Source organism: Papaver somniferum, unplaced genomic scaffold (assembly GCF_003573695.1).
Source record: "Papaver somniferum cultivar HN1 unplaced genomic scaffold, ASM357369v1 unplaced-scaffold_33, whole genome shotgun sequence".
In the NCBI taxonomy this organism is placed as follows: Eukaryota; Viridiplantae; Streptophyta; class Magnoliopsida; order Ranunculales; family Papaveraceae; genus Papaver; species Papaver somniferum.
Window position 1 is genome coordinate 451688 of NW_020644373.1, and position 72089 is coordinate 523776.

Below are 72089 nucleotides of genomic sequence, written 5' to 3' on the forward strand. Positions count from 1 at the left end.
AGATATGTTAGCTATGTTTTGGTAAAATTATTATTTCACCTATATTACTGCATGAATATTTCGTTTAGATATAATGTATCTAAATGGTCGCACAATCAAGTTATCACAAGGTGCTATGGTATGTTTAACCTTTGGTGGATCATTCAACGTCCTACCAGGATATCCTTTGGCCATAAGGTATCATGTTGGTGAAGCTCCCTACGTGGGAAATAATTTTCCTGTAACCCTACGCGTTCAGCGGGAAGGCTGCTTTACTTCGACAGGGTATCTCTATAGGGGATATCCTATCTTTTCTTATGCCTCATGGAAGTAGCCGTCACCCCGAGGATCCGAGATTGACGTATGCACATCGCAGTTATGCCTTGCCTTGCCTCATCGTCACACTTAACGGAGGGTGTCTATTCTAACCCAATTATATCAATTAAAGCTAATTTTTTTTTAGTAAAAGCTTCTTTCATTGATTATTAAGGTTTATAATACCTTTTTTCAGGGATAGAACATGGTGGGCTATTGCATATTCCTTTCTTCTCCTGATTAATTACCATTCTATAATGGGTATTACTTTTATAGGCACATCGCATTCCAAGGGTGCTGTAGCACTTCTACTTTTAGGGTTCTTAGGTAGTAATATCCTTTACCGGTAATATAGTGTATGATGTAAGGCCCGTCCCATGTTGGAGCTAGCTTGACCCACTCCTTCTTCCTTTGATATGGTGGTATCTGACGCAATACGTACTCCTCGGCCACAAAATTCCGAGGGATGACCCTTTTGTTGTATTCCCGAGCTAGCCTTCGTTGGTAATTTACCATTTTTTTTTAGGGCTACCTCACTTCTTTCTTTAAGGTCATCCAGCTAGTCTAACATCAAGTCTGTTGTTAGATTTGTCTCCAAGCCTTCGTATTTGTTGTTGGAAGTATAACCTCCGTTGGGATGATTGCTTCATCTCCGTAGGTCAACAAGAATGGAGTTTCCCCCGTAGATGACCTTTTTGTAGTTCGATAGGCCCATAGAACATTGTGTAGCTGTTTGCACCACCTCCTTTTGTATACGACTAGCTTCTTCTTTAATTTCATTGCTATATTTTTGTTGGTTGCCTCCGCTTGTCCATTGCTCTTAGGATATATTGGAGTTGACTTGTTCTTCTGAATGTTGAAGGTATCGAACAACATATCGATATTCTTCCCTTGCAGCTGTTTTCCATTGTCTGAGACTATGACGGCTGGTATCCCAAACCTACATATGATTTTCTCAAACAAGAATTTGAAGACATTAGTGTCTCTAATTCTCTCCAAAGGCTTTGCTTCCACCCACTTGGTGAAGAAATTCGTAGCTGCAATAATATATTTTCTTTTAGATGTTCCCTTTATCAGAGGTCCAACTATATCAATCCCCCATTTTACGAATGCCCAAGGGATGATAACCTAGTTAAGGTTCGTTGCTGGTGCTTTGATTTTCTTGAAGAAGCGTTGGCACCTTTCACATCGCTTAGCCACGTTCTTTGAATCTTCGTCCATGCTTAGCTAGTAGTACCCTTGTAGTTTAGCTTTAACCTCTAAGGACCTTCTTCCGCTATGGTTCCAGCATCTCCGTTGTGTATATCATGGAGTATTCTCCTTCCTTCGGTTCGTGAGAGGCACCGCATTAGGGGTCCGAGAAATGACCTCTTATACAGTATTCCGTCACGAAGGCTGTACATTACTACTTTTGACTCGAGTTTCCGAGCTTCTTTTACGTCGGCTGGTAATGCACCTTTGTCAATGTACCGGTGGATTGGAATTCTCCAATCATCTTCCGCTTCATTTTCGTTGCCTTTATCTGTCATGGATTGATCTTCGTCAGACTCTTTCGCTTCTTCGTCCGATTCTTTCATTTCTTCGCTTGTCTCTCCCTTGCCTGCTTTTCTCATGACCCGAGTTTGGACGGCTAATGCCTCCTCAGCGCCTGAGATTGGTCCTTCTATCGAAGGTTCGTATATCCTTCCAATTTGCACGGCGGTGGTGTTTCCGTCCCTTAGCATAGAGGATATAAATTCTAAGGCATCTACGTGTTTGTTGTCCTTTCGGCATACATGTCTGAATTCTATGTTGTTGATTTTGGATGCGTATTCCTGAGATAGATTTAGGTACGAAGATATCACTGGATCCAAAGTTTGGTACTTGAGTTCGATTTGTCTAATGACCAATTGAGAGTCACTAGTCAACCGAACATCTGATAGGCCCATCTCCCGTGCCAGGCGTAAACCATGTATGACCGCTTCGTATTATGTGACGTTGTTGGTATATTGCTCGAATTCTAGCCTGAATGCGTAGATGAGTCGGTCTCTAGTAGGGGTTGTTATCACAATCTCTATGCCTGAGCCTTCTCTGTTGGAGGATCCATCTACGAATATTTCTCACCTTCGTGAATTTTGAGGTTGCAGCAAGTCCTCCGGGTCTTGCTTATCTTCCTCCATTCCTAGGATGTCATCTATTTCCGCTTCGTCGCTGAGAGGTAAGTCTGCCAGAAAGTCCGCCAAGATTTGTGATTTCTCATCCTTCCTTATTTCGAAAATTATTTAGAATTGTTTGATCATGGAATTCCATTTCGCCACCCTTCCTATTTTCTCTGTACTGTCGAGAATTTGCCCTATCTGAGCCTTTGTGAAGACTCGGATGGTATGTGCATCAAAATATATCCTTAGTTTTTGTGTTTCCACTACTAAGGCATATATGAGTTGCTCCACCTTGGTATAGTTACGCTCCGCTGAACTGAGTGTCTTGCTGATATAATAGATGGGGTTTTTCTCCTTACCCTTGGAATCATACTAACACTGCGTTTACATCGTAGCTTGTTGCTGCTAAGTAGAGAGTGAGTACCTCACCTGGCCCCTTCATCTTTTCCTTTCATATTGTTGTGCAGCAGCTCTTTCTTCGTTGAGTCTGACCTCTGCTAGATTTCATAGCCTTGCGTCTTGTTGATCTCTTTTGATTTCCATTTCACCCATGGGTGTTGGGAATCAAAGGTACTAATGATAGGTCGAAGCCTTCCCTCTTAAGTGATGGACCCAAAGTCGTCCCATAATGACATTGTAGGGCGAAGGTGCCTCCACAACACAAAACCTTGTATTGGTTACTAAGGGTCCTGCGCAAACCTGCAAGACAATTTATCCCTTTGGTCTAGAGGCTGCTCCATTGAAACCGTAGATTGTGCAAGTGGATGAATCCATTTGCTCAACTGTTAAACCCGTACGTAAGTAAGGTTCGTAGAACAACACATTTAACGAGCTGCCCCCATCAATGAGAACCTTCGTAACATTCCATCCATGGATTGGAAGGGTGATCATAAGTAGATCGTTGTGTATCTCGACTTCCTGGTTGACGTGTCTTGTTGAGAATGTTAATAGCATATCCATCCATTCTTCCCAAGTGCTAGTTGGTGGTCCACTTAGCTTGAATACCTTGTGGGTTTCTAGCTTTCTTCTGTTTCGAGCTAGCTCGAGGATATCTTCGAGTAACTCCTCCTGGCCTCCGTTTGAGAATGTGATCATTTTAATGTATTTTCCATCTTGTGGTAACTCCACCCTTTTGTTGGGGGCTACCTCAGTGTCAGCAGGTTTATTTTCACATACTCCATGAATTTTCCCTCGTCTATGAATCTCTGAATCGTGTTCCGAAGGTGGTATCATGTGTCAGTTGTATTCCCGTAGTACTGGTGGTATGAACAGTACTCGTTAGCATCCTTTGTTTTATCCGGATGCTTTCCCCTAGTGTTACGGTAAGTAAAGCCCGACTTCGCTCCTTCCTTGCTTAGAATGTGGGAGAAGGTTGTGTTTAGCTTTGTGTAGACTTTATCTACAAAGTCCTCCCTTCCTTTTCCTATGCCTTTGCTATCTCCATATTTGATCTTTTATCCCGAGAGTTGGTTCTGCCAACGGCTTCGTTGTGTCTCTTAGCTATCTCCAGAATTGGTTCCAGAGAGTTGGTTCGTTGCGGAGCTATTATTGCTTTGGTTTGCGCTCTGGGGTTGTGCTTCTAGATTTCTTTAAGTCTGATGTAGCGATCCTGGAAAACCCGAAGCTCTCCTTCGGAATCAAGGGCTCGGTTGTGAAGCTCCACGAAGATAGCTGAGGTTCTATCAAGTCCGTACTTATAGCAATTAATGCTAATTTATGGATTGACTTTACCGATAGCTTGGCACGTCTTTTGACACCTGTCTGTATATTGCATCGATGTTTCCCGGGGTCCGATAGCTAAAGCAAATATCCTATCTAACCCTTCCTTCGTATATTTTTTATACATGTATGTCTCCAAGAACACCGTAGACAATTGCTCAAAAGAGTCAATTGAGTTTGCTGGTAAGTTATCGTACCACGCCAATGATGATCTCGTCAAGCTTGAAGGTAAGTACCTAAAAATTACTACCTCATCTCTTTCCCAATGGGCAAGGACACGAGTGTAGTACCGTAGGTGGCTGCGGGATCCGAGGTACCATTGTATGCCTAAAACGTAGGTACCGGGCATTTCGCAGGGATAGGCTCCCTCAAAATGCGAAAGGACAGTGAAGATGTTGTTTATTCCTGGAGTACCTCCTCTAGCCTTGCGCCTGTGTGTCCAGTTTTCAATCCTTGTATTTCTTTCTGCATTTCTCCATTTGCTCTATGACTATGTTCACATTGTGAGCATCTCTGGAAAATGCCTCATCATAATAAGACTGAGAGGGCTTGTAAGTTGGATCCACTTCATTTGGACCGTGTTGTGTTCTCCTGGCTCCCCCCTGTGGGTTAGCCTTTGGTGGGTTAAGATCCCTCCTTCGTATTACTTAGATAGCTCCCTGCTCACGCCTCTTCAACGGAGGGTGACTTTGGGAACCTTCGATCTGCACATCCAGCATATCTTTCAGGTTCTGGTTTTCCTGAGCCATCACGTGTATTGCATCCTCGTGCTCCTTATTACGTAGCAGCAGAGCTGCTACCTGTGCTGCTATTTGTTCTTCATTGTGGATTCCACCACCCTGAGGAATGTTGTCAGCCGGATCCTCAGAGTCATCCACTCTTTCTTCTATTACCGGATCATCATGATCTAGCTGGATTGGAGTTAGGTTTCCCAACCCTCGTCCCGTAGGAGCTAAGGTTCCGGGCAACCATTCATTAGCCGCAGGTGGCTTTGTAACATGGGTATGTTCCGGTAACGGCATGCCGTAAAGTGGTTGTGCTCCCGATGTTTTCCCCATACCTTCAGTAGGAGTAGGTGGTTTGTTAGTAGCCGTTCGTCTTGCTATCTCGCTTTTTCAGTCCTCTGCTTCATTCCTTTGATTCGTTCTAGACGGGTTTTGAGATTTTCCTCATATAACAGCAGCTCGTGAACTTGTTGGTACATCACTTGGTTTCTGCATACCTTCGTATTTTGTTATCCTGAGGTCACAGATAAAATGGCAAAGTTTGCTACTTGGGTGCCTTCATTAAAAGTAGCAATTAATGCTCTGACACAGAAGACGGCTAAGCAACTTTTTTCGGAAAAAATACTAAAACGACGTTTTGAAAAGATCTGTATTTAATTTCTTATGACACCCTTGGAAAAAACAACATTAAATGTTGAAAACAAGTGAAAAGAGATGTCAGATCCCCCAAGATAAGAGGCTATGAAATGCTTTGTAAGATTTATTCTCCTTAAATTCTTACTGAGATTCCCTAGTGCTCAGAGGTACCCAGATCCAGAGGATACTTTGTCAGAAAAGATTGTTTAGTACAAAACAAAAGTTTTAACGTTTTTTGAACACGTTTTTGAGATAGACTTTGTAGATCTGTAAGGTTTTAAGTCTTTAGAGGCTATGAAATCAAAGAACTTTCGTAAACAACAGATGAAAGAGTCACTAGAAAGTGAGATCCACCCTTGCTATTCCCACATCCCTTCGTCAAAGAAGGTGTGCAAGTAAATAGAAAATAAAGGAACATGAAACCTCAAGTTGGTGACCAAATTCATGTTTCTAGCGCCAAACTGTAACTACTAATTTTCCCATAGTCTACATAATATATACAGCTCAGAGAATCTAATACTAAGTAGTATTGATATCTCAGTTGAACCGATAATGCTAAGTAATAAAAGATACTCAAGATCACAATAATAACGAAGAACACAAATGTAAGATAAACGCTACTAAGTTATCATGAGACACCAGATATTACGTGGTTCAACTTTTGTCTACGTCCACGTGTTAATGAGTGATTGTTTGTATTAAGTTGTGGTGGGTACAAAGATCTTAAATGCTTCCAAAGTAATAGAGAGAACTCAAGTTGAAGTAAATACTTAAGTTCTAAACATTAAAGAGGTATAAGCTTAAGACTAGATCTTCTTCTCCTAGGTATTGAATGCCTTCGTTTATTGGTGAAGCTTGGTATTTATATCCCCTTCTGCTCCAGATATATCTTTGCTGTCTTTGTGTCCATCGTTATCTGATATATCTTCCGTACAAATGGTACCTTCGTTCACTGCATGGTTTCTCCAGTCGAACTCTGCCACCTCAGCTGACCCACGTTCCTTCGGGAACTACCCGGCCTCAGTACAGATTGTACCTTCGTTCATCGCAAGCCTCCGCCAGTCAGACTCTGCCATCTCATCTTTCTCCACGTGCCTTGGTCAAACGTGTAGATAAAGGATTACCGCATTAAATGTTGATTGGATATGTCAGCTACCTCTGTCCCTTCGCCAACTGTCTCTTTTTAGACTAGGTTTTACTTTACCATCTTCGTCGTCGAGGTATGCTTCCTCGAGATGGAATAAAGTAGATTTGAGAAGGGATCTGCTGCTCCTCAGGCTCCTGTGTATAGCGGGGGATATAAAGTTATCTTACGTGCGACCACTAAAACCGTGACACGTGCTCCACAGAATATTGATATTCATACTCAAAACCGTAACCTGATTTTTGATATCAACATCATCTCTTAAAATGTAACCATCAAACATACCTTATTCACTGTCTTCATTTAAGATCCAGAAATCCATCTTCTTCTTGTATTCTTAACTTTAAATCTGCTCTAACTCACTACCAGAACCATTGTAATCTCTATTCAAACCCTAGTTCTTCAGTAACATTAATTCATATTCTCAAGAGCAATTGAGAGCAACTCATGTTTCTCTTCAAATTCGATCTGCAGATCTAATACCCAATTTGGTCTCTGAATTTCTATGCCGCCATTCACTCCTCTCTTTCTCAATTTCATATGAAACAATGATTGAGCTATGGATTCTCTGAATTTTAGGGTAGTGTAGTAATATGAATTACTCAAGGCACTACCTGCTGGATACAGGCTACCGGGTCCATATATGGCTTGTCTGTTCTGAATAACCGACTGCCTAAATCTCTATCCAACTCAGCCGTCAGTTATTGGGAACTGACAGTTCATTCTTCACCTCTTTCTCGCGCACCTTAGCCAACTCCAAGTATAGATCGCATGTGAATTGACCTCTTTGCCTTTTAAGGTCTAAATGGATGTTTTCTCATTCTTTTGGTCATAATGACTCCATTGCACCTGATAAACTCAAAAGCAATCATAAGATACATAATTTAAAAGAAAGTCGCAAAGAAAGCATAAACAATAGATATAAATATAGGTATTTTACAACACCTATCAGTACTATATTCTTGTTGTTATGAAGCTAATGATAGTTTAGAGGAACGAGTTTATCCTGAGATTAGTGTTTTAAGTCCAGCGATTCAGAAAAAGTAGTCTCTACTGAGGATTATAGAACTGTAGAACCACCTGATTACAATCTAGAATAAACATAAAACCATTTTTCTAAATATGATAATTTAGAAATTAAGGAAAATGTGACTTATCCAAGGATATTGACAACTCTAGGTTTGGGGGTGAATATCATTCTCCCCGTGATTTACATTTGACTCTTATAAATGTCCCTAACTTGGGACTTGAATCATGGGCCTCAACCATCTTAAGAGACTATCTTCATGCACGTTTTCCTGAACCTAATTATGTCCAGAAAGAAACTCAGTTGATAGAAACTTATCCTCTGGTTGATATGGTGAACCCAAGCTATGGTACCAAGATCGACTTTGTTTTCCCACCAAATTTTTTTCTTCAAAATATGGGAACTTATAAATTTCAAATGTTTCACATATTAAGTTTTGAGACTAAACCTAACTATTCAAGGAGATTAGAATTGACACATTTACTTAAGAATGACCACCATTATGGTTAATTGTGTAAGTCAAATCTGACCGACTTTGAGGATCCATAATTATTCAGGTTATTATTATGTGCTTCTAAGTTTTTATTTGAGTTTTTCCAGACTCCACAACCTGATCCTTCGAATCCTGTCTATGAGGAAACTAAGTCAATGTAAATATTTTATCTAGACCCTTTTATAGAACCTGAACCCGAACCACAACTAGATATAATTGTCTTAAATAAAAAATTGATAGGGGTGTATTTGGTTGATTCACTTTCTTGGTCTGCTGTAGTTTTTCTTCCATTTGTGGTAACATTATTTTATTCAGATGACCCACAGTTGTTCCGGCTACTACTTTATGATTTTACGTGTGACTAATTCTTCCGATGTCTGGACGAAGACTTTAACTTAACACTTTCTTGGGAGGTAACCCATGCTCATGCAATGCGGTAATGTTTTTCCTTATTTTCTTCAAAGTGGTAACAATTTCTCCTTGTTCGTGCTTTTAATTTCATCTTTAGAACATTGAGGACAATGTTAGATTTAAGTTTGAGGGAAAAAATTTAGTTGCATTAAATAAACTCCATAGTATAATTTGATTTCTCTCTCTCCTCTCTCACTCCTTCTTCTTCTTCAACAAAACCATCAAGAACAACCCCTTTTTGCTCATATCTGATCCATTTTAGACCGAATCTGAGCAGATTTCTTCACTATTTCTTGTTTTCTAGGTTAGTTAGTGGTTTTAGCTTAATTTTTATTATGTTTTCTACTTATCTACATCATTATGGTGGTGTTATCTACTCTTTTGAGGTTTATCTTCGCTTTAATGATGGTTCTTGGTTATTGGGTTGGTTTCTAAGATCGATAGTGATGCTCTCCAACGACGAAAGCTTCATCACTATTTACAAGAGATTTGAGAAAATCACTCATATTTTGGAGGCATATATTTTTAAATAAGAAAACAAACTAAATGGCTGGGATTTACTTCCGAGAAAAACCATTCTTCCTCCGATTTTATCGGATCTCATTCATACTTATATTTGTCTTACTCCGTTAATCCTTCTCTTTCACTGTCGGATTTCTCGGTATTGTACTTTTACGGTATGTTCTTGTTACTTTGTATTCTCTTATTTTCGATCTTAAACTCATTGTAACCTCGAATTTACATTAATGAAAAGGTTCCTTGTATATCAAAAAAAAAAAAAAAACTCTATAGCCTAGAAACTTGTGCCAATTCAGGATGACACTAGCCAATCTAATTGGATGGAAACATCTTAGTTGTAGGAGTTGAGGAACCGAAAAACAGAGTTTATTCATAAAAGGACAGAGTTCAGGTGTTAGAAATAACATGGTACTTTCACCGTATCTCGGAGTCATCTTATTACCTTTTGTTTTATTTTTTGCATTTATGTTTCACTAAGTGGTTTGGTGGGGCACACACATCGAGTTGTTACCACTATCGGGATGAAATAAAGTGATTGAGTTACTGCTAATACTACTAATAATAATTTGTTGGGGCGCAATTTGTAGCGCGACTCCCAGCCAAATCTTTGTAATTACTCTATTGGTTTTCTTAATAAATGCCTCATAATAATAATAAGAAAAAATAATACATTTGGTGGGAACACATTATTGCCTGTTGACTTGTTAGTTTACAATTGGGAAGGTGGAAAGGATACTTGCTTTGATGTCACAGTGATCTCTCCCTTCACAACCGATCTTCGATATTTTGCACCAGGTCAAGCTATCTCCAAAGCTGTTCTCCATAAGCGCAACAAATACTTAGCTACATGCGAGACTCATGGATACAATTTGGGTATCTTGGCATTCACCACTTCAGGAAAGCTAGGAGAGGACAAATTTTCTTTCTTGAAGAGACTCAAAAACTGTTTTGTCAACAACGACTCAAATTGTGGCTCAGCCAGCTTTTTATTTCATAGGTTAGGTGTGGCAATTCAAAAAGGAGTTGGTTCCCAGCTTGTTGCTAGGTTGCCCTCCATTGACATTGTACCTTGTATTTGATTGTGCTCCGTTATCCGTTCTGACATTATACCTTGGATTGATACTTTAGTTGTGCTGAATCCCCAACTACATCCAACATCTCTAGACGGTTATTGTAATTACGGGTTTTCTGCAATGCCGAGAACAACACGTTCATCTTCTTCCCGGGATCAAACCCTTACTGACACTGAAGAGATTGATGAACCCTATGCAGAATCATCAAATGGAACGCTGGTGCAATGTCCTTTTAAAAATTTCGATGATTGTCATAACGGAGTCAATGGCAGGGGATATGTTAAAACTTCAATTCTACGCCATATACGCGATCAACACTGGCCTTCAAAATAAACCACTCTTATATGCAAATATAAAGGATACGCACTAATCCTGTTGTTTATCTGACATGGAAAAGATTGTCAACTCAACTGCAGATGTGGTCGTGTGGTGAGTGTATGAAGGTGCAGTCGTGGAAGCGTCCATGTCGACCCCATAATGGTAATATCTTAACAATCCCTTCTAATGGCAGGCATGATGATTTTTTAATTCATGGAATTGATAAACCGCTGGCATCAAATTCTCAATCTGTAGTTTCTGACACAGAAATTTCTGATGAACCTAATGGGCTTACACTAGAATTGCTTGATTTAGTTTATCAGAAAAAAATCACAACAACTGCTAGCATCCCACCTCCTTGCAGACTGAATTTCTCAAGAGCACTGAAAACTGCTCTTGACAGAGTGCTTGCCAAACCTAAAGAACTATCCCCATGGCTGCAATTGTTACTGCTTCCTATTTGCACTTAGAATTTTTTGTGCCTAACAATGCCATTGAGGAGAGATCCAGCACGAGGAAGAAACTCCAAATCGTAGCAATCAACCAATCTTTAATCGAATGGGGACAGCCTAATGTGTGTGTTACTATCATTCAGCGCTTACTTGAAGTGGTTCGACAAAACCAACAACGTCAACAACAGCGCAAACAGCCCCTGAGGAAGAAACAACACAAGACTAATGTTGAAGCATGCGAAAAGAAACTAAGTTTTGGTCACTATACTACTGCTATCCGCATTCTGTCTTCCAACGGTGTTGCTCCATCAAATGCAGACACACTCCATGAACTTCAACAGAAACACCCTCATGCTAGGCCTCCTACTATACCATCTGATAACCCAAACGATGTTGCTATATCTGTAGAGGTCCAAGATGTTACAAAGGCCTTGAAAAGCTTTCCGAAAGGCACATCTTGTGGTCGAGATGGCCTTCGTGCCCAAAATTTATTGGACGCAACTAGTGGTGGTGGTGCTGCTCTCTCAGACGACCTTCTCCAGTCCATCACGGGCGTAGTTAATCTGTGGCTCTCAGGTAATTGCCCTCCTGCCTTAGGGAGTATATTTCCAGCGCGCTGCTTACTCCATTACTTAAGCATGGTGGTGGCATACGTCCGATTGCGGTGGGAACAATATGGCGCAGGCTATGTTCCAAGTTAGCAGCATCAGTCGTACTTAAGGATATGATAGCGTACCAGTTCGCTGTAGGAATTCCTTGTGGAGGTGAAGGTATTTTGCATTCATCCAATCGATTGCTGGAGTTGAAAGGCACACAAGATAACATGACTATGTTACTCATTGATTTCACCAACGCTTTTAACATAGTCAATAGAACTGTCTTGATCAACGAAGTAAGAGCCAAGTGTCCTAGTATTTCGCAATGGGTTGAGTTTTGCTATGTCATACCAGCCAAACTCTATTACAATGAATTCACCTTGTCTTCAGCGCAAGGAGTTCATCAAGGAGACCCTCTCGGCCCCTTACTCTTCTCGTTGGCATTACATCCGATTATATGCAAGATAGCTTCACAATGCACATTAGATCTCAATGCTTGGTACTTAGATGATGGTACATTAATAGGAGATACTTTGGAGGACGCCAAGGCGCTGAAGATTATATAAGAAGATGGTCCATCTCGTGGTTTGTTTTTGCATATCCGGAAGACCGAAGCTTTTTGGCCTATTACAGACCCAAGAAGTAACGTCTTTACACCTGAAATTAGCAGACCAGTTGGTGGTGTACGACTGCTAGAGGGACCTGTTAGTTTAGATGACCAGTTTTGCAGTGACACTATCTTATCAAGGGTCGACAAAACCACTCACCTGATGGACTGTGTTAAAAAGCTATGTGACCCCCAAAGTGAACTTCTGCTTCTCCGTAATTGTGATGGAGTCTCCAAGTTGTATTTTACCACGCGCACCACTCGACCCCAGGTCATGCAAGCAACACAAGTTCGTTTCGATCAACATCTTTTACAGTTCCTACGATACCTGATTACTACAGACGGTGCCGGCATTGGACCATTACAACAGCGATTGGTTACGCTGCCTATCTCGGAAAGTGGTTTTGGAGTATACACTATGGCCGTCACCATTCAATATTGCTATGTAGCATCACGTGCACCAACCAAACATCTCCAGAACATTATCTTACAAGGTACGACAGAACCCAGCCCCCACTTTCAGAGCGCGTTGAATCAGTTTCTACAAGTGTGTGGTATATCCTCTTCCTCGTTCAACATAAGTGACATCTCCCCACATCTAATGCATCACCTGGCGAAGTGTTACTTTGATGCCGTTACGAAGAGTATTCCAACCACTTTCACTTTAGCCGAACGCGACTCAATATTATGGCAATGCAACAAGAAACCTCATGCACAAGACTACCTAAAGTTGTCCCTATTCAGGTCCTCAATCGATCGATTGGACCACGCCAGTTTAGATCTGTACTACAATATAGACTTGGCATACCCCTTTTCAAAGACGATAGCTTTTGTTGTTGCTGTAACAGGGTTATGGATCGATTCAGAGATCATGCCATTCACTGTGCAAGTGAAGTTGGCCTGAAATACCGGCATGATATGGTACGAGACCTTCTCGCGGAGCTGTGTTATAAAGCCGGGGTAGCAGCAAGGAAAGAAGTTTCTCTGGGAATCTCCTCAGATAGACGTACTCCTCTCAAACCGGCGGACATTATGGTTTATAATTGGGAGAATGGTCGTGATATATGTTTCGATGTCACAGATGTTTCACCATTTTCTAAAGGAGGAAACCGTAGTTTCACGCCTGGATATGCTATTTCTGCTGCGTTACCCGTAAGCGAAATAAATACGCTGATTTATGTTCATCTCATGGATATAGTTTCGGTGTTTTGGCATTTACTACCTTGGGAGAGTTGGGGGATGACACTATTGCCTTTTTGAAGAGATTGAAGAACTGCATGGCGACTCATGATGTTAACAATAATTTGGGCAGTTCTCTTTTCCATAGGCTAGGTATTATTATTCAAAAAGACATTGGGGCGCAACTTATTGCGCGGCTTCTAGCCAAATCTTTGTAAATTCACTTTGTTTTTCTTAATAAAGGCCTCGCTGGCTCCCTTTCATAATTAAAATAAATAAATAATAGTAATAATAAAGTCATGATGTCAATAATAATTTGGGCAGTTTTCTTTTTCACAGGTTAGGTATTATTATTCAAAAAGGAATTGGGACGCAACTTGTTGCACGTCTCCCAGCCAAATCCTAGTAAATTTGTAAATATTCTCGTGTTTTTTTTTAATAAAAGCCTTCGTGGCCCCTTTTCATAATAATAATAATAATAATAATAATAATAATGAAGAATCTGATGATATCATGGCTCATTGCCCCTTCAAATTTTTTGATGAATGTCAAGATTGCCATGGCAAGGGGTATGTAAAGACTTCCATTCTTAGACACATAAACGATCGTCACTGGCCATCACTTAAGGAAAAGAAGTTTGCAAAGAGAGGATATGCACCAATGCAGTAGTTTACGTTGCTTGGAGAAACTTCTTAACCAATTACAGATGTGGTTGTGTGGTGAATGTCTGAAAGTGCAGTCATGGAAAAGGCCTTGTCGCCCTCATAATGGAGATATATTGATTGGTCCCTTCAATGGCAGGAATGCTGATTTTCTCATACATGGTATTGAGAAACCTGAAACAGTTGTTGATTCTTCAGTGAACGATATGGCTGAGACTTCTGAGGAATCGATGGGGCTTTCTTTGGATCTCCTTGACCTAGTTTATAAGAAGCAAATAATCACAATTGTCAGTATCCCACCACCATGTCGTTTGAACTTCTCCAGGACTTTAAGAACAACACTTGAACATGTACTGGCTAATCCTTCTAACTTAACCTTTATATAAGAAAAAACACCTCCGAGGAGAGATCAGGTACAATGAAGAGGCTTCAAATTGCTGCAATTAACCAGGCATTGATTGAATGGGGACAACCAAATGGATGCATCACTATCGTTCGTAGATTATTGGAGTTGACTAAGAAAAATCAACTACAACGACAACACCCTAAGACGAAGAAGCACAAGACTAACGTAGAGGCATGTAAGAAGAAATTAAGTTTAGGCCAGTTCACTGCCACTATCCGTATTCTCTCTTCAAATGGGGTTGCGCCATCTACTGCTAATACATTTTATGAACTACAACACAACCATCCATCAACACCACCTCCTGTCATACCTTCAGATAACATAGATGCTGCTGCAGTCTTTGTGGATGTTCCATCAGTTGTGAAAGCTATAACAAGCTTCCCTAAAGGAACATCCTGTAGAAGGGATGACCTTAGGGCTCAGCACTTACTAGACGTAACAAGTGGAGTTGCTGCCGATGTCGCAGAAGAACTTCTTCGGTCCATCACATGAGTTGTAAATCTATGCTTTCTGGACATTGCCCACCTGTTTTAGGCGAATACATAGTGAGTGCTCCCTTGAATCCAATGAATAAGCTCGGAGGAGGTATTAGGCTAATAGCAGTTGGAACTATTTGGAGGAGGTTGTTCTCGAAACTCGCTGCATCTTCTGTGATAAAAGACATGACTGCATACCTAGGCAATCACCAATTCGGTGTAGGAATTCCATGTGGTGAAGAGGGAATTTTACACTCTATCAACAAATTGTTAGAGCTTAAAGGTAAACAAGATAACCTCACTATGTTGCTTGTGGATTTTACCAATGCTTTTAACCTTGTGGATAGAACTGTTACGATCAATAAGATACGATACAAATGCCCAAGCATCTCCAAATGGGTGGAGTTCTGCTACGCCAGGCCTGCTAAGCTGTACTACAATGAATTCACTCTCTCATCTGCCAAAGGAGTTCAACAAGGTGATCCTCTTGGCCTTTTACTCTTCTCATTAGTTTTACACCCACTTGTTTGTAAAATTCAGTCGCAATTCACTTTAAACCTTCATGCATTGTACTTGGATGATGGAACTATTATCGGTGACACCATGGAAGTTTCCAATGCTTTGAAGATTATTCAAGGTGAAGGTGCAGGCAAGGGGCTGGTTTTGAACATTAATAAAACAGAAGTTTTTTGGCCAACTACGGACCTTTGGAGTATAGCATAAGATGTTTTTCCGAATGGTATTGGTAGGCCAGTTGGAGGGGTCAAATTATTGGGTGGACCGGTAAGTTTGGATGCCCAATTCTTCAGTGACACAGTCATTTATAGAGTTGGAAAACTACACATCTTATGAATACAATCAAAAAACTTAAAGATCCACAGGGTGAGCTTTTATTACTGCGTAATTGTGCTGGATTTTCCAAACTATATTTCACAATGCGCACCAGTAACCCTCAATTTATGCAGTCTGCTCAAATTCAGTATGATCAATATATGTTCCTTTTCTTGAGATACTTGATCACCGGTGATGGCCCTGGTTTTGGACCACTTCAACAATGCATTGCCACGCTTCCTATGAAAGATGGTGGCTTGGGTGTTTATACAGTGGAAGATACAATTCAATACTGCTACCTAGATTCTTGCTTTCAAACTTCACACCTACAAAATACCATTTTACATGGCACATCTGGCTTGAGTCCTAACTTCCAGATTTCTTTGGATCAATATATGTAAGTTTGTGGTTTATCTTCTTCTACTTTCAATATCCAAGAAACTGCCCCACAGCCCATGCACCTACTGGCAGTTCATTTCTTTGATGTTGTTAAGAATAATATCAAAAACACCTTCACCTTATCAGAACGTTACTCAATTCTATGGAAAAGCAACAGACTACCTCATTGCAAGATTATCTTAAGTCCATTCCCATTTCTGGACTTAACCAAGCCATTGGGCCGCGTCATTTCAGGTTTGTGCTACAATACAGGTTGGGAATCCCTCTTTTTGTTGAGGACAGTACGTGACCCTGTTGTAAAAGAGTTATGGATCAGTTTGGTGACCATGTTATTCACTGCGCCAGTGAGGTTGGTCAGAAATTCCGACATGATATGGTAAGAGACTTGCTTGCCGATATATGTTATAAATCTAATATTGCTGCCAGAAAAGAATCCCCATTTGGTTTTCTATCTGATACGAATACTCCTCTTAGACCAGCCGATATTATGATTTATAATTGGGAGAATGGCCAGAATGTATGCTTCGATGTTACCGGTGTTTCGCCGTTCTCTAAAGGCGGGAACCGTAGTTACATGCCAGGTCAAGATATTTCGGCTGCTATTACTCGTAAGAGGAACAAATATGCGGACAAATGCTCGTCTCATGGATACGGCTTTGGTGTTTTAGCTTTCACAAACTTGGGTGAATTAGGTGATGATTTTGTTGTCTTGTTGAAAAGATTGAAGAATTGTATGGATAGTCGTGTTGTTAACAGCAAAACAAGGTTTTCTCTTTTTCATAGGTTAGGTATTATTATTCAAAAAGGGGTTGGGGCGCATATTGTTGCGCGACTCCCTTCCATTCATATACAAAAAGATATTTGATTTCTTTTTTAATAATAATAAATAAAAACGAGCACCTAGCTCAGCTGGTCATGCCCGTTTCCCAAAGTTTCATGCGCTCCAGGAGGTCCAAGGTTCGAGTCCCCAATGGCGTAATATTGCAGGAATTAACATGGAAGGTAGAGTTAGCTTTCCCCCCTTTTGATACAATCTCATCCCCCCATACGCTTCGGCTCCTTTGGATAGGTTACGCATAAGGCTCGATGGTAGACTAGTACGGCAACCTGTTCAATTAATGTAGTAGTACGTTGTTGGAGATTAGCTTGTTAGGCTTCCAACTAGTTAATGTAATACTCTTTATCTAATAAAAGAAAATCTTTAAAAGAAATAAAAAAAATAATAGTAATCAGCCCCTCATCCGCTCCAGGAGGTCACAGGTTCGAGTCCCCGATGGCGCACTATTGCAGAATTTGACATGGAAGGTAGAGTTAGCTTGCCCCCCTTGCCACATAATCAGCCCCTCTTTCCGCTTCCGCTCCCTTGGCTGGTCCTCATGAGGCTCGCTGGTAGGCTAGCACGACAACCTGTTCAATTAATGTAGTGGTACGTCATTGGAGCTTAGCTTGTTAGGTTTCCAACTAGTTTCATGTAATAATCGTTATCCAATAATAATAATAATAATAATAATAATAATAAGGAGCGGCTCTGGCGAAAAATTCCGGTGATTGAAAGCCGAGAATTATCTTTTCTCCCTCCTACAATCTAGCAGCCTAAAATCTACTCAACCTGTATATCATTCGATCCCTCACGTTTTCCCCTACAGATTGATACCGCTTGTGTGCAGGCTTACGAATTTTTCAGAAGATTATCGAGCGGTTATTGCAGTTACTAAGGTTTCTGCAACGCCAAGAACAAGGAATCTATCATCTTCTGAAGATCAATCCCTCTCAGACACTGATGAAACTGTCGATTCACCAGATGGCGTTTTGGTACATTGTCCTTTCAAAACACTTTGACGATTGTATGGATGGGTATAACAGCAGAGGTTATGTTAAAACCTCTATCATCCGGCATATTCGTGATCAACATTGGCCATCTAAAGCGCGATTAACAGTATGCAAAGAAATGATTCGTACTAATAATAATATGTACAATGCCTGGGAAAGATTACTCCTACAATTACAGATGTGGTTGTGTGGTGATTGTATGAAAGTGCAGTCCTGGAAGCGTGCTTGTCGTCCAAATAATGGCAATATCCTAATAGGTCCCTACAATGGCAGACATGCGGAATTTTTAATTCATGGAATAGATAAGCCTTCTGAATATGCCCCCCCTGTGGTGGATGTCTCTGCAGTGCAGGATGAATCTCCAGGTTTGTCCCTTGAACTGCTTGATCTGGTGTATCAGAAACGTTTCACCAGAACTGCCAATATTCCACCACCTTGTAGATTGAACTTCCCGAAGGCATTGAAAACATCACTTGACAAAGTGCTTGCTAAACCTGAGGACCTTACTGTGTGGTTACAGTTACTGTTACTACCCATTTGCACACTTAATCTATATCTGCCCAACAATGCCAGTGAAGAGAGATCACTTACACGGAAGAAACTGCAAATTGCAGCAATTAATCAAAGCCTACTGAAATGGAGTGAGTCGAATGGATGTGTCAGTATTGTCCATCAATTACTTGAAAAGGCAACACAAGATGAAGCCATACTGCAGCAACGTAAACAACCCTTGCGGAAGAAACCCAAAACCAATATTGAGGCATGTCATAAGAAGCTTCAATTTGGTCATTATACCGCTGCTATACGTATTCTATCATCCAATGGAGTAGCCCCTGCAAATCCTGACACACTCCATGAATTACAACAAAAACACCCTCAAGTACGGCCACCTATTATACCTCATGAGGACCCCAACTCTGCTGCAATATCTGTAGATTTCCAAGCTGTGCTGAAGGCCTTTAAAAGCTTCCCGAAGGGAACGTCGTGCGGCCTTGATGGTCTTCGTGCCCAACATCTGTTAGACGCAACCAGTGGAGCAGCATCAGCAGTCTCGGATGAACTTCTTGTTTCCATAACAGGAGTTGTTAACCTGTGGCTTGCTGGTAAATACCCATCATCCCTTGGCCAATACATAGCGAGTGCACCGTTAACCCCATTGCTTAAGCCTGGTGGAGGCCTTCGACCGATTGCAGTGGGTACAATCTGGAGGAGATTATGCTCCAAATTAGCTGCTACAGCGGTACTTCAAGACATGACGGCATACCTTGGTAAACATCAATTCGGAGTGGGCATTCCATGTGGTGGTGAAGGTATACTACACTCTGCAAATCGACTATTGGAACTGAAAGGTACCCATGACAACTTGACTATGCTACTAGTCGATTTTTCTAATACCTTTAATGTGGTCAATAGAACTGTCATAATCAATGAGGTTCGTGCGAAATGCCCAAGTATATCGAAGTGGGTAGAATTTTGCTATGCAAAACCTGCCAAATTATATTACAATGAGTTCACCTTGTCTTCCGCACAAGGAGTTCAACAAGGAGACCCTCTTGGTCCCCTACTCTTCTCTTTGGCACTACATCCTCTTGTTTGTAAAATAGCATCGCAGTGTTCTTTGGACCTCAATGCATGGTATTTAGATGACGGTATATTAATTGGGGATACCTTGGAAGTGGATAAAGCACTACAGATCATACAAGCTGATGGACCTGCAAGAGGTTTGGATTTAAACATTCGAAAAACTGAAGTTTTTTGGCCTAACTCAGACCCCAGAAGTAGAGCTGCTTTTCCGGCAGAGATTTGCAGACCTTCTGATGGTGTGCGCTTATTGGGAGGACCTGTCATCTTAAATGACCAATACTGCAGCGACACAATCATGGCTAGGGTCAACAAAACTATACACCTGATGGACTGCATCAAAAAGTTAAAACACCCCCAGAGTGAGCTGCTACTCCTCCGTAATTGTGCTGGTGTCTCCAAATTGTATTTTTCTATGCGTACAACACGGCCCCAAGTCATGCAGGCTGCACAGATACGTTTTGATCAACACCTTATTCAGTTCCTGCAGTATATAATCACTGCTGATGGTCCAGGCTTTGGACAACTGCAACAGAGCATAGCTACCTTACCTATCAATTGTGGAGGTCTGGGAGTTTATTCTATGGCAGACACCATCCAATACTGCTACATCGCCTCCTGCTATCAAACCGAACACCTGCAAAGAAAACTCCTACATATTTCAACTGATCTCGGCCCTAACTTTCATAGTGCAGTTGCTTCTTTCATGCAATTTTGTGGTTTATCTACTTCTTCTTTCAACATCAGAGGCTTCGCCCCCCAGCCTATGCACCTCCTGGCGAAGTGTTATTTTGAGGTTGTTATGAAAACTATATCAACCACTTATACCATGTCAGAACGGGATGCCATTCTATGGCAGTGCAACAAGAAAGCACACGCACAAGACTACCTTAAGGATGTTCCCATTCAGGGTTTGAATCAGTCCATTGGGCCGCGTCAATTCAGGGCAGTGCTACAATACCGTCTTGGGATTCCTATTTTCGACGACGATAGCATTTGTTCTTGCTGCAAAAGAGCCATGGATCGGTTCGGGGATCACGCCATCCACTGTGCTAGTGAGGTTGGTCTGAAATATCGACACGATATGGTAAGAGATCTCTTTGCGGAATTATGTTACAAAGCTGGAGTTGCAGCAAGGAAAGAAGTCGCACTTGGCCTCACAACAAACAGGAACACTCCTCTCAAACCAGCAGATATCATGGTCTATAATTGGGAAAATGGACGCGACATATGTTTCGACGTCACGGGCATCTCCCCATTTTCTAAAGGGGGTAACCGAAGTTTCACCCCAGGATATGCTATTTCAGCCGCTATTACCCGCAAGCGTAACAAGTATGCTGATATATGTTCCGCTCATGGGTACAGTTTCGGTGTGTTAGCATTTTCAACCTTAGGGGAACTAGGATACGACGTCATTGATTTCGTGAAGAGATTGAGGAACTGTATGGCAGATCACGATGTGAATAATCATCTAGGCAGTATTCTATTTCATAGGCTAGGTATTATTATTCAGAAAGGTGTTGGTGCGCAAATTGTTGCGCGACTCCCAACAAAGTCATTGTAGTTTTCTCTTTTGGTTTGCTTAATAAATGCCTCAGTGGCCCCCTTTCATAATAATAATAATAATAATAATAATAATAAGGAATTGCATGGCAGGACATGATGCCAAACTTTAAGATAGGCAATTCTCTTTTTCATAGGTTAGGGATTGTTATTCAAAAAGGTGTTGGTGCCCAACTTGTTGCTAGGCTACCCACCATATCTTGTAATATTGATTTTGATTAATAATAATAATAATAAAGCAAATGGGGGGGGATGAACGGGTACCTAGCTCAGCTGGTCATCCTCGTTCCCCAAAGTTTCATGCGTTCCAGGAGTTCCCAGGTTCGAGCCACCAATGTCGTAATATTGCAGAAATTAATATGGAAGGTAGAGTTAGTTTTTCCCCCTTGTGACAAAATATCAGCCCCCCACCCGCTTCGGCTCCTTTAGCTATGTAACTCATGAGGCTCGCTGGTAGACTAGCACAACAACCTGTTCAATTGATGCAGTAGTATGTCGTTGGAGCTTAGCTTGTTAGGATTCCAACTAGTTTCATGTAATAATCGTTATCCAATAATAAAATAATAATAAAATAATAATAATAATAATAATAATAACGTGTAATTTACACGGTCTTTTGTCTTCTAATAAATTCCATCAGTGGCTCCTTATAATAATAATAATAATAATAATAAACAATCTCACTCCCCACCCCCTCGAAGGTAGAGTTATCCAATTAGTTTCATGTTATTATTATTATATAATAATAATAATAACATGGAATTAACATGGAATGTGGAGTTAGCTTGCCTCCCTTGTGGCACAATCTCAGCCCCCATCCGCTTCGGATCCCTTGGATAGGCTATCCATGAGGCTCGCTGGTAGGATAGCATGACAACCTGTTCAATTAATGTAGTAGTACGTTGTTGGAGCTTAACTTGTTAGGATTTCAACTAGTTAATATAATACTCTTTATCTAATAAGTTATTATTCAAAAAGGCGTTGGGGTGCAACTTGTTGCTAGGCTCCATGCGCTACCAAAAAAATGATGTGTAATTTTCTTTGTGTGGCTCATCTAATTGGGGGCCCCTAAAAACAATTAGGGGCCTCACACTACAAGAAAAAAAAGGTCATGAAATAACAATTTGTGGTTAATCCTTATCCCAATATTTTTTAAATGTCCAAACTACCCCTAAATAATTAGTGTTAATTAAGTTGTTAAGTTAAGCTAATTAGTTTGTTTAAATTAAAATCAGATTTAGGAGTTAAAATTTGGGGGGGAAAGTAGTGTTTTTGTGTGTTGAGAATAAGAAGAGAAGATTTTGTGTTTTTGGTGAAAATAAAGATACAATTGCTCAAAATGAAGAAACCAACCCTCAAAATGAGGAGTCCGAAGCTCAAAACAATCAGGTAAACATCTTATACCCTTTGATTTGTCTGTTTGTTGCTCCAAGTGGTCGAATCATCCACACTATGGAACAACTCAGTGTAAGGGTCGTCATAGTCGAGGGGTGTATACCCAAACGACTCTCTAGTGTCGTCCCTTTATTGGCACTACCAATAACGACTCAAACCTGCAACTTGATGTGATTTTCAATGTTGTTGTAGTAATAAGATTCGTTCAAGACTTGTGAAAGCAGATTTTAGACTTAATTTTAATTAAAAAATATAGGAAACTTAAATAAAAGTGATATGAAAAATATGGAGAAGACTGGGGCTATGGATTCCACTAATTACCAATATCAAAGTGATTTATATTTTCTAATTATAATTATGCAAATCCTTCATTCAAGTTGATTCTTAATATTGCAAAAGTTGATTTTTTAGAAATAACAATTGTAAATTGAAAGTATGGGACATCAAAACCCTAGGCTAGCATGCTCCATCAATTGAAATAACAATTGTTTAACAAAAACCATTTTATCTATTTATTTATCAAGGCAAATAATCATATCATAATTGCATAAATTAAATAAAATAGAGATTACCACATTTCATTGGCGAAATAACTTCCTTCGTCGCCCCAGAGGATGAGTTTAGCTCATCATTGTATAAACTTGCTCAAAATATTGATTCATGCTCAAGATTTGTTTACAAAGATGAAATGGAGAGAAAATAATGAAAATCGGGTGTTTGCAACATTTATAATTGTTGCAAAACACTGTTACAAAGAACGATGAAAAGGAACTACTGTTGTTGTATCTCTTCGACCCTCGTGTGGCTGTCGTTGTCACTGTAGCATGAATGACTGTCTCTGGTGGTCTTTTGTTCTTCGTGTTCTTCAGCAGCAGCAGAAATGGTGGTTCTCTGGTGCGATTTTTTTCTCTTCTGTTGTTGCTCTCCGCCTCTCCCAAACTCTTCGTCCCCCGCTCTACTGATCCTCTACACCTTTTATAGCCTGTCATGCATAAGAAATCTCCTTCATAACTGTGAATGATTCTTCATTACTCGGCATTAAGGAAAATATTCTCGGGAATATTTTTTTTTTAACTTCCGAGCCTTGATTTGATCCAAACGCACTCCTTACACGCTCCAAAGTATGTTTACAAGGCTGTATACCCGTGCAGGGCTGATATCTTCACGCCACATCAACCAGAAAAACCGTGTTTTGTTCACTCCTCTGTTTTCTTCCACACGAGATTGTAGCCAATTTTAACCGAAAATATCAATCATACCATGTCTGTTACGCTCCATAAAATAATCCCCATGAATAACAGCCATTGAATCTCTTCCTAAGATGTCTAGAAATCGAATCAAAATTATGTTCTTCACTGGCAATATTTCCCGCCAAAACACGTTTTCAAACTGAAGAAGAAGGGGTGTCCCCCTATCCTGAATTGGGGTGCGAATAGCAGATGGGTGCTGAGGACAAATTTGGGTGCTGAGGATGAATTTGGGCTACGCATAACCTTGGGTGTCTCTTAGCCAAATCTGGGGTCCGTATAGCAAATGTCCTCCAGGTGTCCAAATAGCACTTTTTGAGCAACTTTTTCCGCACAAGTGTATTTCTCCAAAAACACCTACACAAACATAAAAACACCATAATAAGTAAAAAATTAAGCACTAGAAATAGAGACACCGAGGACAATTCAGACACAAAAATGTGTCTATCAAATACCCCCAAACTTATTATTTGCTAGTCCTCGAGCAAATCCAATATAAAATGACTACACTTAGCACGTGCAGCAAGCCGTTAAACCGCTAGGTGGCCCTAGCGGAGGAGTGTTGTCTCCGGAGGGTTTGCCAGAGGTGTACCCACAAAACCATTACTCCAGACCCTAGCTATCTACGCAGAACCTTGGAAGGCACTAAAGAATCTCCTTGGTTGGCATACAAACATTGACTATAGGAGGAAGTACCCTGATGCGAATTTCCAATTGATGTACACGAGTTTGCACTCAGCATACTATAATTCATATATAAGTGACAGAGCTCTACTCAGATAGTTTCTAGACATCATAACTGGAGTCAACCAATCATATGGAAAGATTATGAAGATGGACAAAGAGAAAAATAGATGGTTAAAGTGAACGGTGTTTCCCATATCTGTCTGAAGGCCTCTGCCAAGATGATCATATCCTAATGGACTGAGATACCGGTCTGACTAATATCAACACAACTGGCATATACAAGGGGACTAGTGGTCGATGAACCTAACTCTAGGTCAACACAACTGGCATATACAAGGGCACCAGTGGTCGACTTTATTGAATTTATTCCGTTTGGTCTAATGGTCTGGTCTCATTTTTTTTCTCTTTTTTTTTCTCTTTTTTTTTGATGGTATCTCAATCACTCTATTCCACCCTAGCAAAGGTAACAACTTGAATCGTGTGCGCCACCAAATCACTTAAAAAATAAAAACAGAAGTATTAGGATTCAACGAGATATGACGAAACTACCATTTTTTTTTTAAATTCTAACACCTGAGCTATGTGCTTTTATGAATAGACTCTTTAGATGTTTCCATCTAATCAGATTGGTTGCTCAACTCCTACAACCAAGATGTTTCCATCCACTTAGATTGGTTAGTGCCAACCTTAATAAGCATAAATTTCTAGGCTCTGGAGTTTATTATTGCAACTAAAAGTTAACAAAAAGTTTCTTCCCCACCCCCAAACTTAAATCTAACATTGTCCTCAATGTTTGTAATGAAAGAGAAATACCAAACAGTAAAGTAACATGAGGAATTAGTAAAGAGAGAAGTCGGAAAGATAGTACCTGGGTGAAGAGAGAAATCATAAACTAATATACAACATACAATCGCCTCGATGGTCAAGGGTCCTCCATAGGGACCTCCTCAATATCATCTGTAGGAAAGGGATCTAAAAAGGGTTTCAATCTCTAACCATTAACCTTCGAAGAACTACTACCATCCGGTGTCTCGATCTCAACAGCTCCATAAGGAAAGACAGTGCGAACAATAAAAGGACCCGTCCACCGACAACGTAACTTCCCAGGGGAAAAATGCAAGCGGGTATCATACAGAAGAAATTTTTGACCTGGAGAAAATGACTTTCTTAAGATATTTCTATCATGCACAAGTTTCATTTTGTTCTTATACTCCTTAACACTATCGTATGCATCTCTACGAATCTCTTACAACTCATTGAGCTGGAGTTTCCTATGGGCTCCTGCCTTGTCGAGCGAAAAAATTAGTTGCTTAACAGCCCAATAAGCTCTATGTTCTAACTCAACAGGTAAGTGACATGCCTTTCCATAAACAATCCGATAAGGCGACATTCCAATGGGGGTCTTAAACGCAGTACGGTAAGCCCATAAGGCATCGGTAAGCCTAGACGACCAGTCTTTCCGATTAGGATTAACTGTTTTCTCTAATATACGTTTCATCTCCCTATTGGAAACTTCTACCTGACCACTAGTCTGTGGATGATACGGGGTAGCTACCTTATGTGTAATACCATATTTTTTCATCAAAAGCCTAAAAGGTCCATTACAAAAGTGCAACCCTCCGTCACTAATTATAGCTCGCGGTGTACAAAGACGTGTAAGTATATTATTTTTCAATAACTCAATCACAACCCCATGGTCATTGGTTTTACACGCAGCCTCCTCAATCCACTTAGAGACATAGTCTACAGCGACAAGGATGTATAAGTTACCAAAAGAATTAGGAAACAGACCCATAAAGTCAATACCCCACACGTCAAAGACCTCCACAACTAAAATAGGGTGCAAGGGCATCATGTTCCTACGGGAAATGGTTCCTAATTTCTAGCAACGTTCACAAGTCACACAATAATTGTGGGAGTCTTTAAACAACGAAGGACAATAGAATCCACACTGCAATATATTAGCAACGATTTTCTTAGCACTAAAGTGACCCCCACAAGCATGATCATGAAAAAAGGAAATAATAATGGACTGGTCACCCTTAGGTATACATATCCTAATAATCTGGTCTGGACAATACTTAAACAAATAAGGATCATCCCAAAAGAAGTGCTTAACCTCAGCTAAAAACCTAGAACAATCTTGTTTACCCCAATGTTGGGGCATTCGACCAGTAACAAGATAGTTCACTATATTCGCATACCAAGGTAATTGGGTAACAAAGAACAATTATTCATCAGGAAAGCTATCCCTTATAGGAAGGGAATCATCAGGGGAACTAACAACTAGCCTAGACAAGTGGTCTGCTACAACATTTTCGGCACCCTTTTTGTCTCTAATGTCTGGAGAAAACTCTTGCAACAAAAGGATCCACCTAATCAATCTAGGTTTTGTATTCTTCTTAGACAAAAGATATTTCAAAGCAGCATGATCAGTATATATGATGATCTTAGAACCTAGGAGATAGGGTCTAAACTTGTCTAAGGAAAACACAATGGCTAAAAGTTCCTTCTCGGTAGTGGTATAGTTCAACTGGGCATCATTCAGAGTTTTGCTAGCATAGTAAATCGCATGAAGTAATTTGTTTTCTCGCTGACCTAGCACAACACCAATAGCATAATCTGAAGCATCACACATGATCTCAAAGGGTAGGTTCCAGTTGGGTGCCTGGACTATGGGGGTGGTAGTGAGTAAATTCTTAAGCTTCTCAAAAGCCTCTAAACAAGCATCGTCAAAGACAAACTTAACATCTTTTGCAAGCAAATTGCAAAGAGGTCTAGAAATTAGGCTAAAATTCTTAATGAATCGACGATAAAAACCTGCATGCCCTAAGAATGACCTAATATCTCTTACGGTTTTTGGGAACTGTAAAGTCTTAATAAGGTCAACTTTGGCTTTATCGACCTCTATACCTTAGAAGATACGATATGCCCTAAAACAATTCCTGAACGAACCATGAAGTGACATTTCTCCTAATTAAGCACTAAATTTTTTTCCTTACACCTAGTCAACACTGGTTACAAATGATGCAAGCACTCATCGAAAGACGAAAGACCTCTAAGAACCGTTCTACCATGTCAGAAAATATGCTCATCATGCAATGTTGAAAAGTCGCAGGGGCATTACAAAGCCCGAAAGGCATGCGTCTATACGCAAAGGTACCAAAGGGACAGGTAAAAGTGGTTTTCTCCTGGTCTTCTGGGGCAATAACGATCTGATTATATCCAGAGTAGCCATCTAAAAAGCAGTAGTGACTATGTTCAGATAATCTCTCTAGCATCTGGTCGATGAAGGGAAGGGGAAAGTGGTCCTTCCTAGTGACCTTGTTCAATTTCCTATAGTCAATACAAACACTCCAACCCTTGGTCACTCGGGTCGGGATTAACTCATTGTTATCATTCTGGACTACAGTAATACCGGATTTCTTGGGTACAACCTGAACGGGGCTGACCCACTTACTGTCTGAAATGGGGTAGATAATGCCTGCATCTAACAACTTAAGGACCTCGTTTCGAACTACCTCTTTCGTATTAGGGTTTAGTTGACGTTGCATCTCCCTAGAAGGTTTGGTATCACTCTCTAAATAGATCTGATGCATACAAACAGTGGGACTTATACCCTTAATGTCAGCTATGGTCCACCCTAAAGCTTCCTTGTTGTTTTGAAGGACGGTTACTATCCTACTTTCCTGGTCACTATCCAAGACGGATGAAATAATCACAGGTAAAGTCTCAGACGGGCCTAAAAACCTATATTTCAGGGAATCTGGCAATGGTTTTAGGTCCAACTTAGGAGGCTCTTCTAATGAAGGAACTAGGGTAGACTTAGAAACTGGTAGTGGTTCAACTTTAGGTTTCCATCCATTACTAGTATCTAACAAATGGGTTGAATCTAACAAAGCATTCACCTCATTAATAACATTATCATCATCAAAATCAATCCCAAAGTGAGCTAGGAATTTCTCTAATGGATCTTCTAACAAAGTGTTTGGTAATGACTCCTCGACTAATGTTCCTATCATGTTCACCTCTTCTATGTTCGAGTCATATAGTTCAGAGGGTAGCTTATTAATATTAAAAATGTTCAGCTCAATAGTCATATTACCAAAAGACAATTTCATAATACCATTTCGACAGTTAATGATCGCATTGGATGTAGCTAAAAACGGGCGACCTAAAATTATCGGTATCTGGTTCTCTGGGTCAGGGACAGGTTGGGTATCTAGGATAACAAAATCTACTGGATAAATAAACTTGTCAACCTCTATGAGAACATCCTCGATCATACCACGAGGAATTTTAACGGACCTATCAGCTAACTGAAGTGTCATCTGGGTAGGTTTCATCTCACCAAGTCCTAGCTTAAGGTACACATGATATGGTAGTAAGTTCACACCATCTCCTAAGTCAAGCAACGCTTTCTCAACACGGTATTTACCTATTGTGAAAGAAATGGTAGGGGACCCTGGGTCTTTATACTTAGGAGTAGTGGTATTCTGAATAATAGAACTCACGTGACTAGCTAGAAAGGCTTTTTTCTGGACGTTAAGCTTTCGCTTTCGCATACACATATCCTTAAGAAACTTGGCATAAGATGGAATCTGCTTAATTGCATCTAGTAGTGGAAGGTTGATAGTTACCTGTTTAAAAACCTCCAATATATCATTAAAATTGGACTCCCTCTTAGTTGGAACTAGCAGCTGTGGGAATGGGGCTCTAGGGACAAAGCCGGGCTCAATATGACCCTCATTGGTCTCTTTAGAGACTCTACCAGTCTCCTCAGTTTCTGGTTCAGAAGGGTGAACTACAGCATGTTCACTATCAGGTATGGAAACCTTGTTGTCTATCACTCTACCACTCTTAAGGGTTTTAATAGCATTCACATGATCAGATGGTCTTTCACCTATTTCACTAATTCCTCTAGGGTTGGGTTGAGTCTGACTAGGAAACTTACCTCTTTCTCTTAAAGACTCATTTATCTGACTAACCTGGGTTCTCAACTCGGAAATAGACTGAGAGTTAGCCTGACCTATTCTCTTATTTTTTTCTAAACCTTGAGCAATAGATTGTTGAAACTGCACAGTGTTACGAGTTAACAAAGCAAGAGACTCTTCTAAACTCATAATCTTCTTATCCGAAGGGTTCTGAAACTGTGTCGAAGCTGAAGGATTCTTAGTATAACCAAAACCTGGGGGAACCTGAGCGTTACTAGACTGACCTTGATTCTGGCCCTTGGACCAAGAAAGGTTTGGATGGTTTCTCCATCCAGGGTTGTAGGTTTCTGAATATGGGTCAAACTTCTGTCGGTTATCAAACCTAGTGTTGTTATAAAGAGCATTGGCTTGCTCTTCAACAGCATGGCCTTCCCAAAAAGGCTCATTTATTCCACTACTACCACTAGAATGACCTAATTCTAAGGCTTCTAACCTTTTGGCTATAGCTGATATTTTGGCATCTGACTCATGAGATCGTTCTACCCTATTAACATTTCCTCTACTTAAAAGAATTGTTTTCTGGGGTTCCCTATTATTTTCCCATTGTTGGGTCTTATCGGCGATTTCATTCAAAAATGTCATCGCTTCATCAACAGTTTTATTCTCAAACCCACCTGTGCATAAGGACTCAACCATGGTTGTTGTTGAATAATCTAAACCCTCGTAGAGGATCTGAACTAACCTAACCTTCTCCAAACCATGATGAGGACATTGAGATATCAAGTCATTGAAACTTTCTAAGTACCTATATAAAGATTCTCCCTCTTGTTGGGAAAAATTACATATTTGTGTCCTAATAGACGATGTTTTATGCCTTGGGAAAAACTTATGTATAAAGGCAGAAGTAAGTTGGTCATAGGTTTCAATTGACTCAGAGTCCAAACTATACAGGCAAGATTTGGCTTTATCTTTTAAGGAAAAGGGGAATAGCCTAAGTTTCGACGCATCATCACTTAGGTTTTTAATTTTTAGAGTACTACAAACTTCCTCAAATTCCCTAACGAAAGTTGTGATATGTTTTAACGGTTATATATCCCGAGACATGAGATTGAGTTTCATATTGTCTTGAGTTACATTATGAATATTTTTAGAGATTGCTTTGAATGTTTGACATAATTAATTGGTGGATTCTGAAACTCCGGTTTTCTTTACTTTGGATAGTTTATTTTTATCTTAGTAGTTTTATTTATATTTTCTCAATTCATATTATCTTGTTAGCATAATTACTGTAAATTGAAAGTAGTAATTATTTAGTCCCAGTGGAACGACCCGTCTTTTGTACACTATTTCATAGATAGTGCTTCCCGTCAAAGAAGATGTAATCAAGGAAATACACTCATATATCTTTCTTCAGAAATCATATACTTGCGTTAAGAATCAATTAAACGACCAACTCAACTGATCTTTCAGGCTCTACCTTGAAAAATCACGCTCACTGTGTAGATGTATCGATATCTGACATTAGAGACATTAAAAAAATACGATATTAATATAAAATTGATCGCCAACTCTAAATAGTGCAAAGTATATGAAGTGCTTCCCGTCAAAGAAGATGTAATCAAGGAAATGCACTAATATATCTTTCTTCAGAAATCATATACTTGCGTTAAGTGTTCAATGAAAAATCACGCTCAATGTCTCGTTGTAACGATATATGATATTAGAGACACTAAAAGAACACAATATTAATATCAAATAAATTGCCAACTTTAAATATTATAAAGTATATGAAGTGCTTCCCGTTAAAGAAGAAGTAATCAAAGAATGCATTATATATATTTCTTCAGAAATTAAACATGTTTTTTAACTGCCAATGTGAGGTCTTTCTTGAGTTCCTCGTTGTAAGAGACACCCTACACTAATGTGAATGATGCAGTGACACAGACAAAAAGAAAAAAAACACAAAAGTGCGGAATGATGCCATATATGCATTATAAAATAATCGTGCGACTTTTTTTTCTCAAGTAAATAAGTATAAATTTGCAAAATTCTTTCATTTCGGTTATGTAATGTCGTACAACCAATACATCAATGGTCCGTTTGGCACGTTAAAAATGAGTTTTGTTGTTGTTGCTGAACTGGGTGAGAAGCAGCTTGAACAACCCTAAAAAATCATTATATTTCTTTAGGAATGATATTATGGCGTGACAAAGAAGAAAAAGGATATTAGCATAATTTTAATTTTGATTCTTACAAAAATTGACAAATTTGGTCAAAATTAAGTTAAAAATATGTGAAAAAAATTATTGATTTCACTAAGCAACTTTCTCGTTCTCTAAGATCCCGGGTACGACAACCAAATTTCTCGATTAAATATCGTCTCGGCAAGTCATACACATTTTCCCCAACTTGATACCATGGGCACCTAGTTCCAAGGGCATAGACATATCCTCAAGCATTAATCATTGATGCTCAACATTGTCCATATTCAAACCACTGAAACCATCCTTGTACTCGATTTTCATGAAATAAATAGAAGACACAATTGTCGATAAAAAACTATTTGCATAGTCACCAAGCATCCACCATTACCCTTGAACCACGCATAACATATTAATGCATGTTCTGAAAAATTAATTACACCGAACAATTTATTTATTTATGGATATATATACTTTCGCGGCTTCACCCTTGGGTATATATATTTTTCCATTAGGAACTTAATTTATTTGGATGTGTATATTTTTCCCTTGGGAACTTTATTATGAAAAGTAATATTGGGGCATTATATTGGACTGTCATATTAGTCATAGTCACTTTTGATTAAATAAATCAATTTCTAGAATTTTTAGGAGCTAATATTTGAAATTTCCAATAAAATATTTGGAATTCTAATTTTTAAACATTGGTTGGGTGACAGGGTTGTGTGATTTGATTAAAGTAGACGAGTACTTTTGTTGACCCTTACAATCGAATGCCTCAGGTTAAGCTTCAATGCTTTAACATCTTTAAAGTTGGTACTGAATGCTGCATATCGTCCTAGAACATGAAGGAAACTTAGGGTGGCACCTCCTTGGGACAAAGATGGTAATGAAGGTACTTGAATTTTTTTTATAAAAGACATTCTATATTCAGATTCAAGGTTTCAATAAACATTTTGCGTCACAAATCGGCATTTCCTCTCATGTCTCAAGGCACGCCACGAACAGTTTTGATACCATGGTCATATTGGCATCCTTATGGCATATATGTGCAAGAAATAATCTATTGAGTATTCAAACATAAGGCATTTTCACAACCAATACAAAGTGATGCATCATTTTACCGAAATTCAAAACCGATATGATTATTCAATAAACTAATAAAAATAAAAACCCCACCTATGAGAATACTTAGTTTATGGTATTCTAAGTTCTTTGTCTTCAATTCTTAAGCGGAAAAAAAGAAGAAGAAAGAATTAAGAATTAAATTACTTGTTAATTTTAGAGAAAATAAAAATCCTTTCGATGTTTTTTTTTTAACAGTAGCTTTATCTCCTTCACGTTGAGGTTTAGCTTAGCAACAACCTTTTTGGTCAAATGGTACAAATACTATATGTGTACATAGACCAATTTTGACCTTGTACAATCATATAAAAATTGTATTTATACAATCGGTGGATACTAGCATTCACATAATCCGGTTTTAGCCTAAAACACATACATAAAAAATGATATTTTTACTCATACGGATCGGTTTATACGATTTTCCATATAAACCGATTGTACGACAAAATCACAAATACAGGTTGAAGAGAATTGTTAAAACCTAATTTAGAATATTGGGTTGACATAAAAGTATCTGATTAAAGCCATTTCATCTTGTATTGCGCTAAGACTTTGATCATCTTACGCAACCGTTTTCTTCTTCGATGGTTTATTTCTAATCGTTTGAACAATGCCTGGATTATTCTCACTAGTAATTTCGGTTGCTTCGTTCGTGGATAATTCGTTATGTAAAAGAATAAAAAATGATTAATCATTTTTTGGATCGTCAAAAATCGACGATTTTTTTTCTTTGAAAATGAAAAAAAAAAGGATAAAAGGAGAAGAAGAATCGAAAAAAATTAGAGTTTTAGTTGTTAGGATTTAATAAAGGAAAATTATGTTTTAATTGGGAATTCATCCGTAGTGTTTGTGCTACGTATGATTTAATCAAGAGCAGATTCAAAATTCAACTTACTAATAAGTGCTGCATGTGCGGAATTGATGAAGAAACGCTGGTTCATGTGTTGTATGAGTGCAGCTTTGCAGCAAGAGCCTGTAATTGGCTTTCTGATATTTTTAACTTGCAGCCTAATGCTAATCTTGTTGTTTCTCATAAAGCAGCCAAAGGCAGGAGTCCAATGGTCCGTGATCTGTGGCTTGTCGCCAATCTGGTGTTAAAGTCTGAACTGTTGCAGTTGCGGAACAAGTGGGTTTTTGAGCATAAGAAGCCTAATTGGAGTGTGTTTTATAAACGAGTTTTGAAGTTGATTCAGGACTATTCTATTCGGCTCAAGGGTATACGAAGAATTGCGCTGGGGATATTATTTTTTTGAATTATTTCTGTGTTTAACACAGGAGTGTTAATTGGCAGCAACCAGTGGAGTGTTTTTTGGCATCCACCTGATGTTAATGAACTAAAATTATGTTGTGATGGTGTGACGAGAGGAAATCCAGGAATTGCTGGTATTGGGGTGGTGGCTAGAGACGCGCAATGTTCAGTGCTTGGAGCTATGAGTATCATACTTGGTGTTACGACGATTTACTTGGCAGAGTTATATGGCATTCTTGTTGGTTTGGAGTGGGCTACGCAATGGGGTTTTGAACGTATTTGTGTGCGGTCAGATTCTTATGCGCGGTAGAAGATTTCAAAAATAATTTTATTCCTTGGTTTGCAAAGAATAGATGGATGGTGATTTGTAGACATTATATGTCTATAAGGTTCATTCACACCTTTAGGGAGGCGAATTTTTCAGCAGATAAAATGGCTAAGCATGGATGTTTTCTAGCTAATGAAGTGGGAATGCATTTTAATGGAAGACCACCTTTTCTAAATTCAGTTGAATACCCAAATGTTGCTTATTTTCATTTTAAATAGTTTACAAGTTTTTGGGGTTGATATGACCTCTTTTCTTGTAAATTATTTTTTTTAAATTTTGTTATCTATTAATACAAATTTTTGACTTATCAAAAAAAAATATAAAAAAAAATCAGACGCCAGGCTGAGAACAAAATTTTAAGATGACGCAAATAAAAGTCATAGGCCAATAATTAGCCGGGATATTAAAGTTTAAATCGGTGTAAATGAATCTTGTTATTGAAGCTTGAGGGGATGTGTGGTCAATGCCGAGACCAAATGAATCTTACTTAATCAAGTTTAACTGCTTGATTAAATCAGTTTATCCCAAAATAAATATCTGATATTGATCGCTGCACATCATGATCGAAGCATAAAGTCCCATCAAATTTTTAGCACACATGACAGCAGTCCCATTTGGAAAATACACCTGCGTGACGAATTTCACTCCGTCCAAGGAATCTGCTAGCTTACAATTTAAGAACAATTTTTTTTTCTTGCGGAAAGACACATCTTTTCGATGGTCATTAAACCCATCTCATATCTACTTTATGGTAATCGTTTGTTAGTTAAATATGAAAAAACGTGTACACCGTGATCAGCCAAAAAATTGAAAAAACTATCACAATATAGAAAAGAGAAAAAAAGGGGGAAATATTAGTTTGGTCCATTTATGGTCATTTTTAGATCTGTTTGGTCCTGCGACAAATCAAGAAACTCTATTTGGTCGTTAATTACCTAAAAGACTAAAATAACCATCCTCTTCCGTCTTCTCTATATCTCTTTCCATTCAAATCTATTTTCTCCCATCTTAAACAGTCCAACAACATCTTCAGCTCCTCCATCATCACCACCACTTCCACCTATGAAGTAAAAGATATTGTAAACACCCTGGATTTTGTGACTACAACATCGAAGTTCAAGAGATTTTACAATCCAATGGTCGATATTTTTGTATTATTATCACTTAAAACCAAGAGATGTGGGTCAAGAAAAGTATGAGAGGATGTTAAATATTAGAAAAAATATTTTGATAAAATTAGATTCGTTTGTTTTGGTTGTTAAAAATGCGGGGTACAACAACCACACCCAATAATTCGTTTGGCAATCTGAGAGGACTTACTCCAATATACTTTCCAGAGAATCAACTAGACAGTCAGATTCAATCTACGGAAAAGTATACACAAGAGTTTATATCTCTATCTCTCAATTCAATCTGCAATCACCAAATAGAAATTTGTGAGCCCGATAGAATATAAGATAGTAACTTGAACGATACCAAAGACCAATGTTCAAGGATCAATCAATTTCAATCAACAACCAAAAGTTAGATTTCCTAATTGATTGATACAACGCACAACCTGTGATATTTCAATTATATAACAAAATATAATACGGAAAAGAAATAACACAGACACCAAAATTTTGTTAACGAGGAAAACCGCAAATGCAGAAAAACCCCGGGACCTAGTCTAGTTTTGAACACCGCACTGTATTAAGCCGCTACAGACACTAGCCTACTACCAATGAACTTCAGACTGGACTGTAGTTGAACCCTAATAAATCTCACACTGATTCAAGGTCTAGTTGCGTTCCTTACGTCTCTGATACCAGCAGGATACTACGCACTTGATTCCCTTAGCTGATCTCACCCACAACCAAGAGTTGCAACGACCCAAAGTCGAAGACTTGATAAACAAATATGTGTCACACAGAAAAGTCTATTGGAATACATAAATCTGTTTCCCAAAGAAATACCTATGAGTTTTTTCCGTCTTTTGATAAATCAAGGTGAACAAGAACCAATTGATAAACCGGTCTTATATTCCCGAAGAACAGCCTAGTATTATCAATCACCTCATAATAATCTTATTCGATTAACGAAACAAGATATTGTGGAATCACAAACGATGAGACGAAGGTGTTTGTGATTACATTTCTAACTTGCCTATCGGAGATATTAATATCAATCCGATCTTACAATTGCACTCAATCACTATAGAAACAACAAGATCAGATCACGCAACTGCAGAGAAAATAGTTGGGTCTGGCTTCACAATCCCAATGAAGTCTTTAAGTCGTTAACCTACAAGGTCTCGTGAGAAACCTTAGGTCAAAGGAGAATCGACTCTAGCTTATACAACTAGTATCACATAGAAGTGTGGGGATTAGGTTTCCCAGTTGCTAGAGTTCTCCTTTATATAGTTTTCAAATCAGGGTTTGTAATCTAAGTTACTTTGGTAACAAACCATTCAATATTCACCGTTAGATGAAAAACCTGATTCAACCAAGCTAATATCTTTCAACCGTTAGATCGAACTTAGATTATTACACACAAATGAAATGTACCCTCATTTAGGTTTATGTAACCGTACCTAAACGTGTACACCATGTTGGCTCAACAATAGTTAACCGAGGTTAGCCATATGATCACTCTCATATCAACCTTGTTCATCTTAACCATAACTAGTTCAAATGACTCAAATGAAACTAGTTAAAGAGTCGTTCAATTGTTATATTCTCATAGAAGTATACAAGAACACAATTGAAGAAAAATCGGCTTTATTCCTCGAATCAATTCATGAACATTATAGCCACGGTTTGCAAAGATTGCATTCCTTATTATATAAATGTTTTAAGTTCATGAACACAACCGATTTTAGAACTTTAACCTTCAAGTATGCAAACGGGTACGCATACTTGAATACTCAGACCAAGATTGGTTTTCGCCATTACACAAACGGGTACGCGTTCCAATCCCAGCAGAAATATTCGGACATGAACCTTACGCCAGTACGCGAACGGGTGCGCATACTTAGGTTCCCGGATTTCTCAAGCCAACAGGTACGCGTACGGGTACGCACACTATGGTTCCCGGACATGGATTACATATGTGCAAGAGTACACAACATGTCATATCCAATACTGGTTAAGTGTTCTAAACTCTTATTTCAATCATTGAAATATTTCTTTAGAGGATGACAATAACCGTTTTCACACACTATTAGCATCAAAGCAATTTTCAAGTTATTGAAATAATCATAACGAAATATTCCAAGTCTACACCAAATGATTATATCACACAAACAATGTAAGATGTTACTCGACAATTTTCACATGATCATCTTTTGACTGGTGTCAAGAATATAAGATGAACTTGGTCGAAGCGAAAGCTTTCCAACACATATTTCGAGAAATATGTAAGCGAGTTAAACTCAGCTCGAAATCTCAAATGTTTATAGTAGAAAACTATATCGTAACACGACTTACGTCTCAATATAGGAGATAGAGTAGAAACAGACTTTCCAAGTGATAGATGAGTTTCAGTCTCCACATACCTTTTGTTGATGAAGTTCCACAAGCTCTCTTTAGTAGTTTTTCGTCTTCAAATGATGAACGCCGTGAAGTCTAAGTCTCAACTACACAATCTATGTTCAAGTCCGAGACATCTATAAGTAGATTAGAAATCAAGACTTATAGTTTTGATCGCTAACATTGACAAACATGCTTGAGATAGCAATGCATGCGAGTTCGACCAAGTAGTACTCTAACAGTTGTACTGGTTTTGGGGACTGACTAATTATGTTTCGGCTCAGAAGTTTTATATTTGAACATTTTCATAGAGTATTCTTGTGTTGCGTATGGGTGGATGACGATACTAGATGTTAAACCACTATTATCAAGGCTTTAATTTGTTTTGGGTTCTACCACTACCGATCAGTTTTGCACCTATTGAATTCACTAATACTTCCATAATAGTGTAATAAGCAAGATTTTTGTCATTTGTCGGGGATTATTGTTGGGTATTCTATTGGATAGGGCTTGATACATGCAATGATTAATTACTGACTATTTGTTTTTATGTTTTGTTTGAAAATAAATCTGCAATGCTAGTTCATTTTCTAGAATGAACTTGTAATTGAAGTTTATTATATAATGGTAATGATAATTTATTATCTATGAATAATAAACTAGTTATGGTAGTTCGATATCTAGAATGAACTCTGTAATTGCGGTTCATTTTTGGCAATGATAGTTCATTATGTAGGATGAACTCGCAATGATTGTTCATTCTAGAAGTTTATTATATAGAGTGGACTCTAGTATGGTAGTTTATATTGGAAAATGAACTCGTAATAGGTGTTCATTATGGTAGTTCATATCATAGAATGAACTCATAAATGGTAGTTCATATCGTAGAATGAATTCTTCATAGGTGTTCATATTGTAGAATTAACTTCTAATGGTATTTCACATGGTAAAATGAACTTGTATTAATAGTTCATTATTATTCCAGTTCATTTTGTAGAATGAACTCGAATGTTGCTTAATCCTAAGTAGCTAGTATGATAGTTCATTAAAGTAGTTCATTTTGTAGAATGAACTTGTATAATAGTTAATTTTTAGCTAAAGGATGAGGTAAAAATTAAAAGCTCTGAAATATAGCAACAATGGTACTCGTTGGAAAGCTATCGTCGAGGGCTTCCTAAATATATAAAATTTATCATTTTTGGACATATGATTTAAAAGATATTTCAGTTGTAAGTTTTATTAATTTATTTTTATTAGTAGAGAGAAAAAAGTAAAAAGAGAGTACTTCTGCCACTACAAAACGAAAATTATATCATCCATGACGTCATCCCGCGTGAGTATTGTCCACCCCAGGACCAAACAATAATTTTTATGACCAAACAACAATATATATTTTTTAAAAGAACCAAACAGACAGTTGACTGGGTCAACTGGACCAAACTAACTCTAATATATTATTGCTAGGACTAAGAGCAAGTCTTATGGTGGAATGCAACCTATTCCAAATGTGGAAAATTTGGAGAATGTCAAGTCTAGTGGCTTCCAAGTTGGGGTCTTCCACAGTTTTTCCAAGCCCTGTTTCATGATTTCGTGGGATAGTCCGTGGAATCCATGGAAGCGCTAATCAGATTAGCGTAAAACACTATTCAGAATAGCGTGTTAGAAGACGAAAAATACCAATAAAAATAGCGCCCAACGCTAATCTTAATAACGTAAAGCGCTTTTTTTATGCGTAGATTTAAAACGAGCCGTTGAAAATCTAATGGCTGAGAAAAAAACCTTAATCTTAATAGCGTAAAACACTATTCTTATCAGCGTAAAACGCTATTTTGAATAGCGTTTCTACTATTCCACCACTACACTTGCACTTCCATCCACAATTTCAAATGCTGAGGTGGAGTGGAAGATGGAAGATTGAGCTCTTTCACCATAAGATTTGCTCTAATTGGTATTTCCTATAAAAGAAAAGAGAAAAATCATCCATAATTCAACAACATAAAAAACGATGAATGACTGAGTAAATAAACCATGCTTAAAAAAACAAAAAAAGAAGTAATTGAACCTAAGTTTCAATCTCATCTCCAGCTCATTTTCTTTCTCAACTTCTAGCCAAAACAAAAAGATAAATCCTCCTCAATACGGAACCTCTGTCCAGATGTAATTATCTCGAAGCGTAAGCTTAACACGCACCTACCGCAGATGCCCTCCATGGTATCACAAATTTTGGAGGTATCACAAATTTGGTTGAGCCTAACCAATGTGGTTAATTTTGGACGAGATAGCCGAGATACCGCCGATAATATTAATTTCAGTGTTTATCGAGATGCCGATATTACCTATATTTCATCAATATTGGTTGAGATTCGCCGATATTCATCGAAATATAGTGTCTCGGTCCTAGCTAATATTCACTGAAATCCAATTTTGACTACATTCGGCCTAACAAATCAACCAAGGAGAACCGTTGAATCACTGAGTCCACTACTAACCGCCTATGAGGTTTAAATTTGCATGCATTTCTCCTTCTCAAAACTCATTTTCTTTCTCAACAAGTCCAACCAATGCTTAAAAAGAACAAAAGATCTTAAAGATCTTTTTAGTGAATGGATGTATGATGAAGAGAAGGAGAAGTTTGAATTGGGTCTCTGTATCTTATGGAACATATGGAAGGCAAGGAATGACTTAGTTTTCTCGGGAATTTCTCTATCCCTGGGAAAAGTTCTAAAGATGGCAGATATGGACTTCATGAATTGTATCGCTGTGAAAAATGATGATTTTAATACGCAAGTCCCTGAAATTTGTTCTCATACTTGGGTACCACCTCCTCCTCTATGTACGAAGATTAATGTTGATGCAACTTTCATCCCTAATAAAGGTGTTGCTGGGGCTATTGCGCATGATAGTTCTAGTTGCTATCAGGGTTGTGGTACTTCTCTGTTTGATGCGACCTCGCCAATGATTGCTGAAACTAAAGCCGTGTTGCTGGGAGTGGAGTTAGCCAAAAAACTTCATCTAACAAGAGTTATAATAGAGGGAGACGCTTCAAATGTAACAGCAACAATTCTGGGTGATAACAAAGATATCCCATAGAGTATCTACTCGTTGGTTATGAAAATCAAGGATTCAATAACTCATTTTGATAGTATTCACTTTCAGTATGTCAGGAAACATGTAAGTGAGTTAGCACATAATCTTTCTCAATATGCTATGCATAATAATTTTGAGGGATGGTGGAATGCCACTTCTCCTCCTCTTTGTATCACTTCAAACCGCAGCTTGATTGAGCTATTTGTTTAATAAAGGTTCTAGGGTTTTCTAAAAGTCTTTTTCCCTTCAAAAAAAGGCTTTTAAAAATCCCTTTTTCCCTTCAAAATAAAAGAAAAAAAAATCCAGCCAAAAAGAAAGATATTTTCCTCCTCGATATGTGTAACATTCTCCGAGGCATCATCTCAGATTCCGAAGCGCAATACGCACCCACCACAGATATTCTCCACCTCAGCACCCAAAATTTTCTCGGGCCATATCGGGCCATTCCTTTTTCCCCATTTGTCATTTCCTCTCTCTGTATGTATAAAGTTTACTTTACCCCTCACAATTAAAGAATGTCAAAATTTATCACTACATTTACAACTCATTTCAGAGCGATTTGTTCTTCTTCTTCCCCATTTCTAACAACCCTAACTTCAGCCATGGCTACTGAAATCAACGCTGAAGATATTTCATCATCAACTATTGATCCACTTTCTGTACCTTCTGCTGAAGAAATCAACAACAACGGAAGCAGCACTGTTGTGGATGATGTTGTTGAATCTTTAAAGAAAACTGAAGCGGAAGAGTTTGGATTTCAGAGACCTGAGACGTTTAGTCTCAATCTTTCAAATACAGTAGATCCTTATCATCGCCATATGTTTCTTGTTTATAAGAATGTTGAAAACTGGGAACCGATTATTGAAAAAGCTGACAAAGATTCGCTTCCTGGATTTTTAGCCGCTGCTTTGAAGTCTCATGCTGAAAAGACTACTATCAAGGTTTGTGCAGACTCGGATGAAGATTTGTGATGTTTTGATCTAATTTTGTATTTAGATTTTGGTGTTTTAATCTAATTTTTGTTTTGATTTTGATTTGGTAGACACGGATGACGATTTGTGAAGGACCTTACAGAACTGAGTCTTCTGATGGGGATGTGTTTCTTTTCCCTGAAATGGCCAAGTACAGGTATAGTTTTAAACTTTTCTTGGTTCAAATCGTTTTTGTTTCATTTGATTTTTGTGCTTCCTGAAATGATTAATCTAGTAGAAGTAAGTTATAAGTAGTGACTTCTGCATGTAAATGATATTTCTATGTTTATCTTTGCAATAATGTCTAGTCTGAGATTTAATGCATATATTTTTACCATATATAGCTTTTGAAGTTTAATAGAAGAATTTGTGTCTCTAACTCTCTATAAGATTTAAACTAGTCTGGTATCTTTTTTAATAAATTGTGTAAGATTTGACTATTATTAACATCCAGCTATGATCAGATTTGAGTTAATTTTGTTCATAACTGAAGTTGGTACAGGTTGAAGTTTAGTTGTATTTATGTTGTGTTTATTCCATAAATTGTTAGGTAGACTTATAGTAAGTTGTGACAAATTGGCTAACGGTATGTGGTCTTTAACATTGTATCATTTTCTGAGATTGCGTGTTTTCTTTTGTGTTATTTGTTGAAGGGGTTTGACAAGCAATGATGCGGATAAGTTTGTTGAAGATGTGTTGGTCAATGGCAAGGACTGGGTTTCTGGAACAGTGGAACGATTAGAGGGTTCGTATGTGTTTGTGTGTTCGCATGGTAGTCGAGACAAGAGATGTGGTGTTTGTGGGCCAGAACTTATTGAGAAATTTAAAGAGGAGATTGAATCGAGGGGGATGAAGGATCAAGTCTTTGTTGGCCCATGTTCCCATGTTGGTGGGCATAAGTATGCAGGGAACTTGATCATTTTTAGTTGCAATTCAACAGGAGAAGTTACTGGACATTGGTAAATTATTTATCATTCAATTTTGCTTTTCTATTTGTGTTTTATGGCTAATCCGATTTACCAGTCAAGTATTTTTTTGTGGAATGGCTTGTTATTGATGCATAACTGTTGTTTTCATTTTCTTGCAGGTATGGATATGCTACTCCTGAGGATGTTCCTGCTATGCTTGATCAGCATATTGGGAAGGGAGATGTCATCGAAAAGCTATGGAGGTTTGACTTTCGTGTACTCTTGTGCCTAGTTCAGCATTATATTCTTTACCTTATAAATTATCTGTAGTTTATGGCTGAGTTCAGATTTTAATGTTGGAACTACTTGTATATGAAAGTAGGTGCAAATATAAATAATCCAAACAAGTTATCTTTGTTGTTATTATTTACATGGCAGTCTTAACTTTGGAAGTCTTTTTTTGTTATGGATACTGACAAATTAAAACAGGAAACTTTGTTTTATACTTTATTAGTATTAGTATAGCACTTCAGTTGTGGCAGGTAAACAGTAGAGCTTGAGATGGTTTGGATTATAGCATGTTTTGTTTCCTCCATTTTAAATAATTGAACAAAGCCTCCCTGCCCTCCCCGTATTATTTATGCTTGATGAGTATGTACACATAGAGGATAGGAACAACAAAAAGAAGTGCTGGTGGTGTTTTTCGTTTGGGCTTTGTAATTTCAATACACATTTATCTTTTGTGATAGGGTGTGTTTGTACTATGAAAACCTGGAAATTTGTTACCTTCGGTTGTCATAATTCTTACAAAAGTTTATATTGTTGGGATGCTTATCTATTTTAATTACAGAGGTCAAATGTTGGCTTTCCCTACTGAAGATAGCCAGAAAGTGGCTGAAGAGAAGCTTCTGGAAAATGGTGGTACAGCTTTTGCAAACGGAACCATCTTGGAGAAAGGTGAGAAAGAGGAATCTCAAGCAAGCGCTGAAGGTGGGGATATGGTGAAGGATGCAGGAAGCTGTTGTCAAGGTTCCAATGGAGTATCTTGTTGCAAAGACGGAAACGTCGAATATACCACAAATGTGAAGAAAGCAGCTGAAGGTGTCAAGACCAGTTGTCAGGAAAGGTTGTCAGCATGGATGAATGGTGAATTCGAACAGAATGAGGTTTATGCTGGTCTTGCTGTTGTCAGTGCTGTGGCTACCATTGCTGTGGCTTATTCGATCTATAGAAGGTCAGGTTGATTGCTCAAATATTAGTTCTATTCTATATGTTGATTCATTTCGCTTCAGAACCTGTTTGGTGGTTAGGTATTATTGTATAATCGCTTTTGATGCCTAGAAAACATGAGGAGGAATCTGTTGGTTTTAGATACGGAGGTAGTAACACTGAAAGAAAATAATTCTATGTACTACGGTTTGCAGATAGTACTTTTATAGATGGTATATGATGAACCTGTTGATTACAGTTGTGGAGACTTTCTATGGTTAGATACAAAGATATATGTAATGAATGCAATATTTTTCATGTTCAATTTTTTGAGTCTTCTTTTTAGGTTTTTATGCTTTTGTACATTTGTCCTGTATGCTTATTTACCTGATGTTATATTGAATGTTAATCCTTAGCTGTAAAGCAATGGAAATTACGGAGTAGGAATAGGAAATAGATCCAGTTTTTCTTGCACCCGAGTTACAATGGGTGCTCACCTGTTAGTTTTTTTGTTCTCATCTCCAAATGGTACTCTAAATGCGAAGATGCACATCTCCTTCTGAGTTGGAGCTCTGGAATCTAAGAAAACAGGGGAACCCTACCTTTCTGCTCCTTCCATTTTAATATTGTACCTTTTTTTTTATTATTTTTTTTTAAGCATGATATTATACCTATTGTGTACTGTCCTATTAAACTTTGTATTGTTTCGAATTTGGAAACTAAGAAAAACTAGTATGTAATCCGTGCTACGCACCGGGTCCGGCGGCAACAATTGACCCGTTGCCTAAATTGCATTAAAATATCTTTGAAAAATTCTTGCCTAAATACATTAAAACATCTTCGAAATTTTTTTGATTTGTATGATTATTTTTAATGGATAGGAAATTTTGATACCTTAACTAATCAAACTAGTTCATTAGCAATCAAATTATATTTTATGTATGGTTTAAAAGGACCTGGACATGATGAAAGCATAAATGGAATTTTAAGTTACCAACAAAAAAAATTTAGTGTTAGGGAAGCTTGATCTCAATGGAATATCAATTCTAGATAGTTTACTGTATGGCTTAATATTACCAACACTATGTTCGAATCGTAGCCAAGCTCAAATGTTGTTGGTTGATCAATCACCATCCTATTGACCACCGTTGATAACGAACCATCAAGACAAGAGTTACAAAGGACCTAATTCTTGTAAATTGATAACGATCACAGAAAATATTCGTCCTCTTAAAGGAAAACAATAAAAGATGACTTGTGCTTAATTAAAGATGACATAAGCTTATAACAGGAGACAACTTTTACATACGTCACAAAACTATCATACTCTGATCAGTCAAAAGACTACAAATCTATTCTTCTATACGAAGTTTTGGACTTTCTAGTACATTCGATGGGATTATGAAAAAATCTACATCTCCGGTTCGGATAAATTTTTTAAAGAAGAACATGTACATTAAGAAAGTTGTACAGTTGCACCATTTATACTCCTCTAATGCAGAAAAAAGGTTATATTAGACACTTCCCCGAGCTTGGAACACGCATTAAGCAAAGCTCTATTGTTTCTCATAATGATTTTATTGACTGGTAAGATTTATGGCCAATAACCGTCCTGCCATACATAGTAGATTTATATTCCCACTTCCCACCAATAAAGCTTAGATTTATGTTCCCACTTCCCACTTCCCATCAATAAACGTTAACAAATATGGTTTAGTGGCTTATGAAAGTGATTAAGTTCCACATAGCTACTAATGATAACGTAAAGAGGAGGCCAATCCTCGATCTATGAGCTTCCTTCTCTGTTAATAGTGACCATTTTTAATATCCAACTGGGTGCACCAGCAGGGGAAGCTACCAAAAAGAATTTGCAATATCAAAGATGTCAATCACTAAATGCTAGTAAATAAAAGCCAAAAATACTTCATGCATGTTTTAGCATGTATAATGCGACATTTAATATTTGACACTAACAAAAAAAAAATGCAATAACTGATACTTTAATAAAAAGATATAGTGCAACATAGCTACTCAGTGTTGGACACCTTATGGCATGAAAGGGTAAGTACCTGGAAGGATTTAAGGAGTTAACTGAATATTTTTTTAAGAAATCCATCATACAATTCATACCACCAAAGTTTAATAGTCTTATTAACAAAAAAGAGTACGCAAACATGAAGGCATCATTAGATCCCAAATTTGGCTCGAGACTCCTTGAACAATCTAATATATTGCCCATGTACACCTATAGACTGGTACTGTTGAAATTAGTATGCCATATGTGGGAGTCGAACCCACAACTGCATGATAAATACCATGTGCTCTACCATTTGAGCTAAGATAGCAACTACACTTGGGTCTGTTTGTGATTTAATAACATGAGGGTATAACAAAAAGATATTATACCTGACACCCTGCTACATTTTACTAATAGCAGGTTACTAATAGTAGGTTCGATTCATATATTGTAGTGTTAAATTCAACACGTTACCAAATGTTTATAAAAAAAAACCTCATGTGAAGCTCCCTTGATTAGCTCTTCTTCCTTAGCTTGAAGAATGAAAACATAACACAATCCGACGCTACCATCAAGTGTTTACAGTGGCTGCAAGCAAAAAGCATGAAATATACAATCATAATATTTTTAATAAGAAATTTAGATAAGAAAAAATCATGCTTTGAACAATGAGACGCGAGTTTCCTAGTAGAAAACTGTATCAAGACATACGGTAAAGATTCAAAACTATCGCATGACCGTGCACCATAATAAGTTTTCAAAGTATGAAGTATCCATATATCTAGCTCATCTTGTATCAGGGAACACATTCTAATAAGACTAGTGCAAAATTGCAAATGACCTTATATCCCATCCAAAAAGCATGCACATGATGATTGATAATTTTTAAGAGAACAAAATGAGTGAAGATTCAAGTATATCTTTGGAAACCAAAGAATAATTGCATATGCACTGGTATCTTCACTTCTTATACCCTAAATGACCCTACCACCTTTCCCTGGGACACAATTTTAAATGTATAATAATCATATAGTCTTGAACTGAAACTTTGTATTTGTTACACTTGCAAAGAAACTTATAATATATCTTGACTTGCATCTGGCCTTATGACAACAAATAACACAATGGATGGGATATATAGGATGCTTCAATCTTCATACATCTTTCGATTCAAATTTAGCAGTGAAAACAAATTTCCATATTAAGCGTACCAGTATGTACAAAGCATGGGAAGTGATTCCAGCTGAATATAAGTAGACATATGGCATTTCTTTTGTTTATGGTTCATTGGCTTCATAGAAAGTGATTTCAAATGAAGTCTGAAACATCTGGCGTCACATGAAATCAGAGAGATATCAGTACACTAACAGTAATCCAATAAAGATCAATAACGACACACAAATACAATCAAAACAGAATTATAAAGAAGGATCTAGAAATTGAATATTAGAAAAATGGGGAAAATTAAGTGGTAGAACATAAGATTATAAATAAAAAGGTCATAACAAAAGCTTAAGAAATACAAACATTAGTATAAGGACGTATCCAAAACAGATATCACACCTACAGTCATTTTTTTTAACATTAGTATAAGTTCTATAAGGTCTGACAAATCCATTAAATACTCTGCAGACCAAAGTGATTGATTTTGTATATCAACATCAAGTTATAACTCAAATTTGTGGATTCCAAGGAGCACATCCAACTTTGTCCAGTATTCAATAGTATTTTACAGCATATGAGATATCTATATTTAGTAAATAAAGTTTTATAGTAAAACTTAATATTGCTTACCCTCGCTAAATCAGCACATTCTCCCTTGTCTTCATCCATCCCATGCAATCTGTATATCCAGCCTTGAACTCCTCTCCATCTCACGCAAGCAAATGAGCTAGTACTTTGAGAAAATTAAAAACAAATACAAAAGAACCAACCATGAGATTGGACTTATCTTTAACCAATAATTCAATATTACATCCAAAACAAAATGCAGTTATGATATTTGTTCATGGGTACAAATTAATTGACGAATGTCCATGGGTCATAAAACATATCACACATAGGTGTTGCAGAAAGAGCCCACCAACACAATCGCATTTGATGATCTTCGCGTAGATATCAATCGAACCATTGAATGGCCTCAGTCCTCCCTTCTTTGCAGCCTTGGTAAATGCGTAAATGCTCCTTGAAGCAGCCATTTCTACCTCAATCCCCTGCAAAATTTAAAATTTTCGGCTAAAATGTAAGTTAGTAGCAGCAACTCAAAAACATGGGATAAATTAGAAGTTATAGGACCATAAATTATTTAATTGGATTTTCTAATATAACCGTGATTATAGAGTTATATTGACCTCACCTAGCAATATTTTTTTTTTGAAGTCTCGATAAATGACAGATCTCTTCACTCTATAAAATAAACTTCTTTTGGCTGCACCTAAAGCAATGTTCATGCATACCTCTGCAAGCGGAAACTCAAATAGAGTAAGTATCACAACAAAGTCCTGACGTTTACTAAGGACACCTCTTGTTTCATACTTCTAGAAAAAGTTTCCTACTTTTAGTAAGAAAACGGACCTAGATACTAACTTCAGAAGAGGTGCTTTTCCAATTGAAATAAATCGAACCCTTACCGTACGAGAATCTAGGACTACTCATTGAAGTTTTGTTGCATATTACAATAGCAACAAAAGATGGAACTACGAGTTCTGGTTCACCAAGTACCCCAAGTTGTAACCTTGGCATTGTTTCTCCCATTCTTATGCTTAGGAAGAAAGAAAATGCACCTTTCTGTTTCTGGATTGAGAAAAAATACCGACTGATGCATAAATTTGAATCTATATGTCATTCGTGGCCAACGTGAAAAACTCACATATTACTACGGGCACATAAGGTTTAACTTCTAAATCTATGTCCGAAAGTAAGCATCTGACTCAACATAGCTAAAGGGATACATCTATATTTTAAAACATAAGTTAGAGACTGAAAAAAGAAAAAGTTAACTCGACATACCCCAAATGAAAAACCAACACAGTATACTCTTACAACTCCAACTCCAACTAAGCCATCATAATATCATATACACATGTATCTCCCAATACTGTAGCTAAGCTATCATCATACACTCTTGTACTTCCTATAATCATTGCTAAGCCACCATCGTATTCTTGTGTCGCTCACACTACCCACCTTCGTATACTCATGTACGTCGCACTCTCGTTTTTCAAAGCCACCATCGTGCACTCTTGTGCATCCCCCACACTACCCACCTTCATATACTCATGTACCTCATACTCTCGTTATGCAAAGCTACCATCGTGCACTCTTGTGCATCCCTCCTTTACATCCTGCACATGCTGTGAAATCACCAACTCCGTCTTCTAAACCATTACCAGAAGCACAACATGGGAAATATTCCCGAAGCATAAGAAAATCGTGACAATTTTCAAATCACATACCGGCCAATGGTTTTTCTTTGAATATCTGGTATATTGAAAAGACAACGACCTTTATTTGGCACCAAAAGTTTGTGGTTTCTGAGAAAAAAGAACATTTTGTAATTAACACCTAGTGCAACTGCAATTCAAACTATACAACCAATATAATAGATGCATTGAAGGTACCAGGATACGAACAAAACCTTTTTGTTTGGCAGGTAGACAATTTTCGAAAAATCCCCAAATAAACTATGGAACAATTAGAGGACCGAACTAAAAAAATAAAACAAATTAAGAATCTGAGAAATAGAGATAAATGATGTACATCAGAAATCTGATTTTTTTTTAATAATTATGGTCAAATTAGAGATGATTACCTCAGGAAAAAAATAAAGTCGCAAACCAAAAAAAAGAATATAGATCCAAAACAACCTTTCACTCGTGCAACTCTTACGAATCATGTGATCTTATCGAGCAAAGGATAAATGTTCCAGCCAAAAATATCTGTCGAGATCACTATATTTGTATTGCAACAACAGACCAAGAAGAATAAGAAGATTAATTACTATGTGTATGAAATCAATAAGTTTTCGTCTTCAAAACAGAAATGTCCAAACCATGAGCCAAATATTTGTTTCTTTTGCTGGCTACTATGGGAAAAGACCGGATATATCTTAGCATTTTCCCGTTTGATCAATTTCATATCTTAGCATCTAAAGAAGTATACTTACACACAAATAAAAGTTTTAAAAATACAATATAAATGACACACCATTAAATATCATTCAACAACAAAAAGTATCAGCAACAACACTGGAACAATCTACTTCAATTCTATGCATCTTTATAAGTAGATATCACTCATAGTCTCGTAGAACAACACAGTTTACACTAATAAATATTTTATATTCTTAACAACATATCCCTAGGTATATGGGTTGTCAATCACCAAGACACTGTATACAAAACCCATAACCACGACAACTAAGAAGGGTTACTTCCATCTTGTATTGATCCTACAAAAATGGTACAAATAAACCGGAAAAAAATATGATCTGACATAAGCAAATAAACACCATACACACAAACGAACCTCATTCCAGCTTTCAGCTGCAAGGTACTAAATAGATCTTTACATCTTAATGGTAAATTTCAATTCTCGTTTAAGGTTCCTCCTACGGGTTTCATCATCTATCTAACCTTTGTCATTTCTCTCCCTAATTCTACTGTCTTAACTACAAACCAGTAATTTTTCTTCTCAACAAAATTCTTTTGTATCTATCTATAATGTCTTGTCGCTGATAGTACTTTTTTGTGCTTCTGTCCATCGTCGCAAAGGATAAAAACGACAAAACCAAGAAAAGATTACGATTTATATAGTACAGGATTTCCGTCTAACTAATCAAAATAACTCCTCTATAGGCAAAATAAACAAACATGTGTTGATGTCTGTAGTACTTCCATGATCCATGCAGGAGATGATTCACACAACTTGGGGAACAAAGTTGCAGTGTCAACATATCTTCCTTCTGATATCAAATGATTAAGGTATCTTGCTCCAACCTTGAAGTTAAAGTATCTTGCTACAATCTTGAATTTAAAATAAATAGTGGGATTCATAAAGCAAGCCAATGAATACACTAACTACTAAGTTAACATGCAACTATAACCGTTATCAACTACAACTGCAGCAATCCAGTGACAATCATTCTGCATCAAGTAAATTCAGAAAATGGAAGTTCATAAGAAAACTACCACAACCTCGGAACAAACTATCCAAGGAGTATTACACTATGCACATGCCAGCATATTAAAAAAATCTTTTTTGTTAAACACTACGCACATCGGCATCCCCAACAACCCACTGACCACTTGCATAGCTGCTGCCTGCATTTCCATGCGAGTATTACAACCGCTAGAATAAGGACCATATATATACCCATTTAAACAATGATAACTCAGGATATTTATATTTGTAAATAGAAGGCATCATACCTGAGAAAGAAGCATGAAGAAAAGCATGGTCCTTTGCATTGTAATGCTCAAAACAATGAACTAATAGCATCATTTCCAAGATCATCATTTTTAGATGTGGCCACACGTACTCCTGGGCCTACAATATCATCATCTCATCATCACAATTGAAAAAATAAAATTGTTTGATACTACCAGATAAGCTTAACTACACCATATGTAATATCAGGAAACACTCATGAACTTCTCTATCGTCATTCTGCCAGTCAATAAAGCAGACGACAATGCTAAGATCAACCTAATAGGATGTCATATCTGGCACTCAACTCCCAATAGAATACATGACTAATTGAACTGAACACTAATAATCATTTTCATTCCTTAGTACATGCATGAAATATTAAGGAAAGTAGTTTTTCCAATTGGAGTGTTTGTTTATTCTTCTTAGCATAGTATTTCAATATGGAAACAAAGCATGTTAGGTTCACGGTTGACAGAACTAAGAGAAGAACTTCGGACCATAGGCACAATGGCATATATATTTCTAAAATTTTCTAAAACAGAAAGGCAGTGACTAAATACAACCTACATTAATGTTAGATACAACCCTCTTAAAATTTTGTAGACCTTATTTTAGTGGGTAAACAAAACTTACCGTTATCACCTTTGCTTTGCCATTCTGTTTTTAGTTATTTTGCCCTAGGTTTACAAAACCCCAAATCGTATCATCTCTTGTAATCGTAAGTCTTAATCAATCCAATCAAACTAATTATCACTGTAGCAAAAAATAAAAATCAATCACAACTTTCGTTCGCCTCTCCGTAACAAAGTGATATATACGTAATAAGTGAAACGATCTACTTCATCACCGTAAACATTTGATTATTGTCCCTGTTCAACAATGTCTTCCTTCCTCCGTTTTTATTTCCTTTTAGAACAACTTTCAGAACTAAAAGGAAAACCCATGTGAGAAATCAAAACAAAATTTTAAGAACTTCTTAAGTACTGCTTAAATCAAATGAAAACTCATGTTAGTTTTTAATTTTTTTTTCTCACATCATCATTATTATTTCTTATTTAAACTGATTTCTTCCTCTGTACCAAAACTGATAACTTATACCGGAATTGAAGTGAACCCATGTGCGTGTTCTTCGGATTTAACCAAGATTTTTCACTTGATTTTTAAGTCGATGAGGAAATCAAAGACAATTGTGATGAATTAAACATGAAATTTTTGCCTACAAATATTGTGAGGTTTGGGTGAAGAAAGATGAAGAAGGTAAGTGTTGTTTACCCATGTCAATAAGGTTTCCAATATTTCAGAAGGGTTGTATTTAGTTTTAGTGTGGGTTGCATTTAGTCACTGCCAAAAAAAACAACACAACATTAGAACCAATAATAAATTAAATTTCCTGTAGTGCAACAGACAAAGTACTTGCACCACACCAAAGCACAATATAATATCGAAACTCCATAATAAATTAAAATCTTATAATTTCGTTATAAAATTCCACCCCAAAATCACAATTAAAGTATCCATAAATAGGATGAAGCTCAAGACTCTATACTCCACTTTTTTTTTGCTTTCAAATTTCCACATCTTCAGTAACAATGGTTTCACAGCCTTTTGAGTTGTCTGGTCTGGTTTGAGTTTGATGAATGACGTATAAACTATTCCTGCAAGATGTTACGTTAAGATAGTCTTGCTTTCAAATTTCCACATCTTCAGTACCTATGCTTTCACAGCCTTTTGAGTTGTCTGATCCGGTTTGAGTTTGATGAATGACGTGTAAACTATTCCTGCAAGACGTTAAGATAATCTTAATCTCGGTGTACTATATTACAAAATCAATGCAACAACAACCAAAATATAGATTGACATTCAAACCAACAGTGAATCATAAAAAACGCATGGTAAAACATTGGTAATTAGGATAGGCATACAAACTTTATTCACGGATCTCCATTGCTACACTATTCATAATAAAGATACGAACTTAACCTAATGTCACTTCCATCAACGAATAGACCATTATGTATGTACGATCTCACATGTTTTTTAGCCATTAAGATTTATTAAGTATCAAGTTGTAGGAAGAGTTTCATGACTAAGAATACCTTGGCACTTCTAAAAACAACATAGCTGATGTTAATATTTGTATCTTTGTATGAACCAACTCTCGCTCAAGGTCATCAAACCAAATCTGTGATCATAGTGGTACAAATAAAGACTGCCTAAATATATAGGGAGGGAGGATTTTTATCCCAGGTTCGAAGGGCCTTCATCTACCTTCTGGCGAAATCATTCCCTGTAGTACAAAAACAATTCATTAGTTAATTTGTAGAACATTATCGGAATACCATACAAGAACTTTTCAGGATGTTAGTGATATTGTTAATAATAAAACATAAAACTTAATACATCTGTTTATGCTTCTAAAGCCAATTGATACCACATGCCATTCCTCAATTTCATAAACATCCTAAGCTACAAACTTTCAGTTTAGTCTATGGTTTTATTTCTCCATTTCCACCCATTTGTCCTTTCTCTCACATGGATTGTGAAATAAAAAGAACTTCCGATTGAAAGTCCAGTGATTGAAGCTGGTTCAACTGAAATGCAATCTAACAATTTGAAAATTTTATATCCATACTGCATGTCCATTGCAATCTTACAGTTCAACTCATTGAATCTTATAACTACCTATTGGAAATCCGTATAAAATATTAACAGTACCGGTCCTTAATTTCACAGTACTCTCAAATGTGAATATGATAGTAAGCACCAAAATTCAAAGTGTTGTAGGTAGCACATAATAATAAGTTCACTGAAACATGGGTAATATCTTACAGGAAACAGGGTTTAGCTAGTAAGAGAGATAAAATTTCTGATTTCTAGGGTTTCTCAATTCCATAAACCAATCCTACGATTTAGAAACCCTGTTAAACTTCCTAAACTCAAAAATTACAACAAAACAAAACATGCTAATTCACAATACATTTGAATCCAACAAAAAAAAAATCAAACCCGAGGAAGGAAAAAGAAGAAATAAGAAAAGAGTGTTCAGGAAACAATACCTCTCTCAAACAAAATAGATCTAACTCAAGACCCGTATGAAATAGATGTAACTCAATACTCAAGACCCCATACTTGGGACGTTTCTTTGTTTTGATAACAGAACCAATGCTTTCACCGCCTTTTGACTCACCTGTTCTGGTGAGAGACAACTGAAGGACTAATAACAATTTGGAGGTGTTTTTTTTTAAAAAAAAAACAAAAAGAAGTTAGTAATCGACAACGTAAAGATTAGTAAAAAATAACGTAACACCACAGAAAAAACACACAGTTCTACAAATCAAAAATACATAAATACAATTGAATATACGATTATTAGTTTTTAGCAGAAGAACAGGGCTACATACCTTTGTTCGCTATTTCCAAAGAAACCTAGAATTGTATATACGATTGCGATAACATGACCAAGAATTGTTAATGCAGTTATGTAAAACTGTAGAACATCCAACAGTCTCGAATCCTTTAAATGTAGACTTCAAAGAACTTGGCCGTTAAGAAAATCCTGGATTTTAAGAAAAAATTTCCGAAAATTTCCGATATTACGTTATTTTGCTATCAAATATAAGGTAATAAAATCTATTTACAACCTATATTCTTATAAACAATCCTCCCAAATAATATTTTTTCTTATTTTATCTGAAATTCGTCTAAATCTTTATTTTGCCTTTTTTATTTCTGAAAAAATATTCTATTTTTAGATTAGCATCTTGGTATAACTCCATTCATGGAAATTAATAAGATGGCAGAAGTAACTTTGGACGTTAACATGGAAATTAATAAGATTGTTTTAAGCATTTCCGTTTAAAACACCAAAGTAACTAAAAAAAACAAATCTGTGCGCTGTGCAAATATCTTCGTTTATTATTATTTTTTATTTTTTCTCACATTTTTCGGTATTAAAATTTAACTTAGTTGTTGCAAATACGGTGGCCTGGATTTTATTAAAATCATGTAAACCTGGTGTAAGAAAATCTCAACCCTATCGACCAATATGGAGCGTCAGATCGAGCCAATTCTATTAAAAATTAACGGTCACGAAATTTAGGAGGTATAACTTGCTTTTCAGCCAATCAGGAGCGAGGGTTTTGTTCACCGGCCAATGGGAGGGAAAGTTACCGCAACTCTCGACGTGGAGTGAGAGATGCGTGGGTTTTTTAGGTTGTTGATATGTCTGTTCTGTTAAATCTTGAGAAATGGTTGTTGACATGACACAACCACCAAGAGGGATCCTACTAACATTGTCAATTCGGAGCCGTGAGCATGACACCGAACAGAACAGACATCTAAATTTGAGCACTAGACAAAAGACACAGAGACCGCATTCAGTCATTGGAACCATATAAAAGGCTTCTGTATCAGTCTGAGAAATGTTCTCAAGAGAATTTATTACTCTCGTCGAGTAATTCATTCCCACTAAAAAAATACCCTCCACGGGAGCAACTTGAGCCATAGCTCCACCCTTTGATAAGAACTTGCGCCATGACAGTAAAAAAAATCTATTATTGCTTAATATCATAGTGGATGTATAATTTTACGAGAACTTACGCCATAACAGTAAAAAAATCTATGTTCGCCCCTTCTCAACGAATGCTTCAATTTTTTAATAAGTGGAAACTACACAAATATTTTTCATTCCCAGAATTCTTCAGAAATATCTCTAAGGGATGTTTTCAAGTCTTTTGGGTCTAGTTTTTAGCACATCTAATATATGTTAAGATAACTCAATCTTCGAAGGAGGTTGAGATGACATTTTTATGAGTTAAGAACATATTAATTTTGTTTTATTATAAAAAAAGATACTAGTTCAGTGTCATTATCCACGTAAAATATACCCCTAGTCCAAACACTATGGTTATCCATTTTTTTGGCTATAACTTCAATATAGCTAAGACAAAACCAAGTAAAATTAACCCCACTATAGGAGGGAGGCATTTCTTAGCTTAGATAGGCAGAAACTTAGTTTTCGTAAGAACATTAGAATATGGAAACTTGAAAACGCGGGGGTACAACAACCATACCCAACTATTTCGTTCGGCAATTTGTATGGACTAAACACCAATATAATTCCGAGAGAACCAAATTAATGAGTCTCAATTAAGAAAGATGTCAAAGAGCTTTATCTCTTTCTCAACAAAATCGGTAAATCAAACATATACGAATCCGTGAACCTGATTGTTATGAGAATAACTCGGATGGTACCAAAGACCAATATCCTAGTATCAATCAATTTCTATCCAACAAACAAGGTCGGATTTATCAATTGTGATTAAACAACCACAACCTGTGAAATTTCAATTATATAAAGAAAACATAATGCGGAAAAGAAATAACATAGACACCAGAAATTTTGTTAACGAGGAAACCGCAAATGCAGAAAAACCCCGGGACCGTGTCCAGACTTGAACACCACACTGTATTAAGCCGCTACAGACTCTAGCCTACTACAAGTTAACTTCGGACTGAAATATAGTTGAGCCCTAACCAAGTCTCACACCGATTAAGGTACAGTCGCGTTCCTTACGCCTCTTGAATCTCGCAAGAATCTGCGCATTTAATTCCCCATAACCGACGTCCTTTACATCCTGGGAGTTTTTACGACCCAAATTCGAAGACTTATAAACAAATCTGTCTCCCACAGATAAGTCTATTCCATTTTTGGTTTCCGTCTTCAGATAAAGATCAAGGTGAACATGAAACATAACTAATAATGCGGTCTTATACTCCCGAAGAGCAACCTAGAAATATTAGTCACCTCACAATAACCCAACTGTATACAAAAAAAGTTATTGCGGAATCACAAGAGTCTGAGACAGAGAAACTGTTGTGATTACTTTTTATATCTTACTTATCGGAGATAAATCTCGAGGAAACCTTAGAAAAGATTAAACTCAATACGATAGAAAAAGTAAGATCAGGATACGTAACTACAAAGAAAATAGTTGGACCTGGCTTCACGAATCCCAAGCGAAGTCTTTAAGTCGTTAAACCTAGTAATGATTTTTAGAAGAACATGAAACCTAGGTTAATGGAGAATCGACTCTAGTTTGCAACTAGGACACATGAAAGTGTCGGGATTAGGTTTCCCAAATGGTAGAGTTCCTTCTTATATAGTCTTTTAAATAAGGGTTGCTTACAATCAAAGCTAAGATAGCTTAGTAACAAAGCAATTAATATCCACCGTTAGATAAACTCCTGATTTAAGATTCAAGCTAAGTTTGCTTAGAAAATAATCAATCAATCTCTACCGTCGGATGGTTTAGCATGATACACACAAATGAAATATACCTATATTTAGATATGGATGAACTGTACCTAAACGTGTATAACAAGTTGGCTCAATAACAGTTAACCGAAGTTAACCATATGGACATTTTTAGCTTAGCTATATTCATCTAATACTCCTAGACTCAATCTGATAATCAATCAATCATGATATATAATCAAATGTATCTAAATGTGTTTTTAAGAAAGTGGTTCAAATATTCACTATCTGATAGAAATATCCATGAAGCATTTGAAAAATATTCCGGTTTGTCAGTGTACAAAGTACTTATACAAGAACCAATTCATGAACATAATGCCACGGTTTGCAAACCGAGTTCGCATACCTTAAAGGCATTCAAAATTCAGGCACTTTATTTCGCAAACAGAGCAAACGAACCTGAGTTCATGTGTATAAGTAAATGTTTTGCATACAAAGTATGTGAACAACTTGTCAACTGTCGATTTAGAACCTACCCACTAAGTTCGCAAAATACAGTTCCGGACCTTACCTAGTCTTGTTGTTTGCAAACACAGATCGCAAACACTAGTTTCGGTCCCAACAAGTTAACATCAAATGATTGTCTCACACAAATCACGTAAGATGTTCAAAGTAATTTTTACATGATCATCTTGACACAATGTTTAGTTTCCAACAAATGAATTGTTTACAACTAAAGTTGTAAAGTAGATGATGAAGTGTTATAAGCTTTAAACTCGTATTTCCAGAATTATATAAAGGAGATAAACTCGACTTGAAATTTCAAATATGTATAACACAAAGTCTATATAGCTATACGACTTAGTCTCATTAGTAGATAGAATTGAATAGACTTATGAGTGATATATAAGTTTTAGTCTTCACATACCTTTTGTCGTCGAAGTTCCTCCAAGCTCTTCAGTAAATCTTCTTCTTAAATTTTTGAACACCGTGAAGTCTAATGCTCAACTACACACTTCAAACCAACAGTGAATCATAAAAAACGCATGGTAAAATATTGGTAATTAGGATATGCATACGAAATTTATTCACGGATCTCCATTGCTACACTATTCATAATAAAGTAATGAACTTAACCTAATGTCACTTCCGTCCACGAATAGACCATTATGTATGTACGATCTCACATATTTTATAGCCATTGGGATTTATTAAGTATCAAGTTGTAGGAAGATTTTCATGACTAAGAATACCTTGGCACTTCTAAAAACAACATAGTTGATGTTAATATTTGTATCTTTGTATGAACCAACTCTCGCTCAAGGTCATAAAACCAAATATGTGATCATAGTGGTACAAATAAAGACTTCCTAAATATACAGGTAGGGAGGATTGTTATCCCAGGTTCGAAGGGCCTTCATCTACCTTCTGACGAAATTATTCCCTGTAGTGGAAAAACAATTCATTAGTTAATTTCTAGAACATTATCGAAATACTGTACATGAACTTTTCAGGATGTTAGTGATATTGTTAATAATAAAACATAAAACTTAATACATATGTTTATGCTTCTAAAGCCAATTGATACCACATGCCATTCCTCAATTTCATATACATCCCAGGCTATAAACTTTCAGTTTAGTCTATGGTTTTATTTATCCCTTTCCACCCATTTGTCCTTTCTCTCACATGGATTGTGAAATAAAAAGAACTTCCGATTGAAAGTCCAGTGATTGAAGCTGGTTCAACTGAAATGCAATCTAACAATTTGCAGATTTTATATCCATACTACAAATCCATTGCAATCTTACAGTTCAACTCATTGAATCTTACAACTACCTATTGGAAATCCGTACAAACTATTAACAGTACCGGTCATTAATTTCATAGTACACTCAAATGTGAATATGATAGTCAACACTCATATTCGAAGTGTTGTAGGTAGCACATAATAATAAGTTTCACTGAAACAGGGGAATATCTTACAGGAAACAAGGTTTAGCTAGTAAGAGAGATAAAATTTCTGATTTCTAGGGTTTCTCAATTACATCAATCAATCCTGCGATTTGGAAACCCTGTTAAACTTGCTAAACTCAGAAATCACAACAACAACAAAAAAAAAAATATGCTAATTCGAAATACATTTGAATCCAACAAAAAAAAAATCAAACTTGAGGAAGAAAAAAGAAGAAATAAGAAAAGAGTGTTCAAGAAACAATACCTCGCTCAAAAAAAAATAGATCTAACTCAAGACCCGTATGAAATATGTAACTCAATACTCAAGACCCCATACTTGATCCGTTTCTTTGTTTTGAGAACAAAACCAATGCTTTCACCAGCTTTTGAAACACTTTCCTCTGATGAGAGATAACTGAAGGTGTAATAACAATCTGGATGTGTTTTTTTTTTTAACAAAACACAAAGAAGTTAGTAATGGACAACGTAAAAATTAGTAAAAGATAACGTAACATCACTGAGAAAACACACAGTTCTGCAAATCAGAAAAATACATAAATACAATTGAATATACGATTATAAGTTTTTAGCAGAAGAACATGGCTACATACCTTTGTTCGCCATTTTCAAAGATACCTAGAATTGTATATACGATTGCGACAACGTGACCTAGAATTGTTAATGTAGTTATGTAAAACTGTAGAATATCCAATAGTCTGGAATCCTTTAAATGTAGACTTCAAAGAACTTGGCCATTAAGAAAATCCTGGATTTTAAGAGAAAATTTCCGATATTACGTATTTTTCTATCAAAATTAAGGTAATCAAATCTATTTACAACCTATATTCTTATAAACAATCCTCCCAAATAGGGCTGCACAAGACCCGCCCACGATACCCAAACCCACCCGTACCCGCTAAATCCGTGGGTTTTTAATCCATACCCGCCCGTTGTGGGTGCGGGGTTGGTTATGAAAAAGAAAAACCCGCTGTCTGTGGGTGCGAGGTTGGTTTAAGCTAATACCCGCCCATACCCGCCCAAAAAACCCGCAGATTATATACCATTAGATAAAACTAATCCTAGTCGTCCATTATGAAACCCTAATACTAGTAGATAGGATAACTGATAACCCTCATTCACTTTCTACACTCTTCTCTCTGTTCGGCCTCTCCTCTTCTTCCTCCTCAGTTCTTCTTCTTCACCTACGAACGACAATTACCAGAAATCTTCACCAGAAATCGACAACAATCGAAAAATCAACAGATTCAACACTTAATCTTCATCTGTGAACTTCCTAGATATGAATATTTTGGGGGTTTTGGTTTTTTTTTCTCACTTAATCAAGGAGAATAGAAGTTACTCTAAATACTTGAATGTAAAGCGGGTTTAAACCCGTTTAAACCCATACCCGCCCAACCCGTAGCGGGCGGGTAACAAAACCCGCCCGCTGTTTGTGGGTGCGGGGTTGGTTATGAAAAAAAAAACCCGCAGTCTGTGGGTGCGAGGTTGGTTTTAGCTTATACCCGCCCATACCCGCCCATGTGCAGCCCTACTCCCAAATAATATTTTTTCTTATTTTATCTGAAATTCGTCTAAATCTTTTTTTTGCCTTTTTTATTTCTGAAAAAATAATCTATATTTAGATTAACGTCTTGGTATAACTCCATCCATGAAAATTAATAAGATGGCAGAAGTAACTTTGGACGTTAACATGGAAATTAATAAGATTGTTTTAACCATTTCCGTTTAAAACACCAAAGTAACTTAAAAAAAAAAATCTATGCGCTGTGCAAATATCTTCGTTTATTATTTTTTATTTTTTCTCACTTTTTTTGGTATTAAAATTTAACTTAGTTGTTGCAAATACGATGGTATGGATTTTATTAAAATCATGTAAACCTGGTGTAAGAAAATCTCAACCCTACCGACCAATACGGAGCGTCAGATCGAGTCAATTCTATTAAAAATTAACGGCCACGAAATTTAAGGAGTATAACTTGCTTTTCAGCCAATCAGGAGCGAGAGTTTTGTTCACCGGCCAATAGAAGGGAAGGTTACCGCAACTCTCGACGTGGAGTGAGAGATGACGTGGGTTTTTTTTAGTTGTTTTGCCCTAGATTTACAAAACCCCAAATCGTATTATCTCTTGTAAACTCAGGTTTTAATCAATCCAATCAAACAAATTATCACTGTAGCAAAAAATAAAAATCAATCACAACTTTCGTTCGGCCCTCCGTAATAAAGTGATATATACGTAATAAATGAAACGACCTACTTCATCATTGTAAACATTTGATTATTGTCCATGTTCAACAATGTCCTCCTTCCTCTGTTTTTATTTCCTTTTAGAATAACTTTCAGAACTAAAAGGAAAACCCATGTGAGAAATCAAAACAAAATTTTAAGAACTTCCTAAGTACTGCTTAAATCAAATGAAAACTCATTAGTTTTTAATTTTGTTCTCACATCATCATTACTATTTCTTCTTTAAAATGATTTCTTCCTCTGTACCAAAACTGATAACTTATACCGGAATTAAAGTGAACCATGTCTGTGTTCTTCGGATTTAACCAAGATTTTTCACTTAATTTTTAAGTCGATGAGGTAATCAAAAGACAGTTGTGATGGATTAAACATGAAATTTTTGCCTGCAAATATTGTAAGGTTTGGGGTGAAGAAAGATGAAAAAGGTAAGTGTTGTTTACCCATGTCAATAAGGTTTCTAATATTTCAGAAGGGTTGTATTTAGTTTTAGTGTGGGTTGCATTTAGTCACTGCCAAAAAAAAACATAACATTAGAACCAATAATAAATTAAATTTCCTATAGTGCAACAGACAAAGTACCTGCACCACACCAAAGCACAATATCATATCAAAACTCCATAATAAATTAAAATCTTATAATTTCATTGTAAAATTCCACCCCAAAATCAAAATAAAAGTATCCATAAATAGGATGAAGCTCAAGACTCTACACTCCACTTTATTTTTGCTTTCTAATTTCCACATCTTCAGTAACAATGGTTTCACAGCCTTTTGAGTTATCTGGTCCGGTTTAAGTTTGATGAATGGCGTGTAAACAATTCCTGCAAGACGTTACGTTAAGATAGTCTTGCTTTCAAATTTCCACATCTTCAGTACCTATGCTTTCACAGCCTTTTGAGTTGTCTGATCCGGTTTGAGTTTGTTGAATGACGTGTAAACTATTCCTGCAAGACGTTAAGATAGTCTTAATCTCAGTGTACTATATTACAAAATCAATGCAACAACAACCAAAATATAGATTGACATTCAAACCAACAATGAATCATAAAAAACGCATGGTAAAACATTGGTAATTAGGATAGGCATATGAACTTTATTCACGGATCTCCATTGCTACACTATTCATAATAAATATATGAACTTAACCTAATGTCACTTCCATCCACGAATAGACCATTATGTGTGTAAAATCTCACATATTTTTTAGCCATTAAGATTTATTAAGTATCAAGTTGTAGGAAGAGTTTCATGACTAAGAATACCTTGGCACTTTCAAAAACAACATAGCTGATGTTAATATTTGTATCTTTGTATGAACCAACTCTCACTCAAGGTCATAAAACCAAATCTGTGATCATAGTGGTACAAATAAAGACTGGCTAAATATACAGGGAGGGAGGATTGTTATCCCAGGTTTGAAGGGCCTTCATCTACCTTCTGGCGAAATCATTCGCTGTAGTACAAAAATAATACATTAGTTAATTTCTAGAACACTATCGGAATACTGTACATGAACTTTTCAGGATGTTAGTGATATTGTTAATAATAAAACATAAAACTTAATACATCTGTTTATGCTTTTATAGCTAATTGATACCACATGCCATTCCTCAATTTCATATACATCCTAAGGTACAAACTTTCAGTTTAGTCTATGGTTTTATTTCTCCCTTTCCACCCATTTGTCCTTTGTTTCACATGGATTGTGAAATAAAAAGAACTTCCGATTGAAAGTCCAGTGATTGAAGCTGGTTCAACTGAAATGCAATCTAACAATTTGCAAATTTTATATCCATACAGCAAATCCATTGCAATCTTACAATTAAACTCACTGAGTCTTACAACTACCTATTGGAAATCCGTATAAACTATTAACAGTACCGGTCCTTAATTTCACAGTACGCTCAAATATGAATATGATAGTTAGCACCCATATTCAAAGTGTTGTAGGTAGCACATAATAATAAGTTTCACTGCAACAAGGGTAATATCTTATAGGAAACAGGGTTTAGCTAGTAAGAGAGATAAAATTTCTGATTTCTAAGGTTTCTCGCGATTTAGAAACCCTGTTAAACTTCCTAAACTCAAAAATCACAACAACAAAAAAAACATGCTAATTCGAAATACATTTGAATCCAACAAAAAAATCAAACCCGAGGAAGAAAAAAGAAGAAATAAGAAAAGAGTGTTCATGAAACAGTACCTCTCTCAAACAAAATAGATCTAACTCAAGACCCGTATGAAATAGATGTAACTCAATACTCAAGACCCCATACTTGGGACGTTTCTTTGTTTTGAGAACAGAACCAATGCTTTCACCACCTTTTGACTCACCTGTTCTGGTGAGAGACAACTGAAGGTGTAATAACAATTTGGAGGTGTTTTTTTTAATAAAACACAAAGAAGTTAGTAATGGACAACATAACGATTAGTAAACGATAACGTAACACCATAGAAATAACACATAGTTCTAAAAATCAAAAATACATAAATACAATTGAATATACGATTATTTGTTTCTAGCAGAAGAAAAGGGCTACATACCTTTGTTCGCCATTTCTAAAGAAACCTAAAATTGCATATATGATTGCGACAACGTGACCTAGAATTTTTAATGCAGTTATGTAAAACTGTAGAACATCCAACAGTCTCGAATCCTTTAAATGTAGACTTCAAAGAACTTGGCCATTAAGAAAATCCTGGATTTTAAGAGAAAATTTCCGAAAATTTACGATATTACGTTATTTTGCTATCAAAATTAAGGTAATAAAATCTATTTACAACCTATATTCTTATAAACAATTCTCCCAAATAATATTTTTTCTTATTTTATCTAAAATTCGTCTAAATCTTATTTTTGCCTTTTTTTATTTCTGAAAAAAATTCTATTTTTAGATAAGTATCTTGGTATAACTCCATTCATGGAAATTAATAAGATGGCATAAAAAACTTTGGTTGTTAACATGGAAATTAATAAGATTGTTTTAAGCATTTCCGTTTAAAATATCAAAGTAATTTAAAAAAACAAATCTATACGATGTGCAAATATCTTATTTTATTATTTTTCTCATATTTTTCGGTATTAAAATTTAACTTAGTTGTTGCAAATACGGTGGTCTGGATTTTATTAAAATCATGTAAACCTGGTGTAAGAAAATCTCAACCCTACCGACCAATATGGAGCGTCAGATCGAGCCAATTCTATTAAAAATTAACGGCCACGAAATGTTGGGGGTATAACTTGCTTTTCAGCCAATCAGGAGCGAGGGTTTTGTTCACCGGTCAATGAGAGGGAAGGTTACCGCAAATCTCGACGTAGAGTGAGAGATGGCGTGGGGTTTTTAGGTTGTTGATATGTCTGTTATGTTAAATCTTGAGAAATGGTTGTTGACATGACACAACCACCAAGAGGGATCCTACTAACATTGTCAATTCGGAGCCGTGAGCATGACACCGAACAGAACAGACATCTTGGAAGTTTAACTATCTTAGTTGGTTTATCAACTAAATTTGAGCACTAGACAAAAGACACGGAGACCGTATTCAGTCATGGGAACCAGAAAAAAACTTTTGTATCAGTCTGAGAAATGTTCTCAAGAGAATTCATTACTCTCAAAATATGGACGGGTAATTCATTCCCACTACAAAAATACCCTCCACTGGAGCAACTTGAGCCATAGCTCCACCCTTTGATGAGAACTTGCGCCATGAGTGTAGAAAAACCTATTTTCGCCAAATCCAAATTCGAAGTCTTTTCCAGTAGAAAGTACCGGGTCGACTAGAGAATATCTCCTAAGAGTCGAACATAGGTTTTTACGCCGGCCTGTCCGAGCCTTGCACTACGACAAGCAAAATCTCACAGTGAATGTATAGTTTTACGAATGCTTCAATTTTTTAATAAGTGGAAACTAAACAAATATTTTCCTTTTTCAGGATTCTTCATAAATATCTCTAAGGGATGTTTTCAAGTCTTTTGGGTCTAGTGTTTAGCACATCTAATGTATATTAAGTTAATTCAATCTTCGAAGGAGGTTGGGTTGACATTTTCATGAGTTAAGAAATATTAATTTTTTTTTATTATTTAAAAACATACTAGTTCAGTTTCATTATCCACATAAAATATACCCCTAGGCCAAAAACTATGTTTATCCATTTTTTTTGGCTATAGCTTCAATATAGCTAAGTCAAAACCAAGTAAAATTAACCCCACTATAGGAGGGATGCTTTTCTTAGCTTAGGTAGGCAGAAACTTAGTTTGCATAAAAACATTAGAATATGGAAACTTGAAAACGCGGGGTACAACAACCATACCCAACTATTTCGTTCGGCAATCTGTATGGACTAAACACCAATATAATTCCGAGAGAACCAACTTAATGAGTCTCAATTAAGCAAGATTTAAAAGAGCTTTATCTCTTTCTCAACAGAATCGGTAAATCAAATAGATATGAATCCGCGAACCTGATTGTTATGAGAATAACTCGGATGGTACCAAAGACCAATATCCGAGTGTCAATCAAGTTCTATCCAACAAACAAGGTCGGATTTATCAATTGTGATTAAACAATGCACAACCTGTGATATTTCAATTATATAAAGAAAACATAATGCGGAAAAGAAATAACATAGACACTAGAAATTTTGTTAAAGAGGAAACAACAATTGCAGAAAACTCCCGGGACCTAGTCCAGACTTGAACACCACACTGTATTAAACCGCTACAGACTCTAGCCTACTACAAGTTAACTTCAGACTGAAATGTAGTTGAGCCCTAACCAAGTCTCACACCGATTAAGGTACAGACGCGTTCCTTACGCCTCTTGAATCTCGCAAGACTCTGCGCACTTGATTCTACATAACTGACGTCCTTTACAACCTAGAAGTTGTTATGACCCAAATTCGAAGACATATAAACGAACATGTCTCCCACAGATAAGTCTATTCTATTTTTGGTTTCCGTATTAAGATAAAAATCAAGGTGATCATGAAACACAACTAATAGTCCGGTCTTATACTCCCGAACCGAAGCCTAGAAATATTAGTCACCTCACAATAACCCAACTGATATACAAAAAAAGTTATTGCGGAATCACAAGAGTCTGAGACGAAGAAACTGTTGTGATTACTTTTTATATCTTACCTATCGGAGATAAACCTCGAGGAAACCTGAGAAAAGATTAAACTCAATACGATAGAAAAAGTAAGATCAGGATACGTAACTACAAAGAAAATAGTTGGACCTGGATTCACGAATCCCAAGCGAAGTCTTTAAGTCGTTAACCCTAGTGATGGTTTTTAGAAGAACTGAAAACCTAAGTTAATGGAGAATCAACTTTAGTTTGCAACTAGGACACATGGAAGTATCGGGATTAGGTTTCCCAAATGGTAGAGTTCCTACTTATATAGTCTTTCAAATCAGGGTTGCTTACAATCAAAGCTAAGATAACTTAGTAACAAAGCAATTAATATCCACCGTTGGATGAACTCCTGATTTAAGATTCAAGCTAAGTTTGCTTAGAAAATAATCAATCAATCTCTACTGTCAGATGGTTTAGCATGATACACACAAATGAAATATACCTATATTTAGATATGGATGAACTGTACCTAAACGTGTATAAAAAGTTGGCTCAATAACAGTTAACCGAAGTTAGCCATATGAATATTTTTAGCTTAGCTATATTAATCCAATACTCATAGACTCAATCTGATAATCAATCAATCATGATAGATAATCAAATGTATCTAAATGTGTTTTTACGAAAGTGGTTCAAATGTTCACTATCTCATAGAAATATCCATGAAACATATTCGGCTTGGTTTGTCAGTGTACAAAGTACTTATACAAGAACCAATTCATGAACATAATGCCATGGTTTGAAAACCGAGTTCGCATACCTTAAAGGCATTCAAATGCAGGCACTTTATTTCGCAAACAGAGAAAACGAACCTGAGTTCATGTGTATAGAAAAATGTTTTGCATACAAAGTATGTTAACAACTTGTCAATTGCCGATTTAGAACCCACCCACTGAGTTCGCAAAACCTGTTCGCAAATTACAGTTCCGGACTTTACCTAGTCTTTTTTTTTTTGCAAACACTGATCGCAAACAATAGTTTCGGTTCCAACAAGTTAACATTAAATGATTTTCTCACACAAATCATGTAAGATGTTCAAGGTAATTTTCACATGATCATCTTGACACAATATTTAGTTTCCAACAAATGAATTGTTTATAACTAAAGTTGTCAAGTAGATGATTAAGGATTCTAAGCTTTAAACTCGTATTTCTAGAATTATATAAATGAGATAAACTAGACTTGAAATTTCAAATGTGTTTAACACAAAGTGTATATAGTTATACAACTTAGTCTCATTAGTAGATAAAATTGAATAGACTTCTGAGTGACATATAAGTTTTAGTCTTCACATACCTTTTGTCGTCGAAGTTCCTCCAAGATCTTCCGTATATCTTCTTCTTCAATTGGTGAACGTCGTGAAGTCTAATGCTGAACTACACACTTCTGTCCTAATCCGAGACACAACTATAAGTAAACTAGATTTCAAGATATGGTTTTGATCAACTAAACTTTACAAACAGGCTTGAGATATCAACGCTTGCGAGTTCGACCGAGCAGTGCTCTAACAATCTCCCCCTTTGTCAATTTTAGTGACAAAATTATCAATACATATGGATTATTGAATAAATAAACTTTGTAGCTTTTCATGCACCATGCTTGATTTCCTTGGCTCTTCAACTTTCTTGAATTCTTCGTTACTTCAAGTTCTCCATCAATTCTAAATGTGTTCAACTCAACATCATTGTTGTTGAGGATCCATAGCAATAACAATATGAAAACAAATATTCTCAATCATTGTTATTCAACGTCATAGTTTTATTATATAAATCAAAGTCCAATTGCATCACAACTTTGAAATAATACTACGGTGATATGTATCACTCCCCTACTTTCATCGTTTGGACAATAGGTAGAACCTATAGAATGAAATCCACTCCCCCTTACATAATGATCCATAAACCATATGTATGTAGTGTGAACTACTAAATAATTCTCCCCCTTTTTTTCAATATAAATTGGCAAAGGTACAAAAACTATGGGATCGTTATGAATTCTCAAAAGATAATTCATGACTAGAAGTATATCAACTTTTCTTTAGATGATTTCACATAGTCGAAACTTAGAGTATTCATCAAGGAGTTTATTAAGATAGAAGTTAACCCCTACAAATTCCAAAACCGCTCTCCCTACAAAAATATAGCAATTAAGCACAAATCCATTTAAGAACTCTCCCCTATTTGATGTCATTCCCAAGAGAACAACATGAGCGCCCTTACTTTTACAAGAAAAGAAGGATTTCTTTGGACATTAACAAATCACATGTATTTGTATCCAGAAAACATCGAGTAAATTAACCACAAGAGGATTTTTTTTATTAATTTAATCGGAATCACTCAACATAAGAAAAATTACGGAGTAAATACAGTACTTTCACATATAGTGGATCAGGGAAAGATCAATACTGCGGAAGTTCTCAAAAGTTCATTCTATGTTTTATCAATATATGCATAAAGACATAATAGACTTAACTTTTGAGCATTTATGATATAATAACACTAGCACATACATATCATAAAACATTTGTAATATATAAAAACAATAAGATTAAATACTGCAAGTTCATCTTCCAAACAACTTAGAGTTTAAATAAATAAATCTAAAGACATGCAAGATTAAAAATGTTGGAAATAGCTTGTGTAATCACAATTTATGCTATACCAAACCCTAGTTATTCTTCTCGATCACAAGAATAAATTCTCATAAGAAGTTTCCTAGACATTGAGATTCTTGAAAATTCTTTGCCATCCCCGAACTCATTGTCGTCAACAGACATTGGAACATAAGGTTCATGAAGAAAGGATTTAAGTGTCATGTGACAGGGGTGCCCATTATCGTATCCGTGAAGGTACTTAGCCAGTTGTAATGAGTGGTTTGGATTAGCCCACGTGGATAGTTAGTGATCGTCGGATATTGAGAGATAGACGAAGAGAGAGAGAATGAGATATATACTCTCATATCCTGTAATGAAACTCTTAAGGAGAAAGACTTATGAATAAAATAGTTTAGTTTAGCCATTAGGCTTGGTTCACCATCAATCAAGAGTTCACTTACTCAAATTATGATCCAAACCCTGTTGTTGTACATCCAGGTACACAACAATTGGCATCAGAGCCATTTCTTTCCTCACAAATTTATCCAAATTTTTTTTCATAACAATCTAGGGATTATTTGATTCAATCTATTAGGGATTTGAGGAATGAATTAGTGGCGCAAAATAATGCTTATCTTCATTTACGTGAATTGCTTAGGAAACGTCAAGAGCTGCTGAACGATGTAGATTCACCAACTCGAGGTTTAAATCTTTTTCTAATGGAATATCTCATCTCCATCCCCAGCAGCAAGTGGGAATCATTTCTACCTCCAAAATGTGAAACAGAAATTGTTGATGAAGTTGGAAATAAGGAAGCTATGAAGAAGGTGGAGGAGGTTTTCATTGCGAACTCGGTAACTGATTTTAGCCAAGACTCTTCAATCCCATCAGCAGAAGCAGAAGATGACGAAGAAACTGGTTCTGTCGGATCAGAGTTGATTTTCTTTGGCGAAGATGATGAGTCTTCCGATTTGGAATTGATTCCTTCTTTTTTCTTTCATGAGACGGATGAATCGTCTACTGGTAATAGTCATTGGTATGAAGAATTGGTGCCAAATGATGTTGTTGAAGCCACCACATCCAGTGAGTTCACAAATCGTGAAGTGAATCGGTTCACAAACAGCAGTGTGACTAAACCATCTTAGCAAAATTGGGTCAAATTTTTAATCTGCAACAACTTTACATACTTGAAGGATTCGTTCTTTCACCACAGTGAGTTTCTGCGTAAAGATTGTTGCTCCTTCGAACCTGATGATTCTCGCTTGTTATTCGATCGCGATAAGTGTACTGTTGTTTCATCAAATTCTTATGATAAATTCATTCTTCAGTTAATTCTTAGCCTGGGGTGTAATTTAGATTTATGGTTGATCAATTAGATTGCTCTTTTATGTGTTCAATGTGTTGACATTCATGGTGAGAGGAAGGTATTTGTTAAAATGTCACAGAGAGACAAACTTTTGTTGGTTACAGTACTTGGTATGGACATGGCACATGACTTAAGTGGTAAATTACCTGGTACTGTTGTGTGGTTTTTTCATGATGGTGGTGATTAGAAATTAATTGTTGAGTTCTCAGAGAGTAGTACATTTAGGTTTCCCTTGTTGGCTATAGTGGTGAACTTTGACATGGCACATAAATGGTATGCACAACTTCCTTGCTTGCAACTAGCAGTAAAATTTTTCTTACAGCTCAAATGTGAGTTGCTTGAGTCTGATAAATTGTTGCAGCAAGGTAAGCCTCACTGGTCGAGATTGATACTTCAAGTGACAGGTAATAGTGCAGGTGGTACTGCAAGGGCAATATTTGATCAACTGCATTACAGTCTTAGGTGGATTTTCTGTGGTTCTTTCATCTTTCAGTTGGGCAGTGGGTTTCTATCTTGGATTTTGATTCTTCATTTTATATCAGTGGGTGTTGATTTTGAACTACTATGTAAAGACGCTTATATGCAAGTAACTGTATTTTCTACCCAAATGATTCGAGTTTCGAGTTCAGATGGTGATGTGTTGGCTCTCATTACTCTGCTCAAATGACGATGCTCACAGTTACTGGCATGGATGTTCTTATTTCCTTACAGGCTATTCAACATACATTTTTTTCTTGTCATAGATTGCAGAGTCCCGTCTCTTAAATAATAGATATTCAGAGTCTAACTGTGCTGTTGTGGGTAGGGTACTTGAAATGGAAATTCAGATTGGTTGCATCCGGATTGTGGAGAGAAGCAATTCTTCTTTTGCAGCTGAGGTGTAGTATGTTTCATGAAATTACAGTTAATCTTCTTGGATCATTGCTAGTCACTCAGATTCGGATAGCGAGTTTTGAGTGTGCCTTTCAATTTCTTATGTTCAATACTTTCACCATTCTACATCATGATTTTTTCTATGTACAAATATGGATTCTATTTCATCTTATGTTGTGGTTTCATAAAGCCCAGAGTACCTTGTTTTACCAGATTGATCGACCTTTTTCTTCAATTTTTCGACAGGGGTCATCGCGAATGGCTGA

General features: G+C 36.8%; 2 protein-coding genes and 1 pseudogene across 2 annotated transcripts; all 3 read left to right on the forward strand.

Moving 5' to 3' along the window:
• The first annotated feature begins 30096 nt into the window (after positions 1-30096).
• Positions 30097-30196, forward strand: LOC113342113 (annotated as a pseudogene).
• Positions 30197-40361: 10165 nt separating this feature from the next.
• LOC113341996 lies at positions 40362-40844 on the forward strand. Its single transcript, XM_026586668.1, has one exon. The coding sequence runs from the start codon at positions 40362-40364 to the stop codon at positions 40842-40844; it is 483 nt and encodes a 160-aa protein (XP_026442453.1).
• Positions 40845-41355: 511 nt separating this feature from the next.
• On the forward strand, positions 41356-44274 carry LOC113342042. The gene is made up of 5 exons (XM_026586707.1): positions 41356-41782; positions 41884-41969; positions 42466-42771; positions 42900-42983; positions 43571-44274. The coding sequence occupies exons 1-5, from the start codon at positions 41357-41359 to the stop codon at positions 43962-43964; spliced, it is 1296 nt and encodes a 431-aa protein (XP_026442492.1). The 5' UTR covers position 41356; the 3' UTR covers positions 43965-44274.
• The last annotated feature ends 27815 nt before the right edge of the window (positions 44275-72089 follow it).

Coding starts and splice junctions, on each gene's coding strand:
- LOC113341996 (XM_026586668.1), top strand. CDS start 40,362: ATGTATGATGAAGAGAAGGAGAAGTTTGAATTGGGTCTCTGTATCTTA.
- LOC113342042 (XM_026586707.1), top strand. CDS start 41,357: ATGTCAAAATTTATCACTACATTTACAACTCATTTCAGAGCGATTTGT. Junction 41,783..41,883: donor CTGAAAAGACTACTATCAAG/GTTTGTGCAGAC, acceptor TTGATTTGGTAG/ACACGGATGACGATTTGTGA. Junction 42,984..43,570: donor GTCATCGAAAAGCTATGGAG/GTTTGACTTTCG, acceptor TTTTAATTACAG/AGGTCAAATGTTGGCTTTCC.